A 72,089-nucleotide genomic window follows, 5' to 3' on the forward strand; every position below is an offset into this window, starting at 1 on the left:
TGTTCGCACAGATCACAAATATACGGAGGAATAATAAAATAAGCTGTCGCTGGTGTTTTCAGTGAAAGATATTGTTTACCAACCAAGAAACAATGCATATTCTTCTCCCACCAGAAGAGGGTGAAGAGAAACTTAGATTATTGGGTCTATTTGAGCCAGAGGACCTGGAGACCTCCCAGCGTACCCGTTTCTCACCTAAATCACAGCGCCCGACATGGGTGAAGACCCCATCTACATGGCGCACTTGAAAAATTAGAGCTGGCTATTCATTAAGTTTCTACTTAAGTTGACATGCTAGCCGAGTGGTGTTCTGGACATAAGTTGCAACTGGACATGTTGCCAACTCCAAAAATGTACTTTAACGTTGAATAAAGGTTGCGATATCTGGAGTGCATCTGCCAGCTTGAACCATTCTCAAAGACCAAGACGGACTGTTTATCAAGAAACTGCCAAAGATAGTTTCTCATGCTGTGAAATGTTTTAGATTACAGGCTACTATGCTGCTTATTTTGGATATGTTGTCATGGAACAAGAACTACATTTCTGACTCACCCCCCTCTCTCCCTTGCAGCTTCTGCCTGTCAGAAGTTATTCCCAGCTGCATGGAGTTTGCACACACATACTGTGCCTGTGTAACATGCAGCATTATTGCTACATGTTGTAGTTCCCTCAGACATTCTGTGAGTTGCCATAGCAGCCCCAGCCTTTCTCTCCAGAATGGGCTAGTCTGTCCCCCCTTCTGTTTGTTTTAAGATAGTCTGTCCCAAGGCTATTCCCTTTACCCACACTGCTCCTCACTTTCCTTTCACCCTGGACTCTGAGTGAGTAACTGCCTGCCATTTACCCCAGCAAGGCCTTTTTGTTTTACACTGTCTCATCATTGATACACTGCACCTCAGACAGAGAAGCACTGTCTATCTACATTACATCACCAAGCACCTATCTCCCTGTGATTTCCCTCAATAAAACCAAGAAAGAGAAAAGGACTTGTTTGTGCTTTTTAAGAGGTGAGACATGAGTTAAGCTACCTGGAGTCATTCATACACCATTCGTGACCCTGGCTTCAGGATATATGTTTTTCTAGTTAACTATAAATTTCGAGATACTTAGGGTTTGACCGCCAGCTTGATCTAAGTTGAACGCTTAGAGTGGTTAGCACATGTTGGTCTAACCCAAAACTGTTTTCCAGGCAGAAGCATGCTCTGGATATAGGTCTCAGGTCGATATGTTGTTTATCTCAGAATGGTCTTCCCAATGTTCTATGTATATTTCTGCCCCCGTAGACTAAATATTGTTTTGAGATAGCCAAACACTGGCTGCCAGCCTGATCTACTCAATGCGTAAAAAATTGAGAAAGCATATGGTGATCTAAATAGTTACGATGTTTCATTCCCCCCCCCCTTCTTTCTTTTTCTCCTGATGTGTACGACCACATATACAATCCACCCCGTATTTTTTGGGGTGTTCTTGTTTTTTCTTCCTGAAGGTTTAGCTCCCAAACAAAGGAGCACTGCGGCATTAGGCCGTTGGGCCACTGCCTGCCCCCTCCACGTTCATTTACCCTGTGATTGCGATAGACTCTCACCACGGGACTTGTTATGATTGGTCCCCAGAAACACAGTTTGGAAACCGGGGTCCACTTTTCACCCCACCCTACCCACCCTCTCCCCATGCCCAGTTTTATAAGTATTTGTCACTACTATGTAACAATATGTGTATCTCTCGATATACAAGTTCCCATTCCAGATTGTTTATGAAAGTTGATGCACTGATTTCTCTGTTATATATAAGTTATCACTCTGTTCACCTGTATTATAGACCTCTGAAACATTTCTCAAAATACCAAGGGCCTAAACACCCCCGAAAGAGACAAATTGCTCTCTTGGAGGCTAAAAGACTAGCGGGAGATATAATTTTGTTACAAGAAACAAACCTGAAAAAAGAGGACCAATCATTGCTGTTTAGTAGTGATTACCCTCTAATCTATCACTCATCATTCTCGACGAAAAAAAATGGTGTGGTTACACTTTTCCATTAAAGTTTACATTTCAAAGTAGACAAAATTAAAAGCGACCATGCTGGGAGAATTTTAATCATTACAGGATCACTGGACTCTACCCATCTAACAATAGTTACTATCTATGCCTCTAATGAAAATCAAGAATCTTTTTTCCAGGAGCTAACAAATTTAATATATTCTGTCCAGAAAGGCTTTTTAATTCTGGCAGGAGATTTAAATGCAATAATGGATCCAAATCTAGATAAGTTTCCAAGTCTTCCACCGCCACAAAAGATAGTCCCTCCACTCGTGAACTTGTATCCATGACCAAGGAACTGATGTTGGTAGACTCCTGGAGATTAATTAACAATAAGGTAAAAGACTTCAGCAATAATTGCCCCCTCTGCTTGGTCAGACCATTCTACACTTATAACTAAACTGGGAGGCCTCACAACCAAAAATAAAAAACAAGGTCGTGGTCTTTAAACGAATCTCTACGTCGAACCCACATAATCTTCAATTAATGGAAGAGGAACTGGTCAAATAGTTTGAAATAAATAACACCCCAGAGGTTTCCTCTTTTAACCTTTGGGAGGCCCATAAGTCAGCGATTAGAGGTAAGCTGATTGCTTTGGCTTCTAGAAAAAAGTAAGAAAAAACAAAACAAATCGAAACACTAACACAAAAATGATCAGAACTAGAATCTATCCATAAATCAAACCCCACCCAGAAAAACTAAAGGCAAATAATTTCAGGAAGAGGTCAACTAAATCTTTTGTTGGTGACAAACACAGAAAGAGCTATAAGATGGACTCAACAGAAATATTACAAAAAAAGCAACAAGGCAGATAGAATGCTGGCACGTAATTTAAAGCAAAAACAAGTAAAAGCTCAAATTCATAATATTTACACCAAAAAAGGTTTGGTATCCCATAGCTCCAAAACTATAAGTGATGCTTTTAAAGAATATTATACTTCCCTTTACAATTTACCTGGCTGAGTTGGAGATTCAGCTAAAAATAAAAGAGCAAAAAAGATTCGGAACTTTTTAATAGAATGCCGACTCCCCACATTGGAACCGAATTATATAATAAATCTTGAAAAAGCCATAGAGCCCCTTGAAATCTTTACTACAAGAAATTTTCCACAATACTTCTCCAATATTTAACCAAGATATTTAATGAGATACTTCTCTGCCTTTCTCCACCTAGAGATATGCTACAAGCAACCATAGTGGTAATCCCAAAAGAAGGAAAAGACCCCCTGATGTGCTCTAGCTATAGACTTATTTCCCTGTTAAACACAGACCTAAAACTATACGCAAACATTTTGGCCACTAGACTAAATAGTATTTTCCCAAGATTGGTCCATCCGGATCAGGTGGGTTTTGTCTTGGGCAGGAAAGCCCTTGATAACACATGGAGGATGGTGAATTTAATACATGTGGCGAAACAAACAACATGCCCATCTTTACTACTTTCATTGGATGCAGAAAAAGCGTTCAATAGATTGAATTGGCAGTTTATGACGGCCACACTTTCACAGATGGGATTTTGTAACGCTTGCGCTCACCATGAACAAGGTGGGGCCCCGGTACTGAGGTGGGAGAGTACAGAACACACCACCCACAACAGCGGAGGCACGTCTGGAGAATGCCATTTGCATTTGAGAAAGGCCCTTGAGGCCAAAACGTCGTCATACTGGCTCACAAATAAATTTTCTTAGCAGAAATCCGTAGTGCCCATGCTCTTCCTTCCTATCTTACATTGGAATACCACCCAGAGATTCCTGAACTAGGAGCACCGTATTTATTACTATTTTTCTTTATTGGGGAGTGCAGCATTCATCTACTTATTTGTAAGTATAGAACACACCACCCACAGGCACGTCTGGAGAGTGGATAGTCAAGGTTAGCCGGGTCAGGGCTGGAGAGAGTACAATGGTCTTGATACTTGCCGAGTTGCCGAGGTCAGAGGTAGGAGGCAGGAGAGTAGTCGGTAGCCAGGTGCCGTGGTCAAGGGGTTGGAGCCAGTAGGATAGTCGCTGTTCGTGTGCCGTGGTAAGGGATGGAGAGATATGGGAGGTCAGAGGCAAGCTGGGTGTCGATATCCAGAGAAGGGTCCAAAGTCTAGCCGGGTCGCTACACAGGAGATCAAACACAGAAGCAGGCAAGGCAAGGTAAAACAACAGGAGCAGGACGTGGAAACAGCAAGGCTAGATAACTATGCTCAGCCAAAGAAGGAATGAGAGAGCAGAGCATATATGTGTGTGAGAGTCCAATGAGACAGGGGGGGGGAGTGGAGAAGTGGCCTCTGCGGAGGCAGGGATTGGCTGTGAGGTGCAGGAGACAAGTGAGCGAGATAATGAGTGTTGACACGCAGCTGGGGAGCGGTGCACGCGCGTCACGTGTGCGCACTGTGCGGGGCAGCCGTGCGTCGCAAGCAGGGGACGCAGTCAAGCTCGGTAGGGACCTTGAAAACCCTCTGTGGGTGCGTGCGCTCTATAAGGTGCGTGAGAGGCTGTGAAGCGGCAGGTAAGGAGGGAGCACGCCGCAGGGGATACGCTCCCTGATTCCTTACAGTAAGGTGTGCGGGAGGCTGTGAAGCAGATTTACACCCACAATTTTAAATAGCATAAACACGCTATACTCTGCCCAACGGCCATAGTGAAAACAAACAACTCTTGGTCTGATCCTTTCCCAATATTAAATGGAACCAGACAGGGGTGTCCACTGTCCCCCTTGTTGTTTGATTTGGCCATAGAACCATTAGCTTGCCGGATAAGGATGAATCCCTATATTACTGGTATTCCTGTTGGAAAGGACGAATTCAAGATAGCTCTTTTTGCGGATGATATACTATTGACACTTTCAAATCCTCTTCCTTCACTCCCTAATATTTTCCAAGTTTTATCGGAATTTGTTCTCTTTCAGGATATAAAATGAATCATTCCAAATCTATGGCCCTTAGTTTAAATCTTCCCAAAGATATGGTAAAACTACTAGAACTTTTTAATTTCAATTTCAAGTGGAATCCGAACCATATTAAATACCTAGGGGTCCAAATAACAAAAGATTATTCAACTCTATATAATACAAATTTTAAACCTTTTTTTGACCAAATTGTAAAAGATCTGGACACTTGGAATCCATATATAATATCCTGGTTTGGGAGGATAGCAACTATTAAAATGAATATTTTACCTAGACTACTTTACCTCTTTCAAACTCTTCCAGTTAAAATTTGCCAGAAAGACCTCATATTCAAAAGAAAATATTAAATTTGTGTTGCAAAATAGACATCCCAGAGTCCGCAAAGACATCATTTATAAAATCTAAGTTAGAAGACTTAGCCCTCCCAAATCTTCAAAAGTTTTACAGAGCTGCACAATTAGGGCAATTAATTAGTTCGCCTTCAAACCCAACCGACAAAAGATGGGTCGAACTAGAAGAATTGATTTGCTCCCCATTTAAAATTAAGAATCTCCTCTGGCTTAATAAAAAATCTAGACCAACTGCGATTTACAAGAACACGGTGATATCTTTTGCCTGTAATCTCTGGGACGCCCTTAAATCTAAGTTCCAATTAACTGGTATCCCATCCCTTATGCAACCTCTGTTTTCGGACCCCTCTCTCCCTTTTTACACAGGTCACCAGCAATCTAACAACTGGGTCCAAAAGGGACTCTTAAGAGTTAATTATATTTTTAGCCAAGTTTAAGTTCTTTTATTTGCCTCGCTACAAACAAGTTACAATATTCCTTCCTCTGAATTTTTCAGATTTCTCCGGGTTAGACACTATATCCAATCCATCTACAAATTAAACCGACCCAATGTTTTATGCAAAAAAGAAACTGAGAAGAGCTCTACTACCAGATAATTGAATTTAACCCTAAAACCTAATATATATAATTAGGTGGTGCACCCATGAGCAAAGAAAATGCAAAAAAACTAAGAAATACAGCACCAAAAGACGGATACTGTGAACGCTCAAAAACGAGGCACTCAAAGGTTGATGTTAACTCCTATCTAGACTATCTAGACTCTACAAGCAATCATTCACGACAGTGGCTTAATAATATCCCCTATGGGCAAATGTTACGTGTTCGTAAGAACTGTTCGCTAATAGGGGATTTTGATGAGCAAACCAAGGTCTTGAGAGACGGGTTTTTGGGGAAAGGGTATCACCCAACTTTGATTGAAAAATCTATTCAAAGAAGTAGGGATTACCCGAGGTAATCTTTACTGGTTCCTAAATCACAACGCCCTATAAGTAATAACATAAAGGATGATGGGTATGCAGGTACACCACTTTTTGTGACTACGTTCTGTAACAAGGAGAGTAACATTAAGAGAATTATCCAGAAACACTGGAGTGTTTTAGAGATGGACCCTACCCTAAAGGATATACAGTACTAGGTGACAAGCCCAAAGTGGCTTTTAAGAAGGCCACTAACTTAAAGAATGTACTGGCCCCTAGTGTACTAAAAAAAGATACACCTAAATTTCCTCAAAATAACTTTCTACCCAAACCTCAGGGGAATTACCCATTACCCAATTCATAAATTGTTTTACCTCCTTTGTGATATATGTCATCACTTGTCCGTGTCTCCTCAGATATGTATGGAAGACCATTAGGCCCCTTCAAATAAGGATTGGGGAACACGTTAATGGAATAAAAAATGCTGAATCCAATTTAAATAAAGGGAAGAAAATCCATAATGTATCCCAACACTTTCTAACTTACCAGCAAGGCCTAACTAATGGTCTCAAATTTCGAGGTGTAGAAGTGGTTCTGAGAGATCCAAGGAGGGGGATCGAGATAATAAACTATTACAGAGGGAGCAATATTGGATACATACTTTAGGGACTAAGTCACCAGGCGGACTTAATGATAATTTTTGGGACCACACGCACATATATTTTTTTCTTGTGGACTCAAAGGTTTAATGACAACTGTTAATGGTTTAATGTGTGGTCAAAGAAATCAAGAAGTGAACAAACACTAAAATCAATTAAAATAACACAATGCCTCTGCAAGTGATCGCTGTAAAATATTAAGCTAATATATTTGAACAGTAGTGTGGAGAACCTGGATGAATGTGTCCATAAATAACAGATGTAAGTGAACACCCATATAATAAAAAAAACCTATATATAGGTACAGAAAAATCAGCAGTCCCTGTACACCAGGAGAGGGTTTAAGAATAAACAGGGATTACTATCCAGCTGGATATGGGTGGACAAACAAACTTACATGCAATCTAATGGACACAAATGCATAAATGATTCACCTGCCAGTTAAACAAAGGAACAACCACATGAATATATGGCATGTTAGTCAAGCTGTATCAAAATCATGAAATACATATATAAATACATGGGTTAACAAATGACACTAATCTAATGGTTGGAATACACTAATGAAAATAGCAGCCAGGTTCCAATGAATACACAATTCATTAATAAATAGTGGCATCAGATGAATAATTGTAAATCCAGCTAGGAGATACAGAGTTGTAGGTAAAGTCAGTTGGTACACTAACACACTAAGTGTACAGTATCCAAGCAATTGCTGCCACAGACACGGTGTGGGCAGACTTAGAAAGCAACTCACAGTGCAGCTAATAATCTAAAGGCTGTAATCACGCTACAGAGGGTGCGTCTATAGATGCACAGGAATGCGATACTTGCGTAGTATAGCTGGTGAGAAAAATTAATAATTCGCAAAGTTGGTGAGTGATGACCCGGCCACAGTAACTCCAATAGAGTCAGCACCTCACATCAGCTGGCACTCCAGTTTGAACCTTGATATCTGGAAAGACGCCTCCAAAAATTCATTGTGTATCGTGATTAAGGAGAATATTTATAAGTTAATATTTAGATGGTATATGACTCCTACTAGGTTAAACTCTTTTCTCCCACATGTTTCCCCATTATGTTGGCGTGGTTGTGGTGAAATGGGGAATATACTGCATATATTCTGGTCATGTCCAAAAATTCAACTAACATGGAGGGAAGTGTTCGCCCCAATACACAGGATCCTAGGAATTAGTCCCACAGGATTATATATATTATATATATATATATATATATATATATAATCCTGTGGGACTAATTCCTAGGATCCTGTGTATTGGGGCGAACACTTCCCTCCATGTTAGTTGAATTTTTGGACATGACCAGAATATATGCAGTATATTCCCCATTTCACCACAACCACGCCAACATAATGGGGAAACATGTGGGAGAAAAGAGTTTAACATGCAAATGAGCATACAGTTGTGTGTGTGTGTGTGTATATATATATATATATATATATATATATATATATATATATATATGTAACGGTATTTCTGGCCCGGCCTGACCCACCCAATCTCACATTGGCCCCTGTGGTCTAACCGGACCCCATTACAGTGTGAATATGCCTGATGGTGCACCTGCTGGCTACAGGACTCCTGAGTCTCCCGCATGATGGTGTGTGGGGAGGACCCATCAGACAGGCAGCTGAGGTAGTGTGCTGAGTCTCACCTAGTTCCAGTGCAGCGCCTCCACCTCACCAGGGTCCCTGCGTCCGCAAGGGGATGATCCTGGCGAAGAACTCCTCCGTGGTGCTCTCCTCTGTACACTCATTCCAGATAGATACACGAGAGGGTTTCTGGCTGAACTCATCTTTATTGACACGGCAGGGCAACTGCCCTCCACAAGGAGTATCTTCAGCCGCTCATCTCGCCAGTGCTCCCTTTTGATAGGTATATCACCTAGATCAGGGATTCACTATTCCCGCAGGAATCACTGTCCTGTGCCAGGTCCCTGGACACAGCCTCCCATGGAGTTACTATAACATAACTGACACTCTGATAGAACTGGAACTCCTTCCTCAGCTCTGACAAGAGCTGGAACTCCTTTCTCAGCAGAACAACTAGCAACTAACTCAGGTAGAACTTTCCAGCAACTCCACAGCAACTAACTTTAGAACACAGTGCTGTGCCTTATGTAAGCTTCTGAGGCTGACACACCTCTGACATCACTAACCATGGAGTCAGAGCATGTGACCAGTCCCAGCCATACACAGAGCACCCCACCAGGGTGTGAGGGAAAACCTCCATGATTACTGCTGGCATGCCCACACTTACCAGGCCTTACTGCCAGCAGGAGAGATGACTGTAGGCATTTTACATGACCGCTACATTCTCCCCCTGGTGAATCCCATCGTCCTCGCTGGGACCTAACTTTGTATACCTCTTTCCAGGAAGCACTGTAACGGAAAACATAATTAACATCACACAAATTTCCTCATAATACAGTACACATGAATACAGTCATCCGCCAAGCCCGCCCCGACCAGCAGCCACGAACCCGCGTAATGTCTCAGTACCCCCTTAATAATAGTGATCTGGGTCAGGTTTCCTCACTTCCCGGTTACCCATACCCAGGACCGTAACATAATAATGCCTAGGTGATCCTCTCTCTGGCACATAGGTCACCCTATGTTTGTGAACATTTCTCCCTATGCTCCACACTCGCATCAGGGTGTCTATCCTTTCTTCCGCCTTCTTACCTACAATGTCACTCCCCCTATTGGCTAAATACAGCTCTATAGTTTCTTGGAGCCACGTTTCCCTATTGTCCTCAATTTCATCCATCAGGGGCTCCGGAACATAGGGATACTCCAACCCATGGGATTTTTTATATTTGACTATTATAGCCCTCTCCGCCCTACTGACCCTGGTCAGATCAGCATTACCTGCCCTCCCAGGTAACACCCATGATAGGGGCTCATCAGGATCGACTGGATCTGACAGTGTGTCGGGACCCATGGGCACTATGTCTCTACGCTCCAGCTGGAACCACCTCTTCTGTAGTTCCCTGTCCCTCTGCTCGGGTGTAAACTCTCCCTCTTTCCACCAGAAATCTACCACGTCCTCCCGCCGGATGAGGAACCGAGTACGGTCCATCCATGCGGAGTACCCCTCAAATAGTGGAGCCCACCACCGGGTCTCCTTAAAGGGATTAGGCCCTGGTTCCCGGTCGTCATCAAATGAAAATACCCCTGACGACCTTGTGGATCGCGAGTTGAACCACCTCGAGGACCCCGGAGCCTTTACTGCCGGTTGGGGTGCTGTATCCGCCATCCTCAATTCCCCTCCTCCCCGTGAATCACCTTCCGTAGCTCCACTGAGCTGCCTCTCCCCAGTCCGTTTTTCCTCCCCCCCCAAAGGTATGTCCACAAGTTCCAAGCTGGGCGGTGAACCCGGTGACCGTGTGATAGGGGTAGGGACATTAGCTAGGGCATGGGGTTGGGTATAGGGGCATGGGACGGGACCCCACGGGGTTACGACCCGCTCCTGGCTGTCCGTAGACTGGTCCAAGGATGATGTCTCACCCTCCTCTGTCCTGAGATCGTCTCTCCATTTTCTGGGCAATACGAGCGGTCGGGGACCTTCCCCCAATCGCCGAAGCGTCGCTGCTTCCCCTTCCTGGGTTCCGCCGTCGCCACCGGAAGTGACGTCCTCCCCGGAACCGGAAGCGTCGCCATCTCGCGTTGGACCCCCATGCGGGATCTCTTCTTCCACGACGACATCCGGTTGCTCCGCCGTCGCCACCGGAAGTGATGCCGTTCCTCCACGTGCGCGTTGGGCCTGGCGCGGCCCTTCCAGCGCTTCGCCGTCTGTTGTGACCAGGTAAGAGATAGGGCTTTTTGGCTTACCCGTCCGCAGGGGTGTAGGCGTCTCTCTCCCATCTCCGCCAGGTCCTGGGATGGCGGGACTCCGTCGGTCGGATCGCCGATCTGCGGGGGACGTCCGGTCACTCACCCCACGGGGCGTCGTTCTTCCCGTCTGTCTTTTCCGCTCCGTTTTTGCTACCGCCAGCTCACGAAGGTCCTTATCAGAGTAGTCCCCTCGCCCCGACCTAGGGGTCGCGGGGCGTGGTGAAAGTCTCTTTGCCCCTGTCGCGGGGTTTAATCCAGCCGCCTCAATGGCCAGTGACCCAGCCGACTTGACCGGCTCCAGTCCCCTGTCTCCGGGACTCGCGCGGTTGATCCACAGCGCGCCCGGGGACTCAGCAGAGCGCCGTGTCACATCCACCGGGGGGTCAGCAGGCTGTATTGGGACGAATGTGGGCATAGGCCACAGATACAAAGTCCCGCAATGAGGGCAACGTGCCATCGTATTCACAGTACCTCCGGGCAGCCCGCATTGTAGGCAGAGCCCGACCACCGTCTCAGTATTGGCCACCCTCACCACCAGCACCCCGCCGGGCACTGAGTAGGGCTGGGTGGAGACCATAGTGCCCACAGTGGAGGAGCAGGCCATTCTTTGTACAGGAGTCACTTCCTGTACAGGTCTCTCCTTCTCTGTGGTTCCTCGCAACTGACTGGTGGAAGTTGCTGGATCCGCCACTCCCTGCTTCGGCTCCTCCCTTCTCTGACAGAGTTGGAACCCGCCCCCAGGGGTTGCAATAATGGGCGGGTCCCACAGGGGAATATCATGCCCCTTAATTAAGGCCGCACCTCTCTCAGTCCTGGTGGGCGCGGTCTGCGTTTTCGCGCCAATTTCCTCCCCAGAGCTGGAGTCCTTTCCCGCGGCTAGTTCCCGCCTTCTCCTTGCAGCAGCTTTTTGCACAAGGTACCTTTGCTTGCAAATCACCTCCACGGCCGGAACTACTTTTTGTAGTGGCGCCGTCTGGATATCAGTCCCTGGGCCCAGTGGGTGCATCCCCACAGGCCATAATTGAAAGTCACTCCCCCTGGTAGAAATCAGGGGAGGGTCCCATAAACTCAACGGTTGACTCAGCACAGGGGCTGAATTAGTCACTGTCCATCCCGGCGCAGCCATAGCTTTCGCGCCATGCCCCCCATCAGGGCGGGGCTCTGCTGTTCGCGCCATTCCCGGCCAGCTCTGTGCAAGTCCTGCAGCAGCCATTTTTTCTGCGCCTGGCCCATGCGGTTTCCCTAGCAAGCGGGAACCGCCATTTTGGTTGGTTTTGGCGCCCAAAAAGTCCATTCGTTCGCTCTCCTCACGGGGTTCTCCCCCAATTATTGCAATGTCCTCACACTCTTCAAAGGTGGCCCCTCGCTGTCCCAGGCAGGATAAAAACGGGGCAGCCACGGCCTTTGCTCCGCTCCAGAGCAAACTCGTTAAGGACAATTCAGCGACAGTATGCTCTTCAGTGGGTTGCACGCCACGGGTGCCCTCCCCATCAGCCTCTGTCCGCCATTTTACGTTCTCCGCGCCACGCGGATCCTCCACTCTCTCATAACAGTTGTCGTACATGAGGCTCCACTCTGCGGGGCAGCCACCACACCGGTACAATAAAGATTAGCTCAGATGCACCACCACATGTGTACCTTATCTAGGTGTGACCCAGTGTTGCACTACCTCAGGCTAGGCTCACTCTCTCAGTGTCTGCTGTGACTCCTTCCTCCCAGTCTGTGCTCCCTACGGTGAGTGTCTGGAATGGCTAGGTACTCTGGCTGGCTCTGCCATGCAGTACTTGGGGCGTCTACCTGTCTTGGTCAGCCTAGCGCAGACCCTCTCCAGGACTCCTGACCAAGTTAACAGGCTGTCCCTTCTGGCATCCTACCAACTAGCACTGCCTCAAGGTGACTCGGTCAGCTATAGCCCGCTCCAGACCCCTCACTCCCTTCAGGCCCCTAGGTTGTCCCTGCGAACTGACAATATCCCATCAGCCCCCTGACCACCCCTAGGTCTGTCCCTACTCAGCACAAAGTGGCAGCAGACACTCTCCCTGTTTCCAAGTGACCTAGCTAAAAGCCTGTCCTGTTGACGGATCGATCTCAGCAGCTCGCCTCCAAATGTAACGGTATTTCTGGCCCGGCCTGACCCACCCAATCTCACATTGGCCCCTGTGGTCTAACCGGACCCCATTACAGTGTGAATATGCCTGATGGTGCACCTGCTGGCTACAGGACTCCTGAGTCTCCCGCATGATGGTGTGTGGGGAGGACCCGTCAGACAGGCAGCTGAGGTAGTGTGCTGAGTCTCACCTAGTTCCAGTGCAGCGCCTCCACCTCACCAGGGTCCCTGCGTCCGCAAGGGGATGATCCTGGCGAGGAACTCCTCCGTGGTGCTCCTCTCTGTACACTCATTCCAGATAGATACACGAGAGGGTTTCTGGCTGAACTCATCTTTATTGACACGGCAGGGCAACTGCCCTCCACAAGGAGTATCTTCAGCCGCTCATCTCGCCAGTGCTCCCTTTTGATCGGTATATCACCTAGATCAGGGATTCACTATTCCCGCAGGAATCACTGTCCTGTGCCAGGTCCCTGGACACAGCCTCCCATGGAGTTACTATAACATAACTGACACTCTGATAGAACTGGAACTCCTTCCTCAGCTCTGACAAGAGCTGGAACTCCTTTCTCAGCAGAACAACTAGCAACTAACTCAGGTAGAACTTTCCAGCAACTCCACAGCAACTAACTTTAGAACACAGTGCTGTGCCTTATGTAAGCTTCTGAGGCTGACACACCTCTGACATCACTAACCATGGAGTCAGAGCATGTGACCAGTCCCAGCCATACACAGAGCACCCCACCAGGGTGTGAGGGAAAACCTCCATGATTACTGCTGGCATGCCCACACTTACCAGGCCTTACTGCCAGCAGGAGAGATGACTGTAGGCATTTTACATGACCGCTACATATATATATATATATATATATATATATATATATATATATATATATATATATATATATATATATATATATACAGTGTTCGACAATCCTATTCATTTACACGCCCGGGGCGGGTGGATTTAACCCCCGGGCGAGTAAATATTGGCCCATGCAGCTCCTTATGGCCACCCAAGCAGCGCTTGTGTTTTTTTGTAATTTTCCCTGCTCGCGCTGAATTTTAGAGTAGCAGCCATTATCTGAAGCATTTCTGTTGCTGATGTTATTACACATATCTGCCGGAAGGTGTCGCTCTCCCATGTAATTACACAGGTCTCGCTACTCCCCAGAAGAGCACACATGTGCCGGTCATAGCGGTGCGCCGCCGAGCAGCGATACACCCGCGCGCCCTCCCTCCTCCTACAAATCTCTAGTGGCTTGGACCGGAGTCCGGCAGCTGCACACGTGTCCCCCCTCCCGAATCTTAGCGGTTCGCCGCCGCCGCCGCCGCCGGTTCTATGGGGAGAAGCTGCTGCTGGTGTTCAGAGGCTTCGGGCCATCTTCTTCCTGCCAGACTTGCCCAAGCTGCTGAGCGTCGTGTTCTTCCAGCAGCCCCCGCTTCAGCGCAGCCCGCCGGGGAGGAGCAGCAGCTCTGAGGCAGCCTGGCCCGCATCCGGGAGGAGCACGAGAGGGCGCTCAGGGAGGCCAAGGGCACCCCCCACCGGCAGCCCGGGGACATCCGTAGGGACAAGGAGAGGCTGGCGCAGGACAGCAAGGTGAGGGCAGCGGGGGCAGGGAAGCAGCTGCCATGCATGGTGTTCAGGCCGCCGGTGGGGGCGGTGGGGAAGGAGCCGGAGGACCCAGCAGTGAGGGAGCAGAGGGACAAGATCAAGGAGGTGAGTCGGGTCACTCATTGCATGCAAGTGGTCCTAAAGGTGTTGCTCTTACCCCTGAGGGGTGCATGTAGTGGTCTTAGTGGTTATCTGGTGTATGTGTTATTAGTCTGGGTGCTGCTAACGTGTGTGTGTGTGTGTGTGTGTGTGTGTGTGTGTGTGTGTGTTACAGACATTGTGTGTGTGTGTGACAGACAGTGTGTGTGTGTGTGTGTGTGTGTGTGTGTGTGTGTGTGTGTGTGTGTGTGTGTGTGTGTGTGTGTGTGTGTGTGTGTGTGTGTCTGTGTGTGTGTGTCTGTGTGTGTGTGTGTGTCTACACACCCACCCAGTCAGTCACCTACCCACCCAGTCAGTCACCTACCCACCCAGTCATTCACCTACCCACCCAGTCAGTCACCTACCCACCCAGTCAGTCACCTACCCACCCAGTCAGTCACCTACCAAGTCAGTCAGTCATCTACCCACTCAGTCAGTCAGTCACCTACCCACCCAGTCAGTCAGTCACCTACCCAACCAGTCAGTCAGTCACCTTCCCACCCACCCAGTCAGTCACCTACCCACCCAGTCAGTCAGTCAGTCACCTTCCCACCCACCCAGTCAGTCACCTTCCCACCCACCCAGTCAGTCACCTACCCACCCAGTCAGTCAGTCACCTTCCCACCCACCCAGTCAGTCACCTACCCACCCAGTCAGTCAGTCACCTACCCAGTCAGTCAGTCAGTCACCTACCCAGTCAGTCAGTCACCTACCCAGTCAGTCAGTCACCTTCCCACCCACCCAGTCAGTCACCTAAGTCAGTCAGTCAGTCACCTACCCAGTCAGTCAGTCTCCCTCTCCCCACTCTCTCCCTCTCCCCCACTCTCTCCCTCTCTCTCTCCCCCACTCTCTCTCTCCCCCACTCTCTCTCTCCCCCACTCTCCCTCTCCCCCCCACTCCCTCTCCCACTCTCTCCCACACTCTCTCTCTCTTTCCCCCCCACACTCTCTCTCTTTCCCCCCCACACTCTCTCTCCCCCCCACACTCTCTCTCTCCCCCCACACTCTCTCTCTCCCCCCACACTCTCTCTCTCCCCCCACACTCTCTCTCTCTCCCCCCACACACTCTCTCTCCCCCCACACTCTCTCTCTCCCCCCACACTCTCTCTCTTCCCCACACTCTCTCTCTCCTCCACACTCTCTCACACTCTGGATCTGGATCTCTTATTTACCCTATATATCTTAACTGCCCTATACTACACCGAAATAACCTATACTGCTTTCTTCCAGATCTAACTCAAGCTTCACACGGAAGACATCGGAACCCCCCTAACCCAGAAGACAGGTAGGGAACACATCCCCTCCAATGTATAACATTGCGAGAATGAGGGTACCTGGACATTGAGGGACTGCGGATCAGGTAAGATCCCAGGTGGGATTTCTGCTTTAGATATTGTGAAGCGGGGGCATCCAGACACTGGTTAAGGGGTTCAGGAAACTAGTCATTCACCTGTGGCTTTTATTTCTATATCCGACATTTACACACACATACACACACACACACGTAACAAGGACTAATTGTAGTATAATGTAATACAATAAATAAATTTGTCAAAAACGAATGTTCTGACTAGGAATTTATTAAATGTATTTTATTTATATATTTTATTTTAAAGCGGGGTTGGGGGCGGGACTAGGGGCGGAGTTGGGGGCGGGACTAGGGGCGGAGTTGGGGGCGGGACTAGGTGGCGAGTAGATTTTTTGGTTGGGCAAGTAGATTTTTGGGTCATTTGTCGAACACTGTATATATACAAATACAACTGTATGCTCATTTGCATGTCTGCAACCCCACCTTTCCCCATTATCACCCAGCATACAGCACTTCCACTGCAGCAAGGGATTCTGGGAAATGACATGCAAATGAGCACACAGTGTCACTTTTTGCCTCAAAAACCATTTTTAACATGGTTCCCTATAGTGGAAACTTACTGTGACCATGCAGCAAGCTAAGCCTATAGGGAACCATGTTAAAAATGGTTTTTGAGGCAAAAAGTGACACTGTGTGCTCATTTGCATGTCATTTCCCAGAATCCCTTGCTGCAGTGGAAGTGCTGTATGCTGGGTGATAATGGGGAAAGGCGGGGTTGCAGACCTGCCTAAGACATGCAAATGAGCATACAGTTGTATTTGCATATTTGCTTTCCTGTGGAGGGTTTTTGTCACTTTTTTTACTCACCATAACTTAACTCAGTATTATGGTATATAAATATATATATATATATATATATATATAAAAACAAAGAGAAGCGCAGGCTCCATCGCATATAATTGTGTAAAATTGATGCACATTTATTAAAACAAGCAGTTCCAATGAATTGCACTTACAGGATAATAAAAGAACACATTCATGGGAGAGAAATCTCCAAAGGGAGTCATCAGAGGGGGTAGTCCCGAATATACAGATGCAGCAACGAGTATTAGAACTCTGCCTGGGTAGATTCTGGGGCAGTCTCTCAGTAAATGCCCCAACGTTGCTGCCACGAGCTAGCGTCACGCAATGCCTCTGTGTATTCGAAATGCTTCTATCAGTTGTCGGCAAGGAAGAAATCAGCTGGCTGGACTGCTTCGTGGATAGACCAGGGACACCTCGTGCAAACACCCGTGCGTGATGACGTCACCATGATACACATACACATACACATTAGGGTGGTTCACTTCAATCGCTCACCTTAGTGGGATTCAGATTATGAAGGTTTTTTTTAATATCGAAGACTCTTCCCTGCATTACACATCCTGGGATACAATATAGGCTATGGGTATTTTGTTTTAATGTCTCTACTATATCTACAATCAGATACCTTGTATGCACAGTATACTTAATATATATTACCATCCATAGGATATGAATCCACATTTAAGCAATACCTTTCGGTTTTAATAAGATATATATATATATATATATATATATATAGATATATTTATATATTTTGAGCCCATTTGGCAATCAGGATGATCATGGTTGGGGATCTGTATATCTCTAGTCCCGATATATACTAAAGGGACATTTATTTTTCACTATTGGTCACTGTACCAGAGGTTGTTTAGTATTTATAATAAACAACAACCCCCCCATTGATTGACAAAATCCTAGCATCCATCACTGAATTTGAAGGATTTAGCCACGCGTCGTTGTCAAAACTACATTTAATGATTCATTTAATAAAGTTATTTTCAATTATGTCATAATACACCCACTCAGGGGAAAGCGTGACCACAACTGGGTTTACTTTTCTGTATATTTTAACAGAGATACTTTAAGCAAAAAAAGCAGAGGACCTGGTTATGCACCCTTTCAACCTTAACCGGACAACATTTAATGAAGACTGGTCATACCACCTAACAACCCTAGCCCAAGACCACAAACAATGGAGACAATTTTCCATGGAAGTCGCCTATATCCACCGTGGGTGAAGAGTCAAAAACAAAAACCCACCCTCTCACGCTCCCCCTCTTACATACCCCTTTCTCTTACATTCCCACATTACCCCTCCCTCACCCTTTCCCGAGGCCCTAACTGTTATGGGGTGTCTGGGCACAAACTAGTGAAGAGGTAGAGGCCTGCGCACGTTACCAATAGCAGAAGTTGGGGACTCTTCTGCCCTCTTACTCCCCCCTCCTTTCAACCCATCTCTCACTTTCCTCCCCTCAACCTTGTCTATCACTCTCACTCCTCCCATCTACCTTTCACTCACCCCCTTCGAATTAGAACCAACAAACTGATTTGATTACAAAATTACAAGTTTCCTGACGTTGGCAAACACTGAAGTTCAATGGTCCTTTATTAATTACGTTAAAGCAGCAACCCCACCATTTGACACTTTTTTTTTAATAGGAAGCACAGAACGCTCTTGGTTCGCAGATTACTTGAAGTGCGATATAAAACCTTTTTATTTTTAAAGAACCAGGATTGATGATTTAAGTTCTAGAAAACTAAATTGCAAAGTTGCATCCAGTATGAAGGCAAAAACTTGTTAGGGAAAATATATGTATATATGGGAGGACAGTAGTGCAAACTGTTAATTTTACAAACCATTGTAAGCCCTTCAGATAAGGGATCGTCTCTTTATGCTTACATTCAATGCACTTATCCCCAATAGTTAAGGTGACCATATTTAAGTGAAAAAAAAAAAATTAATGGTGGTCTTAACCTTTTGCTCACTCACCAATTCCCACCCCCTCAAGCAACACATACAAAAACATTTTACTGTGGAGAGAGGGGGCACACTCCAGTCTGGCACCGGTCCTGTGAGTGTGGTATGTGTATATACTGTCACGAGAGCTTGCGACAGGCTGTAATTGTACACCAAAAACTATATATATAAATATATATATATATACCTGGGTTTGAACTGGGACGAGACTTAAGATATGATAAATATAATTTATTCCTTGATAAAGGTGAACACAACAGATTATACAATAACAGGCAAAATATAGACACTTACGTAAAGATTATGGCAAGACAGCCAGCAGGATTACAGACTGCCACTTCTCCCATATCTCCAGGTGACATCACAGCAAAACAGGCAGGTCACATGCATGCATGAAGATCATTTGCATGAAGAACAATGAACATGAACAACATGGGTAAAGGGTGGCTTGACTTATATATCATTTTAACCCTGGTACCCCAGTTTACGGCTCCGTGCCGTCTAGAAAAATCCTCTTGAAGCTTTTGAAGCTAGGTGGTCAGTGTGAAAAGTTCCACTTCCTCTGGTTAATTCCTTTTGTCCGTTGGGCCAAGTATAAGCAATTAGCCACTTAGTCTTTGATGATCAGGTTTGTAAATTCTAGCCTTTCCCTGCTCATCACAACAGGGGTTCCTCAGACTCAACCAAAATTTCATATTTACTGCAAATCATTGCATAACTTCCGTTCCGTTATACACACAGTCAGGTGAGATATATTACTGCATTCTGGGACACCTGACGCTCGTAGAGAGACCCATCATTACATTGTAATATGAACATTAATAGAGATATTAATATCTGGCATTTAGCAGCAGTTACATATTCAATGTTTAGACTTCCCAAGATCGGCTTACTCTCGCCAATACACTTATGTAATTCTTAGCCGGTTCAGCCAAGGACATCTCATAGTATCCTTATATTTAATAAAGTTACTCACTTTTGATATCCTGTTGGGGAATACCTTTTGCTGGAAGGTGTGAATAACAAACCCTTCCCTTCCTTTTGCCTGCTTCCCGCATAAACAATTCCCCTGGGAAGCCAGGCTCAAATCTAGCAGGATATCCTATTTAGCATCCTACTGGCCACGTCAATAAACCTTTTGAAGTGGGCTTTTGCTTTTCGCATAACCAATTAGGTCAGTTACCTATTGATCAGGGCGATGTATCACACCTCTCTGTTGATATACACTTCCAGTGAATACTCATATGAGGCACCATTTGGCTCCTCATGCATTATAAAGACAGGCATTCTGCCTGTACATTAGCACACCATTATTAGCATTCTGCCTGTGTATTTCAAAAACTACAAAAAGTCACTTTATCAAAAATATATGTTTCTCTTATGACAACGTTATATTTTTAATATGTGTGTACTTGGGGGGTGACCCGGAGGCTGTACCCCAAGGCTCAGGGTCCTGGCTTACTCAGTTACCAAATTACCAGTTTTCAGGTAACTGTTTATTCAGCACTGCATATAAGATTAACCCCTTAAGTCCCAGTGGGTGGGTTATGCAGACCCTGATCCAGCAACAACATCATTTACACAGGGGAATAAGCATTTTCATGTTATTTAACAAGGGTTAAGTCACAGTTCTGGGCCTCAGCCCAGTTAACCCCTTGTCTCCCTGGCGAGGTTAGAGGGGGGCCCTTGGGGAGTAACCCCGTTAATCCCGGGCCAAACCCTCACTATCGTCACACCTCCCCGGCTCAATGGGGCCCTGGTGCCCCAGTCGCCTCCCCCAGGCACTGGGGTACCACTGGCGCCCTTGACGCCCTCAATACGTCCTGAGGGATTGGCCTGGCAAAATTGTCCTCCGGCATTGACCAGTACACAGTGGATTGTAAAGTCCAGTTCCTGCAAAGCCGGGCATTCTCCTTTGCCTCCCTCTGCCCCAGCAGGAGACCAGCTATACAGCACAGACCGTCGCTTTCCTGTCAACCAAGTCTGGGACAGGGTTATGTCACTATTCTGTAGGGACCCTACCTGCCCTGGCTCTGTGTCACCCTGTAGCTGCTCCGCCATACTCCTGACTCTCCTCCCTGGCTGCCTATCTACCCACAGCCCTTCCTTTGGGGACCCGGGGGAATCTGTCAGGGGGGTCACTCCTGGCCCGTCATAGCAAGGGACTTTCTGCCTACCTAGCCCATCCCTAGCTTCTGCCAGCTGCCTGACACCCCACTGACCTCCTATCTCCCCCTGCTCCACGGTGCCTCCCTGCCTAGCCTCCCCTAGGCCCAGCACCTCAGCCTGCTGCTTACCTCCCTGCAGCCCACTTGCACTCCTCTCCTCCCTGGGCAATCCTACCCTAGACCCTGGAACTACCTGAGTGCACCTACCTCCCTGAACTTGTCTCCCCCTTACCAGGGATGAGCTCAGGGGCACCTCTCCAGATGCAACCGCCTTAGCGCTTGGCTGGCAGGTATCCCTGGGGTGGCACAAGCCTGCCACTGCCCCGGATACCCCCAGCCCATAGCTAGGCTGCAACAGGGGGTTGCTGATCTGAGAAACCCCCTGAGGCTCTGCCAGGGTAACGGGAAACTCTAGCTGCAATACCTGCTGCTTCCCCTCCCTGGCTACCACTAGCCCTCCTTCTCTCACTGAGATCTGCTGCGGGCTACCTACCTGCAGCCTCCCCTCACTCCGCTTCTCCCTAGCTAATCCTAGCCTGGACCCTAGGGACACCTGAGTGAGGCCATCTCCCTGACACTGTCTCCCCATTACCGGGGATGAGCCCAGGGGCATCTCTCCAGATGCAACCGCCTTAGCTCTTGGCTGGCAGATAATCTGGGGGTGGTCTAACTGTGCCACAACCCCTGGTACCTCCAGCCCATAGCAAGGCTGCAACAGGGGGTTGCTGATCTGAGACACCCCCTGAGGCTTTGCCAGGGTAATGGGGACAACTGGCTGGCTCACTTGCTCCCCGGTTCCCACTGGCCCACCCAACCCTCTCCCAGGCGATCCTACCCTAGAGCTGGGTGCTAACGCGGCTAGCCCCTCTCCCTGAAGCTGTGCCCCCATTACCGGAGGTGAGCTCAGGGTTGCTGGTGCAGATGCACCCACCTTAGCTCCTGGCTGGCAGGTAATCTGGGGGTGGTCTAACTGTGCCACAACCCCTGGTACCTCCAGCCCATAGCAAGGCTGCAACAAGGGGGCTTTTATCTGAGAGTCCCCTTGCTGCTCTGCCCAGGTAATGGGGAAGCCTGGCGGCCCTACAAGCTGCCCTTCCTTCCCCTCCCCTGAGAACTGATGCTGGCTACCTACCTGCAGCCTCCCCTCACTCTGCTTCTCCCTAGCTAATCCTAACCTGGATCCTAGGGACACATGAGTGAGGCCCTCTCCCTGACACTGTCTCCCCATTACCGGGGATGAGCTCAGGGTTGCTGGTGCAGATGCACCCACCTTAGCTCCTGGCTGGCAGGTGATCTGGGGGTGGTCTAACTTTGCCACAACCCCGAACACCTCCAGCCCATAGCAAGGCTGCAACAGTGGGGCTCTTAACTGAGAGTCCCCTTGCTGCCCCGCCAGGGTAATGGGGAATCCTGACTGCCCTACCAGCTGCCCTTCCTTCCCCTCCCCTGGTGCCCCTATCTCCTGCCACCCCCCCCGTCACCCCTAGAGTGAAACAACAGGGTACAGTCATAGGGAAAAATAAGTCAGGGTCAGTATGCGACTTGGTCTGGCTTACCTCGCTGGTCCCCGCAGAGACCGCCGCCTTCGTTGGTCCCAATTGCAGGGGGACTGGAGTGGCTGCCGCCGGCAACATCTGGGCCGGTAAGCAACGGGTCGCTGCCACAGCAGCGCCCGGGTTTGGCACAGGGGAAACGATGCAGGACCGGGGTCCCAGGTCTTTGTGGAGAAACACAGCTCCATGTAAACCAGGTAACAAAACCCCCTCCCGCAATCCCTGTCCCTCCCCCCCACTCAGAAAGGGCTCCAGCACTTTGCCGGAATCGCGGCTCTTCTGCCGCCGCCGCCGCTGGTTCTCCGCCGGGATCCGGTGGATGGCCGCTGCTCTCCGCCGCTGTTGCTGATGCAGCCCGTCCAGGTTCTCCAGGAGACGTCCCGAGGAGGGTTGTCGCCCCGGCTGGGCGGGAGCCATCAGAGGATGCCGCTAACTGGGTCATCTTTTCCGCAGCTCGTGAGCGTTGGCCCTGAGGGGCTTCTTCGCCTGACCGCGCACGGTCAGGGCACTGGGCATTATTGTGGCCCATTGGTTGGCAGTGCCGCAGCGGCTGCCGGTGCTTCTCCGCCACCGGTGGACTAACCCCAGCAAGGGGCAACGGAGTCCAGAGCGGAGTTGCCTGAGCGCTGGGCTCAGGGAGGGGATAAGTGGGTCGGTGCGGTACCGACGCCAGGAACTGGGTCCACTTCGCCGGGAACCACATCTTGCCCAACGCACCCATCAGTGCTAGCTCTTTCAGGGAAAATGGACGGGCCACTGCAACGGCCGTTACCTCTCCTGGTGCAAGACTTCCGTGGTTTCCAAGACCACCCGCTCCCTCCCCAAGTCTCTGCCGTCCCGGAGCTGGGTCCCTTCCCTGCTCTCCGGGCGGTGTGATGGTTACAGCAGCTGCAGCTGTGGATCTTTGCTCAGCCTGCCGGGTTTCATGCTCACCGATCGCTGTCTCTCTCTCAGCCTTGCTGGCTGCTGGTCCCCGCGCCGACTTGATGCACTCCTCTGGTCTCAGTGCCCGGCTCCAGTCAGACGGACGGCCGGCACTTTGGTTCTGGAGGAAATGCTTCTCACAAGTAGGGGAACAGTGAGGAGGTGCCATATCTTGTGTTATATGTTGTACACTGTGTGTTCAATATCTTTAGTCCCAGGAACTTGCAATTACCATCAAGTTCCCACTGGATCACAGTACCCCGCAGAATACTGTAATCCAGGTCCAGTTCAATCCCGCCGCTGCCACCAGTTAATTACAAGCCTGTCACGAGAGCTTGCGACAGGCTGTAATTGTACACCAAAAACTATATATATAAATATATATATATATACCTGGGTTTGAACTGGGACGAGACTTAAGATATGATAAATATAATTTATTCCTTGATAAAGGTGAACACAACAGATTATACAATAACAGGCAAAATATAGACACTTACGTAAAGATTATGGCAAGACAGCCAGCAGGATTACAGACTGCCACTTCTCCCATATCTCCAGGTGACATCACAGCAAAACAGGCAGGTCACATGCATGCATGAAGATCATTTGCATGAAGAACAATGAACATGAACAACATGGGTAAAGGGTGGCTTGACTTATATATCATTTTAACCCTGGTACCCCAGTTTACGGCTCCGTGCCGTCTAGTAAAATCCTCTTGAAGCTTTTGAAGCTAGGTGGTCAGTGTGAAAAGTTCCACTTCCTCTGGTTAATTCCTTTTGTCCGTTGGGCCAAGCATAAGCAATTAGCCACTTAGTCTTTGATGATCAGGTTTGTAAATTCTAGCCTTTCCCTGCTCATCACAACAGGGGTTCCTCAGACTCAACCAAAATTTCATATTTACTGCAAATCATTGCATAACTTCCGTTCCGTTATACACACAGTCAGGTGAGATATATTACTGCATTCTGGGACACCTGACGCTCGTAGAGAGACCCATCATTACATTGTAATATGAACATTAATAGATATTAATATCTGGCATTTAGCAGCAGTTACATATTCAATGTTTAGACTTCCCAAGATCGGCTTACTCTCGCCAATACACTTATGTAATTCTTAGCCGGTTCAGCCAAGGACATCTCATAGTATCCTTATATTTAATAAAGTTACTCACTTTTGATATCCTGTTGGGGAATACCTTTTGCTGGAAGGTGTGAATAACAAACCCTTCCCTTCCTTTTGCCTGCTTCCCGCATAAACAATTCCCCTGGGAAGCCAGGCTCAAATCTAGCAGGATATCCTATTTAGCATCCTACTGGCCACGTCAATAAACCTTTTGAAGTGGGCTTTTGCTTTTCGCATAACCAATTAGGTCAGTTACCTATTGATCAGGGCGATGTATCACACCTCTCTGTTGATATACACTTCCAGTGAATACTCATATGAGGCACCATTTGGCTCCTCATGCATTATAAAGACAGGCATTCTGCCTGTACATTAGCACACCATTATTAGCATTCTGCCTGTGTATTTCAAAAACTACAAAAAGTCACTTTATCAAAAATATATGTTTCTCTTATGACAACGTTATATTTTTAATATGTGTGTACTTGGGGGGTGACCCGGAGGCTGTACCCCAAGGCTCAGGGTCCTGGCTTACTCAGTTACCAAATTACCAGTTTTCAGGTAACTGTTTATTCAGCACTGCATATAAGATTAACCCCTTAAGTCCCAGTGGGTGGGTTATGCAGACCCTGATCCAGCAACAACATCATTTACACAGGGGAATAAGCATTTTCATGTTATTTAACAAGGGTTAAGTCACAGTTCTGGGCCTCAGCCCAGTTAACCCCTTGTCTCCCTGGCGAGGTTAGAGGGGGGCCCTTGGGGAGTAACCCCGTTAATCCCGGGCCAAACCCTCACTATCGTCACATATACATCCGGTGCCAGAGGTGGTGGTAGTAAGAGCCTGGCCGCAGTTGTTGACTAAAACCGTCTCGTATATACTGGTGTTTAGATTGCAATTACAAAACTGGTACGAGACATTGTACTTTGCCTTTTGGGACATTTTCTGCTCTAAAACTGAACTTACAAGACCTAGTACAGGAAACAATTATTCGTATGTTAAAAGCACTGGTAAAGTAACCTCTGAAATCTAGCAGAAACTTTGCCCAATTTTTTTCCCATTTTTGGATTTTGGCAGGCCGCTTTTTTTTTTTTTGAAGCATCACAACCAAAAACCTGAACAAACAAGTAAAATAATCAACCAGGTTAAAAAAAAAACAAAAAAAACGAAGACTCATTATATATTTATTTCCACTCATTACATGAGTTAAGACAAGTGACATTTATGTTGATATCCATAGGATTACATGTCATATGGAGTATGCAGAACAAAAGCACAGGAAAAAAAACATTTAAAAACTTGCCAACAAAAAAGGACAATTTTGTTCTATATTGCACATTAGAGGATTCCACAGAACGGACTGTAAAAAAAAAAAAAAAATAGTATTGCTTTTATTACAATGGAAGCTTAACACTTTCAATACTACAGGGGCTTATCAAGTATGCAAGAACAAACAAAAATAAAAAAGTGAGGCTTTGGACATGTCAAAACTGGGTTACGTAAATAGAATAAATATTAGTTAAATAAGCAGGCCACCATCAAAGGAGATCGTAAGTTTTAACTCTTTCTAGCACCATTATGGAACTTCTGCTGACAGTCTTAGGCTGCGTCCATAGAGGATGGAGCCGCACTGACTCGCCTGTTCAAGCATGAGCGATTTCATGCACATGCAGGCGAGCCAGCGTGTGCGATCAGGAGGCGGGGGAGGCAGGGCAGTGACGTCTTTGGGCCAATAGCCTGCGACGCACCGACATCACGGCGCCGTGACGTTACTGTGCTTGGATGTTTTCAGCCGACAGCGTGCTGAAAAACAGCTTTGCATGTCGGCTGAAAAATCCAACGCTTCAGCACGCCTGCGTGAGCCCCCTCTCAAGACATCCTCATTGAGGATTCCGGGGCTCAGCACTGCCTATCCTTCCATGGACGCAGCCTTACAATTACATTCAAAAGGGTAAAGGATTCAGTAAACATGTAAATATAGGTCATTTATACACAAAGAAAAGCACAGCTAATTATAGCTATGACCAAAATGATCCTATATTTACTACATTACTTTATAAATGTCTATGTATTGGGCGTCACATCTTTCCTGTTCAAGAAACTAGATAAGATGAAACCAACTAGTGTTGGCATAATTGAAAGGGTATGTTCAACCACTGTGCCAGCCCTGGAAATAATCTTTGTAAAAAATGTTTAGCCTATAATGCTGGTGTGGCTTCAGATATACTACCACCATGACCTGTATGGGGACATTTTTTGTTTGAAGTAATCTTTGATTGCACAATTTAGCTGGCCACTCTAAAATGGCTTACAAAGACCGATTTCAACAATGCCTGTGGAAGTTACTTGTGGACCAAGTTATATTTGATGCAGCTATAAGCGATTGTTAAACATTTGCCTCAATGTGTGGCTAGACTGCAGTTAGTCTATACCAGCCCCATACCATTATGAATATCAAATAAACCAATCCCTACACAGAAGGTTGTATGATTCAAAATATGATTCAGAAGAGTTTACGAGGCTGCAGAATACACTGAATCAAGATACAATGAAAGCTTGAGCTGCAAACACAATGTTGTTCTATGAAAACAATAAGATACCTAGAATAAAAAATTGCTACAGTATGTTACCCACAGTGAATGGAGACATGGTTCTGGTAGTCTTCGCAAATAAAAACAGCACAAAAAAAAAAAAAAAAAAAAAAAACACACCACAGACAAAATGACATCCCCATATGCATACAAGAATATGAAAAAACTAGTTTGGATATTTTGCTGATTGGTTGTACACAAGTATCAGATCATAACAGCCAATTGGGGGGGGGAAATAAAGTGCCATTCAAAATTAGTAAATGGTTGTAGATGTGCTACCAGGTTGCAAAATCAAATGAAGCGGCGACAGCACAATACAGGTTTACAGTTCTCAAATTGTATTTGCAGATTTTACAGCAATTGTATATTATTTCAATCATCAAAGTGTAATCAAGGAAAGAAATGACTTTGCATAGTCCGATGGATAGAAAGTTAGAGCTTTTTGCCAAAACATGTTAAAATATTATCCAAAATAGAAAAAACACGTTCTATCACAAGTAAATTGATTATTGCAACCAATGACATTTCAAACAAACCAAAGACTACCCTAAAGCTTGGAACTCTAATCAGCTCAAAACAGCTCTAGGAAAAAATCCATTGCTTTACATCTTCAGTTTCCTCAACTGTATGCCAGTTTTTACAAAACCCCCAAATAAAATTGTTCTCTGCTGTTAAAATATATAACCATACCTAGGGTGCTATTTAAATCAAATGGATCTCTACGCGCCACTGTGCCTCTAGTTGTAAACACGAACCCTTTCCTTAGTTTGCCAATTGCTACATGCTCCGTTTTACTACCACACAATTACTTTCATATTCTAGAATAAAGCTTTCATTTGAACAGTTCATATGCTCTTTCATCTTTGTTTTGTTGAATCGGAGCCCAACACAGTTTACGGCCCTGAACAATCCGTATAGGTAGTGACCATGTTTCCTCTGCGCTGAGTGACTGTCCTACAATGCTTGCTGGACGCATGGAATCCATCTTCTCTTTTCACAGTGTGCCTTGGAGTGCCATCAAAACCACCAAATGTAAACATTTTTTCCATATCTTCAAACATGTCATTGAATAGTCCTCCACCGAAAGAAAAGTCCTGAAAATGACGCCTGTGTTTGTTCTGAGTTTCTTGGTGGCTCCGAAAATGGTTTTCAAAGTGCCTCTTTGATTTAGTGTTCGGACTCTCGCCAAAAAAATCAAAGTCTTTGAACAGATCATCAAAGTTAAAAGACTGGTGGGAAGGTTTATCACTGCCTCCTCTTCCAGCATTTGTGAAGGCATCATGGCCAAATTGGTCATACTCTCTTCGTTTATTCTCATCTGAAAGGATCTCATATGCTGAAATAGAAAGCAGTAAAGAGTCAAATGTAAGAACTTCCATTGTTGGGAAAACTAAACAGAAATATTACACAGGGCAATTGACTGTTTCTTAAACACTGCTTAATCTGGTAAAAGTCCAAACATTAATAAACAATAAAATCCGCTGAAGGTTGTTTACCATGGCAGGGTTTATTTTTTATTTTTATGTGCCAAGTATTGCACTAATAAACCCCTTTTGAATTAAGAAATCTGAAAGGGTAAATGAACTGCATATGAATTTAAAAAAAGGGATGGGTGAATTGCAGGTGTTGGGGCTGTACTCTGGAAATTAGATAGATAAGTGTGTTGGCATTCCCACCCCTCCCGATTCTTTTGCATAGTACAACACCAAACTCCCTGTGCATCTGATAAACAGATGTAACATGTGATATTGTTCCCTCCGAGAATACACAGCATCACAAAATTATCACAAGATTCCTTTTGGATGCAAGTTAGGCTGCGCGTAGTGCCCGCGACCGCCAATGGGACAGGTGACGTCATTGTCGCCGCTAGCGAAAGTTATATTTCGCTGTGCGGGCATTTGATTTGTTCAGGGGCTGTCACATGAGGCGACAGCCGTTGAAAAATCAAATATTCCCAACTTCCAAAGTCCGCTACACCGCTCCGTCGCATTGCCGCCGTCGCGCTTACTATAAGCGCACGCGGCGGCAATGTTTTTGTTTTTGGGAGGCGGCGCCCGTCGCAGGCACTATACGCACAGCCTCACATTGGTTGAGCATTTTCTTTTTTTCAGGGTTATAAACATGAAACTTTATAGTAAACAGGCTGGATCAGTATTCCTAAACAGAGAGCAGACTAAGGAGCGAGTAATAAACTTGTTATTTTGTTAGAAGACTACTTCTGCGGTAGGACTCCATGGAAGTTTACATATACTCACACGGGAATTATATTAAATACAACTGTTTATCACAATGGATTCCAAATTATCACACCGGAAACAATGAAGCCTGTTACATCTGTAAGGCCGCAACCATGGTTATCGCGACCGCATGAGCGGGGCGATCAAATTTCCGTAAGACAATGAGCGCGGCCATGGGTCGTGCACACGAGAAATCAAATAAATTTGATTTTGCCGAACGACCAGGACACGGGCGCAGTTCAGCCAATGAGGACAAACCGCTCACGTGATGTCAAACGCCCTCCGTTGCGCAATCCTACAGACAGTGTATCACTCCAGCTACAGGCGAGCGAGACGCCGTGCGTGCACCATGGACACAGACTTATATGGAGTTTAAAAGCGATAAAATAAATTAAAAAAAGTAAGACATGTATATATTGGACAAGAGAAACTACACACAGGCATTTTTCCCTTGTTTATTAATGACCTTGAGGTTGGGATCGAGAGCAAAGTCTCCATCTTTGCTGATGATACTAAATTGTGTAAATGGCAGATGAGGTTTAATACAGATAAATGTAAGGTTATGCATTTGGGATGCAAGAATAAAAAGGCGACATACAAATTAAATGGAGATATATTGGGGGAATCCTTGATGGAGAAGGATTTAGGAGTGCTTGTTGACAGCAGGCTTAGCAATAGTGCCCAATGTCATGCAGTAGCTGCAAAGGCAAACAAGATCTTATCTTGCAAACGGGCAATGGATGGAAGGGAAGTAAACATAATTATGTCCCCTTACAAAGTATTAGTAGGACCACACCTTGAATATGGAGTACAATTTTGGGCACCAATCCTAAGAAAATACATTATGGAACTAGAGTGCAGAGAAGAGCCACCAAATTAATAAAGGGGATGGACAATTTAACTTATGAGGAGAGGCTAGCTAAATTAGATTTACTTACATTAGAAAAGAGGTGTCTAAGAGGGGATATGATAACTATATACAAATATATTCAGGGACAATAAAAGGAGCTTTCAAAAGAACTATTCATGCCACGGGCAGTACAAAGGACACAGGGCCATCCCTTAAGGTTGGAAGAAAGGAGATTTCACCAGCAACAAAGGAAAGGGTTCTTTACAGTAAGGGCAGTTAAAATGTGGAATTCATTACCCATGGAGACTGTGATAGCAGATACAATAGATTTGTTCAAAAAAAGGTTGGACATCTTTTTAGGTGGGAAAGGTATACAGGGATATACCAAATAAGTATATATGGGAAGGATGTTGATCCAGGGATTCATCCGATTCTTGGAGCCAGGAAGGAATTTATTTTTCCTCTTATGAGATATCATTGGATGTTATGACACTGGGGTCTTTTTGTTTGCCTTCCTCATGATTAATAAGTATAGATATAGGATAAAGTATCTGTTGTCTAAATTTAGCATAGGTTGAACTTGATGGACCTACGTCTTTTTTCAACCTCATCTACTATGCAACTATGTAATATTTATTCATTAGCAAAGTGCAGCAAGAAATACGATATAATAAAAATGAATAGGAAAGAAGAATATAAAATACAACATACACTCCCTCCCCCCCCCCCCCCCACTTGCCTTCAGCTATTTCTTGAAACTTTGCTTCTGCGTCAGGGCTTTTGTTTTTGTCGGGGTGGTATTTCATTGCGAGTTTGTGAAAAGCTTTTTTGATCTGTCGCTCGGAGGCATTTTTTGGAACCCCCAAAATGTCATAATAAGTCTTCTTTGCCAATATCAATTCAGATATTAGTAAGATGCAAACCGCAAATGTGACCATTGATTGTGCGGATGCCATAGTTGATGTTTCTGTAAAAGAGAAAAATTAAATGAAAATCAGTGAAAATATTGGCGCACAACAGAAGCTTTTTACTACAAGAGAATTAAGATAACGTGGTGGGGATGGGAACAATAGTCTTGATCACTGCATTTTGGCACATATTTTTTTGCTACAAAGTATCAAGCAGCTAGTAATTAAGTCGGTGCAAATGAAAGTGAATCACCACAGAATACATTTAGATGAATCTGTAATTAATGTACAGTGGTAATTAAAAAAATTAAGGTATGAGCACCACATAAGTATTAATAACTATAATTAATATTTATTAAAAATAAAGTGCATTCCATAGTGTTCATTTTAAAAATGTTAAACGCTCCAAGATCTACTTTAGACCCCATAAGTAGTAGATTCCACAGGTTGCCATGACAAGCAGTACAAACAAAAAAGTGTAGTCATTAGAAAACAAGGGTGTGAGGAGAACATGTAAATTTGTGTTGAACCAATTTTGAAAGCAAAGAACATGAACTAAAAACAGGAAAATATAAATACAGGCAATCCTCGGTTATCCAACGTTATTTGGACAGCACATTGGTTTCAAATGCTATGATATACAGATTTATAAAAGCTGAATCAGAGCAATCACAGCATACAGTTACTGCACAAAATACTGAGAGCAAAACAGGTTTGTCAATTTTTACTTTTTAAAAGCAGTGAAGTTAAATGGGCACAGTTGAAGTACAAGCATAGACGAACCTTTCCAGTTAAAAATCCCAGGTTAGAAGAGCAACTTTGCTCTCAAAACCAGTACGTCAGTGAAGAGACCAATACTGGGAAAATTTGTTCCAATGTGTATCAGTGACTTTGTTGGAAGAGCTAGAGAAACTCCCCCAGAAACCAAATCTGAGCCCTGAAAATAGTCAGCTAGAAAAGTCTTGCACTACATGGTCCTCCCTACCATCATGTGTTTCCTAAACCAATAATGCCAAGTCACAAATATTGCTGGCAGCTCGGAAAGATAGGACAACACCAATAAGGAAGCTCACATAGCATACAAGGGCACTCCCTGTTTCTAACCTATTTAAAAAAAAAAAGGTGAGGAGGTAGACGTGTCACTCCTAACCCAAGAGTCAATCACATTAACAGATCATCAGTCTGGTATACAGTATATGGATCTATATTAGTGGCTTGCTGATTCTCTTATAAGGCCTCTATTACATGTTACAATATGCAAAGGGGAACATGCACTGGCCAAAATAAGTGTGGAGTGGTTACATCAAATAAGAATAAACAGATAAAAACCAAGTTAATTTCAGGCAATCACAATTCTCAATTGTAACCAAATAGGGCATATAATAGATGTACCTACGCAGAAGTATTCATTCTCACATGATAAGGGAGACTTGTGAAGCTAGAGTCGCAGGAGTAACTATATAAAAGACTGCGATTATACAGCCGAACTGCAGGGCACGCGCATCTGTGACATCGCAGAGCGACAAGTGCACGAGTACATGCGTGTGCTGCTGGTGGCGGAAATCTGTTTTCTGATTGGATGGCCACGTCACGCCATGCTTTGCAGTAGCAAGCGGCGAGACCGTTGCATTTTGTACAGGCAGTTTTCAGGTACATATACAAGTTGTTTTTGCGCCACTCTGTGTCACTATGGGTGACACCAAAGGCGCTTTAGTATAATCGCAGCCTTGTGTTGTGAAGGTCTCTCCTCAACCCACTGAAAGCCTTCACAACCTGAACCAAAAGAAATCTGTACTTCTCTGGGACACATGTATCCACTAGAGATACATGACATCACAACATGCTGCAATTTCTGGCAATACCCAGTTTCAAATAGGCAGCAGAGTATTGAGAAGGCAGTGTCTCACAGATTAGAAACTTGAGTTGTAAGAGACCAGAATCACTTCAAATTTATAGTTGAGACCTCTGGCACTCACAGGGTTAAGGTCGCTCTGCAATGTTAGGCCTCGGCCATGTTTAGCGCTTGCTGGCGGAAGCGTGCTGACGCGCGCTCCCGCTCAGCATTGAGCCCCTACAGCCGCAATTAGAGCGGCTTTAGTAGGGGCTCATCTGCGCTTCCGCAAGCGCAGGTCTTAGGGGAATTTAAAATCCCCCCGCTTGCCGGCGCGACAGGCCGGTCACGTGAGCGGTTCGCCCAATGAGGGCGAACCAGCTCCGTGACGTCACTAGCCCGGCCCCGGCCAGTGACGTGCCCGCCCCCGGCCCGCTGACAGCGCGTGCGGTAAGCAACCGCAAGGCCAGGGAAAGCACCCGCTTTCCCTGCGCCTCAGCACGCCAGCAGGGAGCCTGGCCGAGGCCTTAGGCTGCGCTTATAGCTATGTCGCCGTCACGCTGCGGTCGCTGGAAAAATCAAATTGACTTCCAGCGATCTCGACTAAGTCTTCGCGTCGCTTCTACTGTAAGCGCACACGACAGCGGCAATACATTTGTTTTGCCGCGACATAACATCACCTGCGACGGCGACGTCACAGCAAAATAAACGCATTGCCGCTGTTGCGTGCACTTATAGTGACCGCAACGCAGCGACGGATTGGTCATCTTTATTTGATTTTCCAGCGACCGCCGCTATTAGCACAGCCTTAGGCTGCGTCCATAGAAGGACAAGCAGCGCTGAGGCGTGCGGACGCTCCGCGCTGAGCCCCTGCATCCTCAATGAAGATGTCTTGAGAGGGGGCTCACGCGAGCGTCCGCAGGCATGCGGAGGCTTTGGAGTTTTCAGCCGAGCGCCAAGCTGTTTTTCCGCGCTGTCGGCTGAAAACATCTAATCAGCCTTAAGCAGCGTCAACGTCACAGCACCGTGACATTGACGTCAGTCCGTCGCAGGCGATTGGCCCAGCGACGTCACTGCCCCGCCTCCAACCACATCCCCCCCCGGCTTCCTTCGCGCACGCTGGCTCGCCTGCAAGTCCGTGGAATCGCGCTGACTTAAGCAGGCGAGCCTCAACACTAGCGCGCCTCCGCTCTCCCCACACCTCTATGGCCTGGGCCTTACACTTATGACAATTTACAAGAAAGCCTTTGGGGTCTAGAATTTTTTTTTTTTTTTAATTTTATAACACTTTACCATGTGACTCCATTAAAGCTGCTGATGCCAAAAACCATTGAGACTCAGGCTGCGCTTATATTGCCAGCGACAGACACTGACGTCACGCTACAGTCGCTGGAAAAATCAAATTGAAGTGACTTCCAGAGATCGCGACCAATCCATCGCATCATCCCTACTAAAGCGCACACGACGGCTTCAATACATTTGTTTTGAAGCAACATCGCTGTCACCGGCACTATAAGCGCAGCCTTCGCCAGACCAATGGAATTTACAGAAAATCAGTGAGTGGACATGTATGCAATTTAGTTAGCAAATCACAAATACCAAATACTAAAAGCAGCAGTTTGCATCCTTCTGTTAAGGAACAACTATCATTATATATTGTGACATTCTAAGGAACCAGAACCCTCTCTAACTGCGTGTCTGGGATCAGATGCATTGTTACTTTTTTCTGTGTTTGCAATTTACAGGGTATTTGACAATTGTACCAGAAACCCCTTTAGGGGTGCCCGGGGGAACCCAAGTGTGCCTGGGAACCCTGGTCGAAAAACACTGTCCCAACGGCTAACAACCTGCCTCCAGACTGCCAGGGATGGGAGAAGCCAGTCCGGCCTCTTCACCGCCCCCCAGCCTCCCATGAAAGGAAGTTGAGCTGTGAAGGAGCCATAGCGGCCCCGTTAGCCTCCCGTTCCCTGCTGGAAAGGGCCCGTGATGAATCATTGCGCTCTCCCTGGGATACGTCTACCCTACCGCCTGGATCAGGTAATGGACATGCTGTAGTGACAGAACCGACTTACCTACCCCCTACTCAGCGACCCGCCTGCGAGTGACGAGCCCGCGGCCAGGAGCAGACAGTTATCTGCAGCACTCAGCCCGGCCCCGCCCACTCTATCAGCCAGCAATCGCGCCACGAGCAGAGCTACACGATACGCTCCGCTATTGGCCAGCTCCGTAGCACGTGACTTTAAAGCGCGCGTGGAACGCTATTGTCACTTGAAGGAGCATGAAAACGTCACGTCCGTTGACTTGTCACTGTCTGATTTGTCTGGTATCCATAGCGACAACTTTAAGCAGATGGGGCGTGAAGTTAACGGCGGCCATTTTTCATTCTGGCAGAAACGGAGTTCCCTATATTTAATGAAAAATATATTTACAAAGCGACTTTGAACAATAGTTAATGATCAAGTCACAATTTCAACCAAACGAGGTGTATTTTATTGCTAGAAATCTTTGGAATCGACACAAATATTGAGTATTCTTTTTGCTTGTATGTAACTTTGTGGGATACTACTTACCCTTCACATGCTACTATCTACAGGCTATCTAGTCGGGCTCTGCCCGAATCAGACATGGGCGCCAAGCCGCCTGTGGGTTATCTGCAGGCAGCCAAGGTGAGCAGGAGAGCGGCGGTGACGTCAAGGCTGCAGTGCCCGGATGCGGAAAGGCAGAGAGGTAGGTCCGGCCCGTGTGCGAGCCCAGAATTCCAGGGTAAGCGGGGCCCCGCACACTGATCATGACGAGATACTGCGCACTCTTCTGCTGCAAGAACCGGAGAGGGCGGGCGGCCGGAGAGCAGCGCAAAGTGTCCTTTTACCCGTAAGTTTCCTCTCCACCAGACTGACAGCTGTGTGGAGAGGGAGTGAGGGAAAGGCGATGAAATCCAACTGTACAAATGCATTGGAAGAGGGAGCTGGTCTCTGCGGGAACGTACACAAACATACCCTCAAACTGCACTTGTTTAGCAAGCACTGCACCTGTTTATACCAGGAGTACCTCTGTGCCTACTTTACATACAGTATGTCTGCCAGTGGTGGAAGCGCAGAAGCTTCAGCTAATGAAAATAGCTGGGAGATTGCTGACTCATCTCATAGTCATCACCTATGTAAATAGTCTGTGACACCACTTCTATTGTGTGTGTGTGTGTGTGTATATATATATATATACAAATAAATCCAAACATACACATTTTATTGGTAATACGATCTGTGTATTTGAATTAATTGCATATTACAATGTCTCCTTGGGAAGGTATTGCTTGGAAGCGCTTCTATCCCGCAGTTACAGCGTAAATAAAGTGTGCCTGTTTTCACATGTCAAATAGTCCTTATATAGATTTGTCTGTAAAAAAAAATAAAAATCATGGAGTAGCAAAGGAGGTAGAGGGAGTAAGTGAATGACCCTGAGAGGTTTGACATCTTGTAACATCTCAACTAGTTGTTGGTCCAATAAAAGTTATCCTACCACCTACTTTCTCTCCTTCCTTTGCTAATACAGCTCAATACGCTTATAACGCGATCCAAGCGTTCGCATTTATGAATACTTTACAACACGATTATTGGTATCTTGAATACTTTATTGTACAATGCATACAATTGGACATTATTTCTAACGCGATCCGCATATAACGCAATGTGATTCTTTGGACCCCAAGCACAGCGTTATAAGGGGGTTGAGCTGTACCTGGAAGAAAGGACCAACCCGGTTACCCGCCCTTCTTTGCTTAAATATCAGGGAGTATTTTTGATGACAAGTGAGACTTGGCATGCATGTAATTGTTTTATTATCTGCAGTTGTTGGGCCATCTTTGGTGATCTTGGCTACCTTATTAATTAAATAAATAAATCTGAGTGATATGCATCAAGATCATGCAGTTTGCACCTGGAAATGGTGTAAGAGTTTTTTCTGCTTGTTTTTATTTGTACTGAAGTCAACTGTTTAAATGTTTTTACGTTTCTGGAACTGCAGTAATGATGGGAAACTGCTCAAGTTACAGATACAAACTTTAGTACATGTATTCTTTGCATAGACTGGCTTTGGGAAGAGGGCAAATCAAAATCAATGACCATTGTTGATAGAGGAGTATATTGTTAGCTTTTGCAGTCTTTTTGGATTTAAGGGGTTAAATCCTTAGGTTAGTGTAAATAGGATGTATTTATTTATAAACTGTTTTACCAGGAAGTAATACATTGAGAGTTACCTCTCATTTCAATTATGTCCTGGGCACAGTTATGATGACAAATACATGGTTACAGTCAGTGAACAGGGTTATACATTATGTATAACGAGCGTTATGCACCATCCAGACTCTTGTGTTCTTCTTCTCAAGGATGTCTTCTTTCTACCCCCTTTGTATCTAAAGCCCTCTCCCTCCTTAAACCTTTTTCACTGACTGCCCCACACCTCTGGAATGCCCTTCCCCTCAGTACCCGACTAGCACCCTCTCTATCCACCTTTAAGACTCACCTTAAGGCCCGGGCCATAGAGGGGTGGGGAGAGCGGAGGCGCGCTAACGCTGAGGCTCGCCTGCTTCAGTCAGCGCGATTGCACGGACTTGCAGGCGAGCCGGGGGGAGGTGGTTGGAGGCGGGGCAGTGACGTCGCTGGGCCAATCGCCCGCGATGCACTGACGTCAATGTCACGGCGCCGACGTCACGGCGCCATGATGTTGACGCTGCTGTGCTGTGATTGGAGGTTTTCAGCCGACAGCGCGCTGAAAAACAGCTTGGCGCTCGGCTGAAACCTCCAACTCGTCAGCACGCCTGCGGACGCTCGCGTGAGCTCCCTCTCAAGGCATCCTCATTGAGGATGCAGGGGCTCAGCGCGGCGCGTCCGCACGCCTCAGCACGGCCTGTTCGTCTATGGACTCTGCCTAAGACACACTTGCTTAAAGAAGCATATGAATAGCTCTGTGGATATTCTGAACACATGATACATAAAGCTTGGCCCCCTGCAGACGCACTTACCAGAACTCCCTCCTACTGTCTCTGTACGTTCTCCCTACCAATTAGACTGTAAGCTCCTCGGAGCAGGGACTCCTCTTCCTTATTGTTACTTTTATGTCTGAAGCACTTATTGCCATGATCTGTTATTTATTTGATTACCACATGTATTACTACTGTGAAGCGCTGTGTACATTAATTGCGCTATATAAATAAAGACATACAATACATGAACCGTTTAACATATTTTATCTTTTAGGCGTATGAAACCGTTACAGACCAGACTAAAATGTGAGACAGCTTTTGTTTTGAAAGAACATAGACTGGTGGTGGCTTTGAGAGTGTCGGGTAGCTTGTTCCAGCTGTGAGGTGCACGGTAAGAGAAGGTGGTGCAGCTGGATACTTTGTTTGTGGTCCCAAGGTTCAACAGTCTTTTGGAGTCAGATCTCAGATAAGTGCTGCATGTGGTAGGGGTGAGGAGCTTGTTCAGATAGGCGGGTAGATTGCGCACTGCTGCTTTAAAATACTTTCTGGGCAATCTGGGGGGCGGGAGTTTTGTCTGGGGGGCGCGGGCCGTTGCAGAGATCCCGCGCTCTTCCCCCAGGGCATTTAATGCCGGGGGTTTGTGCGAGGCCTCTGCAACAAGGAAACTTACCTTGTTTCAGACGTGTCTCCATGGCAATGAGGCGTCAAATCACGCCGCGGGTCATGTGACATCGCCAACATCAAATGCCGCCGCTGGTCACGTGACGCAACTCTGGAGCGTCATTTGGCGCGTGTGGAAGGTAGGAGAGGGGGCATGAGACTGGGGGAGGCCTGGCAGGTGGGCGCAGCTTAAAAAGTTTGCGCTCCCCTGTTTTTAAAGCAAGACAGGAAAGATGAACTTTGCACCTAGACTCAAGTGATGACCAATCTAGTTCTTTGAGCATTTTGCAGTGATGTGTGTTGTAGTTACATTGGAGGATAAATCGGCATATTGAATTGTAGAGGGTGTCAAGTTTGCTAAGGTGAATTTGGGGTGCTGTACCATATACTATGGCCCCATAGTCTATACTTGGCATTAGCATCTGCTGTGAGATGCACTTTCTGACCATGCACTTTGTTCGACTCTTTATCGATTAAAAAAAAAAATGTGTGTGAACTACTGAATTGGTAGAAGGATTGTGGAATGTGAGAAACACATTTATTTAAACAACTGATTTGTAGGATGGGTAAAATTTGTTTATGGAGCAGAGGAGGGCACACAACATCTCAGGTACACTATGGAGTCTGTCTAAGGCCAAGATAAGTATAGGCTTTGTGCCCAGATCTTTTTTGTAATTGTTTTTTTTTTCTTTTATTGTTTCATATTAACAAGCCATGCATAGGTTAATCTGTAGATGAAGAAATTACTATATGAATCTGTTTTTAGAGTAGATATGTCGGAACAACCTATACCATCGAGCGATCAAGAAGACTTGACCGTTCCCGGTCCATAGTATGCTTGTTTGGCCTGTACCTATAGATGAAGCTTGATAGTTCATTTATTTATCATAAGGCAAAATAACAGTCAAGATCTGTTTTCGGATATTTCATTTGATATTGGATAAGAAGAAACGCACTATTACGAATAAAGGACCAATTATTTTCAGGTAGTTGCTGTGATGGTGGGGGAAATGTGACTGCTTTTAATAAAGGTCAAGCCTGCCCTACCTGTCAGTAATACATCTGTATTGTGGATGTGGTTATTTGTATTGTAAGCCTGATTCCAGCACTTCAGGAACTAGGGGTTAATTGGATGTTCAGCTGGAATGTTGCAGTGTGGCCTGTGATCTTTCCAAGTAACTATTTGCATGCACCTGTGTTTGTTGTTGCACTTCTCCCCACCGATCAGGGGCTGGGTCATATTTCAAGCACCTGGGGGGAGGGAGACACCTAGCTAGATCAGATAAGATAAGCTCCATTTTAGCTGGGAGTTCAGAGCTTTTTAGCTGAGGCTGCTGGGAGAAGCTGCGCTCTGCAGTAAGAAAGAACAGTGTAAATCTCTTTAGGGAGATCCCTGCACCCATGTCTATAGGGTAACTCCAGTTTCGTGTGTGTGTGTGTGTGTGGTGAATCTGTAAATAGTTGTGGCTATTTCTTTTTCCAATAAATTTATTTTATAAACTCTATTTCTGTCTGGCGACTTGATTCCTGGTGTGATTGTCCTGGTCTCCTGTGTCAGTTGCTATGGGAGTATGTGCAAGAAACTAAAGTTTTTGCATCATTGTACTATATACATGTTGACTCTGTTACCCTGGAGCCCCCAGAAAGAGTTAAAGGTTTCCTGCATTCTGTGGTTCCCTCCAGAAAGGGGTTATAACTAATCGTTCTGAGTGTGGACCAGCCCATCCAGTTTTTTAGTAGTTGTTGCAAGTTCCAGTTTTAGTTGCTGTTGTTAGCCCCTCCACCGTGGTAGCAATAAAGTGGTTATCTATTGTCAGATGGAACAATAATATACTTTATTATATCTAAATGTTGACCACTTTTTGTGATCCAGTTGATTCAATATATATAATTATCAATTAAAGCATTCCAACTGTTAAAAAAAATATATATATATATATCTACAGTATATATGTATGTACAATGAAATGATTTAACACAACAATATATACATACAATATGATCAACAATATGAATAATTATGTAACTTCCCATGTGTACCAATAAAAAAAAATGGGGAGATGTGAAAAAGATGAGACTCCGTGCGGGGATCTCAGACCCGCCATACATAAACAGTATAAAGGCAGTCCTCGGTTATCCGACACAATGCGTTACTCAAAATGGCGTTGTAAAGCGAAACACGTTTTCCCATAGGAACACTGTTTAAATGAAAGGTTCCGTTCCTGAAGGCATTTTTAACACTAAAATACACCAAATATTTTATGCAGGCAATAAGATATGCAGCACACACATAAATTATATAGTGTATATACTGTATTATATATATAACATAATAAATAATATATTATATAGTATAATATTATATATATATTTATATATATATACGCTCTTACGATGCTTTACAACGTTGTTTATGTGAATGTGTGTGTGTGTGTGTGTGTGTGTCTGTATATATATATATATATATATATACAGTGTTCGACAAACCTATACATTTGCTCGCCCCGGGCGAGTGGATTTAACCCCCGGGCGAGTAAATATTGGCCCAAGCAGCACACGTTTGGTACTAGGTGGCGAGTAGATTTTTTTGTGTGGCGAGTAGATTTTTTGGTGATTTGTCAACCACTGTATATATGTGTGTGTGTATATATATATATATATATATGTGTGTGTGTGTGTGTGTGTGTGTATGTATATGTATGTATGTATGTATGTATGTATGTATGTATATGTATATGTATATGTATATATATATATATATATATTTATATTGTGGGAGAAAAGGAGGACCCCGCATCCACAAGATAAATAGATGCAACTAAATACCGACACTAAGTTCATCAATATACAGTGATATATATATCTGTCAGTGGTGCTATAAGGGCAAGTAAATAGGGTGAGAGAAGGAAAGGGCCCTAAACAAAAAGCACTCTAGTATGCCTTTGAAGTACAAGTTCACATAATCTTTATTTGAAGGTTATCACAGAACAAAAGTTAAAAAAAACACAGAAAGTATAAAAATGGCCCTGTACGTGGCAAAATTTGACAAATCCTCCAGCAGTTAAATCCCAATGGGAACAAAACCAATATCAAAATAGACAATGATTGCACTCTAAAGTACCTGACAAGGTTAACAAAGTGAGGCAGACAGCAGGCCAAACTTGGGTTAGCTATGGCTAAGTGGTCAAATCACATAGTAACAACACACTCTTATCCCCATAAGTCTCAAGGGTATGTCTGAAGTGACACTGTGACGTCACGCACATGCGCACTATGCATTAGTGGGATTATTTTGCCAGTACTGCCCTCTTCCGTGGAGGTAGGCGTCCACAGGATACAGCCGTATTATTGGCCCTTCTACCAAGACGCCCATAAGACTTTCACAGTAAGTCTACTATGCACACACCTGTCTGCCCTTTGCACATTGTGCTATTGATTAACTTTACCAGGTGATGATAATCATTGGCCCAATTAGATTCCCTTTTTAAGCATGCATGTTACCCTGCCTACATCACCACTCCCAGTAGAAGGCTCTTGGCCGAAACGCGTAGGAGCAGGTCTAGTAGGCAGGATCCCCTGGTTTGTCCCCCCCTTGGGACATGTTATCATGCTCTGAGCTGCTGCTACTTGTCTCCTCCATCATTTTGCAGTGTACCTGACATTAGGTGATGTATTACAACCTGTAGATGTGGGCTTAGGTGTGCTCCCTTTGGCTTTAGACTGTGTGTCTCTCTGTAACCTCCTTCGCACACTGTGTCACTTCAGACATACCCTTGAGACTTATGGGTATAACAGTGTGTTGTTACTATGTGATTTGACCACTTAGCCATAGCCACCCCAGTTTGGCCTGCTGTCTGCCTCACTTTGTTAACCTTGTCAGGTACTTTAGAGTGCAATCGTTGTCTATTTTGATATTGGTTTTGTTCCAATTGGGATTTAACTGCTGGAGGATTTGTCAAGTTTTGCCACGTACAGGGGATCCATGCCCATTTTTATACTTTCTGTGCTTTTTTTAACTTTTGTTCTGTGATAACCTTCAAATAAAGATTATGTGAACTTGTACTTCAAAGGCATACTAGAGTGCTTTTTGTTTAGGGCCCTTTCCTTCTCTCACTATATATATATATATATATATATATATATATATATATATATATATATATATATATATATATATATATAGACACACACACACACACACACACACACACACACACACACACACACACACACACACACACACACACACACAACGTTGTAAGAGCGTTGGATAAGCCATTTTGGCGTTGTAAAAATGAATATAGGTATGCATTGCATAGCGTTGGATAAGCCATTCGTTGTAAAGCGAAGCATTGTAAAACGAGGACTGCCTGTACAAGGCATACATGGAGACTGTATATTACAATAATTTAAACTGTAATAACTACAATCATTATTATTTAGTTTTAGTTAGATATTATCTCATAGTAGAACAATAAAAATCCTATACGAAATATTCATCTACAACAAAAACTCAAACATACATTAAATACTCCATGTGAACATGCAGACTGGACTAATGACATAGGACATAGGACAAATAACAGTAGCATGTGTATGTATCATAAGATATAAAAAAAAGCAAGCTATACATCACCCAAACCATAGTTGGAAGCATAGACACAGAACAGCTTCCGTAAATGTGCAAAATAGTGTATTTTAGAATCTTTACAAAAACTGAAGTATCGGTCCACAAACATACCTCACCACCATGAAGAAGGACCATTTGTGGATTGTAAATGCTCTTTTGCACATTTACTGAAACCGTGCCTAATCTTCCAACCATGGTTTGGGTGATATATTTTGACGAACTTGAAGATTAAATGGGATATTATTGTTGGCCTTGGTGAAGTTAGAAAAAAAGATGACAGCCATCAAAAGTAGCCACCTATTCTATTACAGAGGTACAGATAATGGAAGAATCAGTGGAGTAGGCTTCATCATTAACGAGATGGAGAAACAATATCGTGGAGTATGAAAGCTCATAAAGAGCAGCCAGATGTAGTCATTCAATTGACAGAGATGCATGCTTCAAATAATTCAAGTATTTGCCCCAACAAGTGTCACAGACAATGAAGTGGAAGACTTCAACCATGAAATCAACCAACTTAACAACATTGGAAATTGTCACCTCCAAGATCGTTATGGGAGATTTATATTGGTTGAATTTAGGAATGCAAAAATATATGCATGAGTGTGTTGCTGGTTGTATATTTAACAATGGTTCGATAATGCAATGCAGCAGGCTAAAAACACAGGGATGTCCAAGTAGTGAGGAAGCACAGCATGCTTAGTTTATTTTTATATTCCTTCTCTGAATCTTGATGTGTTCAGTAATAAAAACGAAATTTTTGAAACCCAGGAATAAGTTTTTTGAGTGCAGAATATCTCATGGATTTAGATCTGGCGACAAGGGATTTTCTCCAAAGGAAAAATGATACAACTTCTGCTATGTCATACCTGATAATTATGTTTTTGTTTTTACTCTCTTTGACTTCACACGCCCTCACACCCCCTTTCATTTACAATGCTTCTTGCATGTAAAGTTTCTTTTTATGCTTCTTAATGGTGAGATTTGCAACAACGAGCAGCTTTCATCTTGCAGCTAAAACTCCACTGAAGCCTGTAGAGTCCATCACCGCTGTCTGCACAGAGGCCATACCAGTATAGGATTATAATACAGGCATACCCCGTTTTACATACACCCACTTTACGTACACTCGCAAGTACGTACATTTTTTTTTAGTTACACCATACCCCTGTGTACGTACACGTGCTTCGCGAGTACGGACACCAGGGGGCGGCGTGCGTGCGTGCGCACCTCCAATACAGCAACCTCCTTCATTGTGGTCCCTAACTGAGTGGGAGTGCAGTTAAAGGGTAACGGGGAACGGGGCCGGATGGCAGGGGGAAGGGGGAGATCGGGCGCGCCATCAATCAGCTGCTATAGCAGTGATTCCGCCCGCACTGCAGCTCCTGGCTTTTCTCCCTCCGTTCTCCTCCTCCCTCCTCCCTCCTCAGATCTCGCTCTAGTCTCCTGCTGCTGCTGCTGCAGCAGAACGGAACTTTGCATGTGAGTTACAGGCTACGGGGGAGGAGGAGGTCCTCTTCTACTGCATTCTGTGCTTGTGTGTGTGTGTGTCTGAGTGTGTGTGTGTGTGTGTGTGTGTGTGTGTGTGTGTTTGTCTGAGTGTGTGTGTGTGTTTGTCTGAGTGTGTGTGTGTCTGCCTGAGAGTGTGTGTGTGTGTGTGTGTGTGTGTGTGTTTGTCTGAGTGTGTGTGTGTGTGTCTGTCTGTCTGTCTGAGTGTGTGTGTGTGTGTGTGTGTGTGTGTGTCTGAGTGTGTGTGTGTCTGTCTGAGTGTGTCTGTCTGAGTGTGTCTGTCTGAGTGTGTCTGTCTGTGTGTCTGTCTGTGTGTGTGTCTGCGTGTGTGTCTGCGGGTATGTGCGTGTGTCTGCGTGTGTCTGCGTGTGCGTGACTGAGTGCGTCTGCGTGTGCGTGACTGAGTGCGTCTGCGTGTGCGTGACTGAGTGCGTCTGCGTGACTGAGTGCGTGTGCGTGACTAAGTGCGTGTGCGTGCGTGATTGTGTGACTGAGGGAGTGCGTGAGAGATTGTGTGACTGAGGGAGTGCGTGTGTGACTGAGGGAGTGCGTGCGTGTAAGCCAAGCTGATCAAGGACCTGAGTAAGGCCGTGCGTATAGTGCCGGCGATGCCGCCCAAAAACAGACACATTGCCGCCGCCGCGTGCGCTTATAGTAAGCGCGAGAGCGGCAATGCGACGGAGCGGACTTTGGAAGCCGGGAATATTTGATTTTCAAGGGCTGTCACCTCATGTGACAGCCCCTGAACAAATCAAATGCCCGGGAGTCTGCGATGCCGCCGCAAAGCGAAATATAACTTTCGCTAGCGGGGATGGGTGACGTCGCCGGTCGCGGGCACTATACGCGCGGCCTACGGAAGCACAGCATTGTAAAACACTGTACTGTACAGTATTGTACTGTACTGTTTTCACCAAAGTCACAAAAAATAAGTCCCAAAAATATATCAGTCAGTCAAATAAATGCACCTCACCTTCCTGCCCTTTCAGTAAAAATACTGTACAGTAGAAGATATGCCCTCTCCTTCATCCTTCCTACATATTTTTAAAATAATTTTCCATTCATCCATGTTGTATCTGTCAGCACATAAGAAAAATCAGCTGACATTAAAGATTTTATTTCAATAAAGCCTACTGTATTTATTTTGGTTACAAATGCGTTATTACATCAGTAATGCACATATATGATGTTTACAGTACAGTACATGCATTGTAAAGTGGAAAAAAGGTAGTGCTTCACTTTAAGTACATTTTCACTTTACATACATGCTCCGGTCCCATTGCGTATGTTAAAGCGGGGTATGCCTGTATCTAATACAGAGGCAACATTTGCTGCTTTATGGATGTATTTCTCGTTATCAGCATAATGCAGAAAGAAGGTGAAGTCCGTCCACGTGAAATGAGTTGATACAAAGATCCAAAAGTAGTGTGCGCACACTGGGAAACTGCAACATATTCTCGCTTCATTGAGGATTTTGTTCAATATGTTGACATAGAGAAACTAAATGCTCTCATCTACCTAATACTTGATGCGCCTTTTGTTTAGGATGCATTTGGTGAAGAACAACGGAATTTGGCAGCCTAAAATATTAAATAAGTACTTGGGAGTAGATCAACTAAACTCTGATCGGAGCTCAGTACCACATTAACTGCCATTCAAGTCAATGGTAGTTCATGCCGGGATTGAGCTCATTTACCCCTTCTCAGAGCTTTGTGATACGCCATCTTGTGCCTTTTTATCAAAGCCTCCCTAGCTAAAGCGTCACATAAGACCATTTACCTGTGTGTGTGTGTGTGTGTGTGTGTGTGTGTGTGTGTGTGTGTGTGTGTGTGTGTGTATATGTATATATATTTTCTGCTTTATGTATATGTATATGTGTGTGTGTGTGTGTATATGTATGTATATATATGTATGTATGTGTGTATGTATATATATATATATATATACAGTGCTTGACAAATCACCCAAAAATCTACTCGCCGCACCAAAAAATCTACTCGCCACCTAGTCCCGCCCCCAACCCCGCCCCCAACCCCGCCCCTGCTTAAAAAAATACATAAATAAAATCCCCGCATGGGATCTTACCTGATCCGCAGTTCTTCAATGTCCAGGTACCCTCATTCCCGCAATGTTATACCTGTCTTCTGGGTTAGAGGGGATTCCGTGTGAAGCTTGAGTCAGATCTGGAAGAAAGCAGTATAGGTTATTTCGGTGTAGTATAGGGCAGTTAATATATACATGGTAAATAAGATATCCAGATCGAGAGTGTGAGGCAGAGAGTGAGAGAGAGACAGAGAGGGGAGAGAGAGACAGAGAGGGGAGAGAGAGACAGAGAGGGGAGAGAGAGACAGAGAGGGGAGAGAGAGACAGAGAGGGGAGAGAGAGACAGAGAGGGGAGAGAGAGACAGAGAGGGGAGAGAGAGACAGAGAGGGGAGAGAGGGAAGAGCGAAGAGACAGAGAGGGAAGAGCGAAGACACAGAGAGGGGAGAGCGAAGAGACAGAGAGGGAAGAGCGAAGAGACAGAGAGGGGAGAGCGAAGAGACAGAGAAGGGAGAGCGAAGAGACAGAGAAGGGAGAGCGAAGAGACAGAGAAGGGAGAGCGAAGAGACAGAGAAGGGAGAGAGAGCGAGAGAGAGAGAGACAGAGAGGGGAGAGACAGAGAGGGGAGAGACAGAGAGGGGAGAGACAGAGAGGGGAGAGACAGAGAGGGGAGAGACAGAGAGGGGAGAGACAGAGAGGGGAGAGACAGAGAGGGGAGAGACAGAGAGGGGAGAGGGGAGAGACAGAGAGGCGAGAGACAGAGAGGCGAGAGACAGAGAGGCGAGAGACAGAGAGGCGAGAGACAGAGAGACAGAGAGGGGAGAGACAGAGGGGAGAGACAGAGAGACAGAGAGGGGAGAGACAGAGAGACAGAGAGGGGAGAGACAGAGAGGGGAGAGACAGAGAGACAGAGAGGGGAGAGACAGAGAGACAGAGAGGGGAGAGACAGAGAGACAGAGAGGGGAGAGACAGAGGGTTGAGACAGAGAGGGGAGAGACAGAGAGGGGAGAGACAGAGAGGGGAGAGACAGAAAGGGGAGAGACAGAGAGGGGAGAGGGGGAGAGACAGAGAGGGGAGAGACAGAGAGAGAGGGGGTGGAGAGACAGAGAGGTGGGGAGAGACAGAGAGGTGGGGGGAGAGACAGAGAGGTGGGGGGAGAGACAGAGAGGTGGGGGGAGAGACAGAGAGGTGGGGGGAGAGATAGAGAGGTGGGGGGAGAGACAGAGAGGGGGGGTGAGATAGAGAGGGGGGATAGACAGAGAGGGGGGAGAGACAGAGAGGGAGGAAAACTGACTGACGGGGGGGGGGAAACTGACGGACGGGGGGGGGGGGAACTGACTGACGGGGGGTAACTGACTGGGGGGGTAACTGATTGGGGCGGGTAACTAACTGAGGGGGGTAACTGACTGACTGGGGGGTGGGATGACTGGGGGGGGGTGACTGACTGGGTGGGGGGGGGTGACTGACTGGGTGGAGGGGGGTGACTGACTGGGTGGGGGGGGGGGTGACTGACTGGGTGGGGGGGGGGTGACTGACTGGGTGGGGGGGTGACTGACTGGGTGGGGGGGTGACTGACTGGGTGGGGGGGGGTGACTGACTGGGTGGGGGTGACTGACTGGGGGGTTACCTCTGTGTCCTGCACACACACACACACACAATCTCTCTCTCCCATACACACACACACACACACACACACACACAATCTCTCTCCCATACACACACACACACACACACACACACACACACACACACACGGGAAGGGACATGCGCCGGAGGGGAGAGGGGGGGGGGGTAGAGAGAGAAACACCCCGCTACTTCCTCCCGCCCCGCGCCAGCAGCGGGAGCACCGAGGGGAGAGAAACACCGGCAACTGCAATATCTTCAGACCCGCGCGGGCAGCGGGAACACCGGAGGGGAGGGGGGGAGAGAAACACCCCGCTACCTCAGTATGTGACCCGCGCGGGCAGCGGGAACACCGGAGGGGAGGGGGGGGAGAAACAGCCCGCTACCTCAGTATGTGACCCGCGCGAGCAGCGGGAACACCGGAGAGGAGGGGGGGGGGAGAAACACCCCGCTACCTCAGTATGTGACCCACGCGAGCAGGGGGAACACCGGAGGGGAGGGGGGGGGGGGGAACACCGGAGGGGAGGGGGGGGGAGAAACACCCCGCTACCTCATTATGTGACCCGCGCGAGCAGGGGGAACACCGGAGGGGAGGGGAGGGGGGGGGGAGAAACACCCCGCTACCTCAGTATGTGACCCGCGCGAGCAGGGGGAACACCGGAGGGGAGGGGGGGGGGGAAACAGCCCGCTACCTCAGTATGTGACCCGCGCGGGCAGCGGGAACACGGGAGGGGAGGGGGGGGAGAAACAGCCCGCTACCTCAGTATGTGACCCGCGCGGGCAGCGGGAACACTGGAAGGAGGGGGGGGAGAGAAACACCCCGGCTACTACAGTATGTGACCCGCGCGGGCACCGGATGGTGGTGGAGGGAAACACCCCGGCTTTTGCAGTATGTTCCGACCCGCGCGGGCAGCGGGAACACCGGAGGGGGGGATGTATCAGTGTATACTGTATATAAATATTTAATGTGTATTATATTCCCCCCACCTGACGCATCTGTCCAAACTCCTCCATGACCGGATCCTTAAATTGTAAATTATAGGAGCTGACACAATTATACAGGAGGATATGAGGAGGAGGAGGAAGGGGAGGAGCAGCAGACGCGCATGCACGCACTCACTGCCCCCCCCCCCCCCATTACTTACCCATACACAAAGGGCGGTTTGAAGTCCTGGCAACTCCATCCCGCGTCACAGCCAATCAGCTACGATTTTTTTTTTTTCAATTTTTTTTTTTTCTCGAGCAGGGGATTTTTTTTTTTGCAGAGCAGGGGAAAGGTTACTGGCCAAGAGCCAATATCCGATCGCAACTGGCGAGCTGGCGACCGGGTTTGTCGAGCACTGTATATATATATATATATATATATATAATGTATATTTATTACACACACTTGTGTAATCCCATCACCTTTTAATTTCTTCAGCATGGGTAATTTGTATGTTCCCATTTTTTTATTCCTAGCCTACTGTTTTTTCCCTTTTTGTATAGGTTTCCTCTAAATGACAAAGAAAGACTTCAGAAATGGTTGCGAAACATGAAACAAAGCAAGTGGCATCCCAGCAAGCATCAGGTCTTATGCAGTGATCATTTTACCCAGGACTCCTTTAACATCAGATGGGGTATACGATATTTGAAACCTAGTGCTGTGCCAACTATTTTTTCTATGATGCAGGTATGTTATGCAGTTTCCCAGTAACTTTTACAAACGTAAGTGTCATAGCCACTTTCCTTCATCCGTTTTGTAAGGAACAGTATACTTTTGGAGATGAAAAATATAAACAACATGGTTTACAGTTTTATTAGCCTCGGCATTTCACTTGAGGAGAAATGAATTAAACATATGATATATCATCACAGGAACTGAATCAGTTTTGCTTGTTACCTGATTATACCTGGAATTAAGGACACTAGTTTAGTTTTCATAAATTATTACATTGACCTATATACAATAATAAATTATCACTAATTGGTCTAAATATTCTTCTTAGTTACACCATTAACATAATAGATGCTTTAAATGGTTGTCACTAGGGCATTGAAATAAAATATGATATAAAGAGCAGCAACCAAACATAAATAACAGTATAATTACCTTTCTTTGCAAATAATTACATCTTGGATGTCTCGTTTCCAATCAAGGTTTGTTATAAATAAGTTTTCAGCGTTTGGAAAAATCTCCAATAATTACTCATTATTTTACTTTTATTTTGATATTTGCATCTTAACTTTACACAAATTTGGATGATATTACCCTATAGACATTATGCCAGGGATTACCAATTCTTGCAAGTTTCAGTGAAACCATAAATATTAAAGCATATTTATATTGTATGAACAGAAACTCAAATGGAGAATAAAAATAAACCCAATGAAGGGGGGAGGGGTTGGTGGTTGGTGTCTGGAGTCTGGTTTCTCCTGTATCCCCAGCGTAATATACTGTAGTCATGTATTGATCCCAGCACTCTCCAAAAATATCAGCCAAACATTTATTAGCTGCAAAAACTTTTTAAATAGTATACTTTAATCACGGTTCAAAAACCATTATTAACAAAAGGTTGGATTATTTAAACAATACATAGAGATACATTTCAGTACTTGGGTGCGCCGTTCGGATAAAGCAATCCTTGATTGAAGTGGCAATATAAACACACAGTTTGTTCCTTTTTCAATGTCCATCTGGTGCTCTGTGTCTTACATCTGTTTTTGGCATCTACCTCATTGTATACCTCAACATCCTTTATGATTTATATGATTCTTGTTCCTTTTGTTTTCCCTCTCCTGCCCTGCTCTTCTTACCATTCTTATGACCCTCTCCTTCAGTCTATTTCCTTTCCTCTTTGCTTCCTGCCTCCTAGTCTTTTCAGTCTGTTGTGCGCAATAGCTGAGACTACAGTGTTAGCTATTCTAGATTTGAGACGGCTGAATAAGGCGATCAAGAACATCAGTTTATTCATTCAATACACCACATCACAAGCTTACGAAAAGCAGCAACGAGCAGTCGCACCAACAGCAATAATTAGCTATTCTAGGGAAGATTTAATTATTGGATGCCTCCATATATTTTTTTTTTTAATCATCTCCGTCCCTAGTTATTGGTTTCCTCTAAATGCCAGAGAAGAAGAATTGGTTTCTATTAAATAACTGCAAAGGTTTAGAGTACAGCAAAGAGCATAAAGCACTTCTTATTATCTGATTCATTACGCCCACCACATCTCTTACACAGTTTAGAAGCTGATTGTTCACGGCCTGGTCAGAATAATCTCATCAGCCAGGTGCCACTCATGCGCTGCGTGATAAAAACCTAAGACTTCAATAATTGCAAAGGGATCTGCTGTGTTTATAGGTTACCTTAGTAACTCATATACTTATACATTGGCCTCGACTGAAGAAACTTGAATGCTCATAATTAATCATATGTGTTACATCTTTTAAGCACTCAAACAATTTTATTATGCTATATTGCACCAACGTTTCGGCTGCCACGGCAGCAAGTGACGAGCAAATGTCCTTGAGGGAAAAAGGAAGAAAAAATCTCCCAGAAAACATGCGGATGTGTCTATCCAAACGACAGATGAGCTGTTTTTATTTGCACACAGTGTGAGTGCATAAACTGTAATGTTTTTAACTGTAATTTAGAATTACATGTAGAATTATACTGTGGGAGCATGCACTTCTCTTTTCTTATGTCCTTCAGAGAGCCTGTTATTACAGGCCAAATGTCGGTGATGCATATGGCTTAATAAAAGTTTGAGAATTTTGCAAATCTGAAGTGCCCACTCATTCCTTTCATCTTCTCAAGTACTATGGACAGTCGCAGGCCTGTCTTGAAGATATGGGAGCATCAACAGTACGCTATAAGCAATTCATATATAGAAGTAGGAGTGCTCCATCATGCTTTTTATTGAACATCATTTTTAAGCATGCCTTATTGCAAGAGATATACAGTATGGGGGAGTAATATGTATGACGTTTTAATAATTGCTCACATTCCTACGCAGTTACCAGTTGTCTGAAGTGCTTTAGAAAATATAAATATTTGTATGTAGACGCAATAACCACAGACCTTCAATTTGGTGTCGATGTTTGGCATTGTACACTGATATGAAGGTCCATTGGATATAAGTTAACACAAATAGGGTATAAGGAAAATAGTATCAATCGCCAGGATTTATTTTTTTTAACAAAAATACAACTTTGTACACTGTATTTTACAGCAGTTAAAGCAGAGATATACGTTAGCAGGTGACATTCCCGGTTTTTTCTCCCCTGTACCGGTTGCTCCCTGGTCCCGTTTTCGATGTCGGCGCTGCGCGAGTCGGCGAGGAGGAGGAGGCGGCGGCGGCAGCGGGTATTTTTAGAATGCCTGGGGGTTGGGCTTCTTTAGTTAAACATGCTGGGCCGCAGGGGATTGGATGGGATGCTGGGGGCGGGGCTCTAGAATGCCGGGCCGCAGGGGATTGGATGAGATGGCGGGGCTTTGTCAGAAAAGCAGTCGCAGGGGCGGCCACGTGGCCTCCCGGTCTCCCTTGCCTTCCCTCCCCCGGCACTCTGGCTCCAGGGCCTTGTCTCCCCGGCCCTCCCTCTGGCTCTCCGGCCCTCCCTCTGGCTCCCCGGTTCTCCCTTTGGCTCCCCGGCCCTCCCTTCAGCTCCCCGGTTCACCCCTTGGCTCCCCGGCCCTCCCTCTGGCTCCCCGGCTCAGGCACCTGGTCCCCGACTCCCCTCCCCCCCCCGGCATCTCGGCTCGCTCTCCCCCTGGCACCCCGCTCGCTCTCCCCCTGGCACCCTGCTCACAGCCGCTTGCTAGCAGTGCTGCTAGTGAGCACGTGCCGCCTCCGCCGAACCTGCAGCAGTCTGAGGTAGGATATGGGGGTGGGGGGAGAGAGCTGGAAGATGCAGGGGTGGGGGGAGAAAGATGGAAGATGCAGGGGTGGGGGGAGAGAGATGGAAGATGCAGGGGTGGGGGGAGAGAGATGGAAGATGCAGGGGTGGGGGGAGAGATGGAAGTTGCAGGGGTGGGGGGAGAGATATGGAAGATGCAGGGGTGGGGGGAGAGAGATGGAAGATGCAGGGGTGGGGGGAGAGAGATGGAAGATGCAGCGGTGGGGGGAGAGAGATGGAAGATGCAGGGGTGGGGGGAGAGAGATGGAAGATGCAGCGGTGGGGGGAGAGAGATGGAAGATGCAGGGGTGGGGGGAGAGATGGAAGATGCAGGGGTGGGGGGAGAGAGATGGAAGATGCAGGGGTGGGGGGAGAGACCTGTGCGGCACAATTTTTTTTAAATATTTATGGGGGGGTGGGAGTCTTTTAAAAATGTATTGGGGTGGCAGGGGTCTTTTAAAAATGTATTGGCGGGGTCGGGTATTTTTATTATGTTTTGTGGGGTGGGGGTTTTTGGTATGTATTTTGTGGGGATTGAGTGAGCAGAGTGGGGTAATTGATGGAAGGTAGGGGTGAGAGAAGGAGTGAGTGAGGAAAAGAGGGAGTAAGACAGGGGAGATAAATACATGCGAGGCAGAAGGGGGGAAGAGTGAGTGAGACGGAGGGGAGAGAAATTCATGGGTAGAGGGTGGAAAATAAAGGGGGCTCGTGAGGTGTGAAATTAACCTAAGGCCTCGGACATGGTGATAAGAAGAGCGCTGAGCTCATGCTTTCCTGCTCAAGCAGGAGCTTTTTTGTGTCCCTGCATGAGCGTCAGCGTGTGCGACTTGTGAGCCGGGCGGGAGGCGGGGCTAGCGCGCCGATGTCACGGACTGACATTGGCTTTTGGCAGTCACATGACCGGCCCTGCGCTTCCCTCAGTGGGAAAACTTAAATTTGTCTGTCAAATGCAATTCCGCACGCCTGCGGAAGCGCCGTCTAAAGCCGTGCTGATAGGGATAATGTTTCCCCTCAGCGCGGTTCAGCACGGTCTTTTTGACCATGGCCTGGCCTAAAGCCGCGCTTATAGTGCGCGCGACGCGACGGATGACGTCGCCACTAGCAAAAGTTGTAATTTGATTTCCGGCAACGTCGCAGGCGACCAGGTCTTTGATTGGTTCAGAGGCTGTCACATGTGGCGACAGCCTCTGAAAAATCAAATTTGACCGGCTTCAGAAATTCGTGCCGCTCCCGTCGCTCTGCGCTTACTATAAGCGCACACGACGGCGGCAATACATTTGTTTTGCCGCGATGTCGCATTGCCGGCACTATAAGCACAGCCTAAGGCCGCTCTTATAGTGCCGGCAACGCTGACGTCATGCTGTGGTCGCTGGAAAAATCAAATTGAAGTGACTTCCAGCGATTGCGATCAAGCCAATACATTTGTTTTGACACGACTTCGCCAGCACTATTAGCACGGCCTAATGTGTGTCAGCCAGATAGGGGTTCCCTGAGATTTATCCAAACACTGCAAGGGTTCCTCCAAACAAAACAAAGGTTAGGAATCACTGGTCTAGTCCATCTTCTTAATCCATCTCCTAGCAGAGCTAATAAATACTGTAAGTAGCAACATATATTTATAATACACAACCCTATTTCCCCTATTAATTTGACAAATTGTAATATTATATACACAAGCCACAAGGTCAGGAATGAGGAATGTCAAGTTTTTAAAATGTCTTAATTTTAATTCATGCCTTCATTTTTATTTAATTTTAATTCATGTCAATTAATTATTTAGTTTTAATGTCTTCATTATTTATGTAATTTTAATTAATGTATTAATTTTTTATTAAGTACAGTAGAGATTAGAAATTAAATCTCTTCAGGCTGCAAAGTGGTTTGTTGTATTTATTTCTGATAGTGAAATCCTCTATCCTCTGTACACACAAACACACACACTGCAGCCCCCACCTCTATAAACACAAACACACACTGCAGGGCCCACCTCTGTAGACAGAAACACACACTGCAGCCAGGGTTGCCATCTTTTATTGAAGGCTAACCCGGAGATAACATTTTTTAGATCCTTTTTTATTATATATTTATTTATCTTGCCTTTGGCTGTATCCTCCCCTCCAAATTCCGTCAACATGGCTGTGCGACGTCACGTAATGCCTATTGCCATAACAACAAGCTGCTCCGTGACGTCATGCGGCATCAAGTTGACATGACAACGGGACGCATTATAGTGATGAGGCATCACGTGATGCCTCATTGTCATGGCAACATGTCACCGCGTGACATTAGAGTGTCTTGTTGTCATGGCAACGGGGGGCGTGACGTGATGTACATTTTTTATAAATAATTTTTTTTAAGTGTCCTGGTTTTTCATTTTGAAAATCTGGTCACCCTAATAAAGTGGCATTCACGAAAATAGGGCACTGAGGATTAAAAATAAAGGCAACGTATCAAATAATATACATAAGCCACTCACATCCTGGATGTGTTCTAAATGTTTGTTGCCAGGGAAGAAAAGAATGATGGGAAATGATTTGAGAATATTTGTGAGATTTTAGATTCACAGTACATATACTGTAAGTTAATGCAAATTGTGTTTTGGTTTTTTAAGTTGGAATATGTTTTTTTCTCAGGACCCATATCGGTCTCACCTGAATGAAAACTCGGTGGCAGACACATGGGAAGTTGTGGAGATGAAACAAAGTTCTTCAGGCTCAATTGATTCTTATCTCCCAATTAGCAATTCATCAAATGAATCAGATGGCAGTGACTTCAGACCATTTTACCTAAAGAGTCTGACAGATGGAGTTACTATTGCAGCTGATGAGTCAAAAGAGTTACATTGTCAACAGACCAAACAAGTTTATAAAATGTCATCCTTTCAGATAATGGACTCTGAGTCATATCATACTTCACTGGAAAATATATTTAATAGCACAATAGCAGATTTGGACTCAAAACATTACGAAATGTGTTTTGAGCATGACCAAGCAGATGATATTTTGACTGAAAATTCAATTACGTTTGATTCACATTTCAGGGGTATACAACAATCTGATGAAGAATCCCTTGTGCTCAATACTATTACGCAAACTATTGGACAATTGGATGCATATGAAGAATCTGTTATTACAATCATTGTACCAGGTGGGATTTCTGAAAAACAGCCTATGTTGACCAGTTCATTAATTTCTGATGAACAACAATTCACGAATCTAGAAAATCTTGAATTGAAAGACTTTTGCAAAGATTCCGACAGTGGTAATGAAATGTTACAAACTGAACATTCATACTGCAGGCAACATTTTGATAGAGATCATCTCTGGGAAAAGATTGCCAAGTTGCATTATAAAATAACACACCTTGAAATACAGGAAAAAGCAACCTTGTCCCGTCTAGAATCACTTGAGGCAATTATTAGACATTTAAAGCAGAAGAATTTGTTATCTGAAGAAAAGCTAAGGATTGTAGAAAGCTGTTATAACTCCTTTGACGTTACTATGGTGCAATAAATGTCTTGTTATAATGTATTTTTCTTGTTCAGCTTTTAGTTGTTGCATAGTACATGAGTTTAAAAAAGACATATGTCCATCAAGTTTACCCTATGCTAAATTTAGACGATGGATACTTTATCCTATATTGGTACTTTCAGTATAGTTGTGCTGTAGTTCTGCTCATTTGACCTGTGTAGTAGACTTTAAGTTACCTAGTTTACCTCCATTGGCTTTCCTGTTTGTAGTTGGAGCATGGTACTAACATACTTTTTAGATATGAAAAAATGTTTTTGCTTAGCTATGTATTTCCTTAAAATCCTGGCCATAAATTAGGGAAATACAATACATACCTAACCAAGTTGTTTTACTTATACTTGGAGCTAAGCTAATTGCTTAATGACGTATTAAATAGAGAAATATTGAAAACCTTGACTGTTGATGGCCCAGTAGATGTGAGCTAAGACCACCACCATGTCATAATGGGTGAGCTTTATTTCTATTAATCCAGATCGGCCATTGTCAACCCACGGCCTCACTAGGTTGTAGGAATGCACTTCTATAGTGGTGAATTCATATTCTTTGCATATGAACAGATTGTTGGGTGGTGGCCTCAGAAATCTGGTCTAGCTGAGTCCTGAGGTAGATATTTGAGAGCCACTAATCCAGATAATGGCAAATAAAAATCCCCAGTGCTACATTTGCAGATTCTGCTTCAGAAGTTGAATAACAAACTTGCAAAGCTAGTAAATTTCAGCTGATGACCCGGATTCCTACCAAAGAAGATATACTTGTACATAATTTTACTGAATAGCTGTAATTGTCCTCTCAACAATGCAAATATGAATATTGATCTCACATGCAAGTGCTTTCACTTTTTTTTTTTCCTTTTTGGTATCTTTACTTTTGATTGTTTTTTGTAGTTATTAGTTTTTTTTTTTATAGTGTGGTGCCCTGAATGATACCAAGACAAAAAAAATGACCTTAAGTACTTTGGATGTGCAAAAAGGATTATTTTAGCCAGAGCAAAAACCGGTGACCCGGCGTCACGATGCCGCTCCGCTGCAGAGGAGGGCCGCTCCCGAGCCTATAGGCAGCATAAGGTAAATTCGCCACTGGTCAGACCCCTAAGGGTCCTCTTATAGTGGTCCTAACCACCAAAAGTCCCAGTGCTCCCTGTTCCTTGTAATTGCTGGCAAATGGGGTACTTTGTATGACATTGTGAGATCTCCCCTCTCTGATGGCGTCATCGGTTTCCCGCGCATGCGTGACTGCGATTTTTCATTCTGTGGTTCAGTGCTGCATAAACAGAGAAAGAGAAAAATCCCTACTTACTTGCACTCATTATGGAAGTGATATGAATGTACTGTAAAACTTAACGTTTTACAGTAAATTAATTTATTGATATCCCCTCCGTAATGAGTGCAGGTAAGTAGGGATCCTGTTCTTCTCTGTTTATGCATCCAATTGTATCCCTTCATGCACCTTTACTTCACACAATAGGCTGACAGAAGCTCCCCTCCCACTCCGTTCCCCTTTATTAAGCTTCAAGTATTTCCCTTCATCCCAGTAGACACGTCCAGCATAACCAAAATTGAAGCAGAGAGGCAGTATGAATCTTAAATCTGTCAATAATGGAACATGTCCCTAAAAATTCATACATCACCTCCTAATTGTGGAAATGTGTAAACCTTTACATACATCTAATAAAGTGATAATATATTATGGAATATGTTTTAAACTTTCTCATCTATTAAGCAATATTTAAAGCTTATATAAATTTACATGTGAAAATTCCTACCATCTGAAAACCACAGAAACGGCAATGTGCAGCAATATAGCATCATGGTATGCTAAACCAGCGGTGTGCAAACTGGGGGCGCGAGAATTTCATTGGGGGCGCGGCGGTTACCGTGGCCCCGCGCTCTTCCCCACGGCATTTAAATTAAATGCCGGGGGAGGTGCGCGAGGCCTCTAACTCCCTTACCTGGTGTCGGTCGGGTCACGTGACGCAGCGGCTCCACGGCAGAGGGGGCGCAGCTCAAGAAGTTTGCGCACCCCTGTGGCAACCAATATATGGCCAATTTCGAGACGCTCAAAATATCTTTGAATCAATATACTATACGAAAATTCTATTTTATTGTAGATATATGGACAATGTGTTCTTCCTGTGTGGAGGAAGTTCAGACGAACTAATTGGAGTTTTGAAATATTTGGACATTTATGCACACCAGTTCTCTTCACAAAAGCATGGACTACGTCAACTTTAATTTCTGGATGTGCTTCTGAGCATGCATCAAGGAAATCTTAGGAGGTGATATACTGTATGATTTTTAGGGATATGTTCCTTTATTGATTGATTTAAGATTCATACAGCCTCTCTGCTTCAATTTTGGTTATGCTGAACGAGTCTGCTGGGATGCAGGAAGATACTTGAAGCCTTTTCAGCACTGAAACACAGAATGAAAAATTGCAGACTTATGCGAGGGAACCTGATGATGTCATCGGAGAAAGGAAATCTCGCAATTTCATATAGAGCAGCGGTGCGCAAGATTTGCTGGGGGGGGGGGGGCGGGCGAAGGGTCGGCGCGGCGGTTACAGAGGCCACGCGCCCTTCCCCAAGGCATTTAAATGAAATGCAAGGGGAGGCGTGAGGCCTCTGTAACATCACTTACTTGCTGCAAGCCAGGTCTTTGGCAACGCGGCGTCAAATGGCGCGGCGGGGTGACGTAACATCACATCACCCGCAATGTCATTTGACACCGCTTCTTACCAAAGGGGTGGGCGCGAAAGCTGGGGCTCCCATGAAGGGGGTGGACGCAAAAAACTTTGCGCACCCCTGATATAGAGGACCTCCTTTGCAGAGCAAGTACAGGGAGCACGGGGACTTCGGTGATTAGGACCGCTATAAGAGGAGGACCCTTAGGGGGCGGACATATAAGCCATGTCCTTGAGTAAGGCTGCACGAATAGTGGGAATGTCGTCGTCTTTTGTTCTGGATAAATAACCTTTTTTGCAAATCTAAAGTGCTTAAATTCCTTTTTTATTGTATTGGAATCTGCTACAGAATGCTGCAGACATTCCTATGGACTAGGAACTCTGGTCTAAGTATCAGCTTATTAACTTTTTTTGATTCTGCTGTGCAATATTGTCATCCATTTTATTTTTATTTTTCTTCTCCCTATATGCTGCACCATGTTCAGTTTGTAATCTGACTAGATATTTACAGTTGTACTTTTCCAGGCTACTTCCCATTTATATATGCTGATGTGCGCTCCATTAGTTATATATAATCATTTCAACATTATAGTAGAATTTAAAAAAAAAAAATTAAATGACTAGGCAAGAAATACATTACCTCCTTGTTTTCAAGTCTGTTCTGGGTATAAAATAATAATTTGACACTAAACATTTTTGTAACTGATAAAGTATGAAATGGTCAGTCTTAAAAGAACTTAATCTGGAGATGCTTTTTAGAGAGTTTGGTAAATTGTTCCAGAAGTGGGGTGTTTGGTAAGAGAAGGAAAAGCGACCATATGAAGCATAGATTTGTTGAAGCTTGGAAAAGTATTGTAACCCTTAGACTGCCCTTCGGGCGTTCCCTGTAGGGCATGTGGGCTGGCACTCATGGGGCCCTTAAAACGTACAAGGTACGCCATGGCATTAATGCTCGTTTTCTAGATTGGATTCAGTGGTGAGCGTAATAAGAAGAGAATCCCCCTCCACTTCCATTCACGTTATCGGGGGCATGCCCACGACGTCATGATTACCAACCCAGAAGACCAATCTTCCCGGATCAAAAGGATTAAGTGACAAACAGTTGTTTATAGATGTGATACAGTGTATAAACTTTCAAAACCGTACTTGTGTCACTTGCTAATTATATTCCTTATAATAAAAGGAATAACTTCTCTAATTTCCCATATTCAAGTCAGCAGTGAATGATGGATGAATATGTAGTGCCATTAATGTATATATCGCTTCACAGCAGTAATATACATGACAGTATTAGGAGACAAAGGGAATAAGTGCTACTGACATAAAATTGAACATTAGGAAAATAAGTCCCCGCCCAGAAGAGCTTAAAATTGGAGTGGTCGGGAGAGAGACCTTAGAGACAGTAGTAGGGTGTTGTGGTAAGTGTGTATGCAATGGGTCGTGTTAAATGCATACCAGACGTATAGTACTGGAGCCAAATGAACTACCAACATTAAAAATTGATCTTTTGCTTCTGGAGGGGCCAGAAATGTGTTGCTGGCACCTTTTAGTAGTGAAGGGGTTAAATAGCACGCCCAGTGCTTTTGTTTGTTTATACATACATTGTATATGTGTATACATACATACGTTTTTGTATGTGTGTACATGTTCCCCTGTGTTGTGTATATGTATTCTATTTATGGTGTGTCTTTCTGATATTTGTCTCTACCATTATATATTGATTTATTTACAGATGGTTTCGTTTTCTATGTATATTCCAATTTGTTTATTCTTTTTATAGGTTTATACATTATATGTTTTATGTACTTTTTTGTTAGGAAGTGACATTGTTTTTATTTAATATACATTAGTTTGTGTGTATTCGTTTTTTAATCACATTTAGGGCCCATAAGTCCGCTCGGTTTTACGTTACATAGCAACATTGGGGTATTTATGCTGCCCGTATTAGCTCCCTCAATATACTTTGAGAAAGTCACTCTGTGACGAAACGCGTCAGGACTGCTCCCTCAGACATTACGTCATCACGCAAGATTCCGTTTAGATCTGAACGGAGACAGTGTGCTCGGCAGATCCCTGGAAGTACAGCAGGCAGCCTGTGAATCCAATCCGGCTGCGTCCTGCCTTCTCCGGTTCAACGACTTTGTGGATTGGATCCTTCCCCTCACATTTGTGAGTTTGTCATTGGAGGGTGTTGTTGTCCGGAGCAGAATTTGTTGGCGGTGATCTTTGTTTCACAAATGCTCGTTTTTAGCATAGGCTGGTAAGTTTGCTTGTTTCCCTCCATTTTATTAAAACTTTTGTACGCTATGCAGCGTGCACCTTTTGGTTTTTCTTTTTTTCTTAAGTCATTGCCATCGGATGTGGTTCATCTAGAAAAGCAGCCTGGTTGCCTTCATTTGGATTTCCTTTTTGGACACTTTTTGGAAGAGGGGTTTTGTAGTTATGTTATGTTTTGTTGGTTCTGTATACAGTATTTATAGGAATACTCACAGGTGCAAGATTTATATTTTCAACACCATTCACTTATATATTTTTAACAAGTTACTATTAGTTTCTTGCTTACATTTATGTTGAATCCACTTATGTGTGTTTAATTGACACATTATACATCACACTTTATTCTATCTTTGGCACTGCTTTTTATATTGTTTGTCATACATACCAACCAACAGGTGACTAGGTTCCTAGATCCAGACAGTCCTATTCCAGGACACCCTCAGGATCAGGTGAGTTAAGGATCAGGTGAATCAAGGAGTGTGGAAAATTGCTACTGATTTTTGAGAGAGAGAATCAATTTACACTGAAAAACAATAATTACTACTTGCAGTCATCCAAAGAATAATAGTCCACATTGAAGATACTTAGTGACTGATAAAAGTCACGAATGGTAATAAAAATTAGCGAATGTAATAGTAAATTGACATATGGACTTAGGGGCTGCTTCCCCAACAGATGAGCCACATCAGTATAAATAACTGGAAGACAAAAAATGAGAAGCGCAAACTCCAGTGCAATATGGTACAAAATATTGTAGGTTTTAAATAATCTTGCTATGAGGGCCACACTTGGGGCGTTTGGTTTCGGGGGTAGAATATTAAAAGCAATTATGGAACTATATGTGTCCCGGCAGCAAAAGTGAACCATCAGGGCTACCCCTCGGGGTTGTTTGAAATAAAGAGTGGCACCCGACAAGGATGCCCTCTGTCACCTTTATTATTTGCATTATGTATGGAATCTCTAGCGGCACAAATTCGGTGAAACCCAAACATCGCAGGTATCCATCTAAACCAGGGGTGGGGAACCTCCGGCCCGCGGGCCGTATAAGGCCCCCGAAGTCATTTGGTCCGGCCCCCGGGAACCCTGCAAGAATGGTTTAAAAAAAAAAATATATATATTTTTTTTTTAACCTCTCCTGATTGGCTGCCCGTGCTGTCACTCTGCCAAGATTTTTTTTTTTGGCCCGCCTCTTCCTACAGCACCGCCCCCCTCCCTTCTCTCCTCCAGTAATGCCGGGCTCCTTAGACTCTGCCCCCCTGTCCCTCCCTTTAGGCTCCGCGGTCCTGTCGCTGCACTGGCCATGCTGCTCCAGCAGCCCATCCACGGGCCCCAGGTAACCCACATACCCCCTCCCAGGCACCTTACCCACCCCAAGGGGGGAGAGGCCTTAATATTGTCTGTTTGCAGAGGTGGGCTTATTGTGTGTGTGTGTGTGTGTGTGTGTGTGTGTGTGTGTGTGTGTGTGTGTGTGTGTGTGTGTGTTTACAGAGGTGGGCTTGTGTGTGTGTGTGTGTCAATGTCACTGTGTGTGTGTGTGTGTGTGTGTGTGTGTGTGTGTGTGTGTGTGTGTGTCAATGTCACTGTGTGTGTGTGTGTGTGTGTGTGTGTGTGTGTGTGTGTGTGTGTGTGTGTGTGTGTGTGTGTCAATGTCACTGTGTGTGTGTGTGTGTGTGTCACTCTCACTGTGTGTGTGTGTGTCACTCTCACTGTGTGTTTGTGTGTGTCACTCTCACTGTGTGTGTGTGTGTGTGTGTGTGTGTCACTCTCACTGTGTGTGTGTGTGTCACTCTCACTGTGTGTGTGTGTGTGTGTGTGTGTGTGTGTGTGTGTGTGTGTGTGTGTGTGTGTCACTGTCTCTGTGTGTGTCACTGTCTCACTGTCACTGTGTGTGTGTGTGTTTGTGTCACTGTCTGTGTCACGGTCACTGTGTTTGTGTGTCACTGTCTGTGTGGCAGCAGCCACCTGAGGTGATGAAGGACCTGAGTATCACCAGGGCGGCTCGGGTAAACAGCGCTCCGGGGGGAGAGAGTATAAGAGGAGTAGGGGATGGGTGGGGAAGGGGTATAAGAGGAGTGGGGGATGGGTGGGGAAGGGGTATAAGAGGAGTGGGGGATGGGGGGGAAGGGGGTATAAGAGGCTTGGGGGGATAGAAGAACGAGTCTGCGGTGGGAGAGACACCTCACTACCGCCTCTCCTCCTCCTCCCCACACCGGGCAGCAGTTGTGGAGGGTACCTGCTCCAATCCCGCCCTGCTCCGCCCCTTCCCCCCCCCCCCCCCGTGCACTTACACAGCCCCCCTCCCCACACCGGGTAGCAGTTGCGGAGGGTACCTGCTCCGCCCCCTCCTCCCCACACCGAGTAGCAGTTGCGGAGGAGGGCACCTGCTCCGATCCCCCCTGCTCAGACTCCCCCCCCCCCCCCCCCCCCTTGCGCACTTACACGGTCCTCCTTCTCCCCACACCGAGCAGCAGTTGCGGAGGGCACCTACTCCGATTCCCCCCCCCCCCCCAATCAGATTTCCCTCCCCCTGTGTGTGTCAGAGAGAGTGTGTGTGTACGTCTGAGCGAGTGTGTGTGTGTGTGTGTGTGCCTGAGCGAGTGTGTGTGTGTGCCTGAGCGAGTGTGTGTCAGAGAGAGAGGGAGTGTGTGTGTCTGAGGGAGTGTGTGTGTCTGAGGGAGAGTGTGTGTCTGAGGGAGAGTGTGTCTGAGGGAGAGTGTGTCTGAGGAGGAGAGTGTGTGTCTGAGGAGGAGAGTGTGTGTCTGAGGGGGAGAGTGTGTGTCTGAGGGGGAGAGTGTGTGTCTGAGGGGGAGAGTGTGTGTCTGAGGGGGAGAGTGGGAGAGTGTGTGTCTGAGGGGGAGAGTGGGAGAGTGTGTGTCTGAGGGGGAGAGTGGGAGAGTGTGTGTCTGAGGGGGAGAGTGGGAGAGAGTGTGTCTGAGGGGGAGAGTGGGAGAGAGTGTGTCTGAGGGGGAGAGGGGGAGAGAGTGTGTCTGAGGGGGAGAGTGTGTGTCTGAGGAGGAGAGTGTGTGTCTGAGGGGGAGAGTGGGAGAGTGTGTCTGAGGAGGAGAGTGTGTGTCTGAGGGGGAGAGTGTGTGTCTGAGGGGGAGAGTGTGTGTCTGAGGGGGAGAGTGTGTGTCTGAGGGGGAGAGTGGGAGAGTGTGTGTCTGAGGGGGAGAGTGGGAGAGTGTGTGTCTGAGGGGGAGAGTGGGAGAGAGTGTGTCTGAGGGGGAGAGTGGGAGAGAGTGTGTCTGAGGGGGAGACTGGGAGAGAGTGTGTCTGAGGGGGAGAGTGTGTGTCTGAGGAGGAGAGTGTGTGTCTGAGGGGGAGAGGGGGAGAGTGTGTCTCTGAGGGGAGAGGGGGAGAGTGTGTGTCTGAGGGGGAGAGGGGGAGAGTGTGTGTCTGAGGGGGAGAGGGGGAGAGTGTGTGTCTGAGGGGGAGAGTGTGTGTCTGAGGGGGAGAGTGTGTGTCTGAGGGGGAGAGGGGGAGAGTGTGTGTCTGAGGGGGAGAGTGTGTGTCTGAGGGGGAGAGGGGGAGAGTGTGTGTCTGAGGGGGAGAGTGTGTCTGAGGGGGAGAGGGGGAGAGTGTGTGTCTGAGGGGGAGAGTGTGTCTGAGAAGGAGAGGGGGGAGTGTGTGTCTGAGAAGGAGAGGGGGGAGTGTGTGTCTGAGAAGGAGAGGGGGAGAGTGTGTGTCTGAGAAGGAGAGGGGGAGAGTGTGTGTCTGAGAAGGAGAGGGGGGGAGTGTGTGTCTGAGAAAGAGAGTGTCTGAGAGAGATAGAGAGTGTGTCTGAGAGAGAGTGGGTCTGAGGGTCTGAGAGAGTGGGGCTGAGGGTCTGAGAGAGAGATTGGGTCTGAGGGTCTGAGAGAGAGAGTGGGTCTGAGAGTCTGAGAGAGAGAGTGGGTCTGAGGGTCTGAGAGAGAGTGGGTCTGAGGGTCTGAGAGAGAGAGTGGGTCTGAGGGTCTGAGAGAGAGAGAGTGGGTCTGAGGGTCTGAGAGAGAGTGGGTCTGAGAGTCTGATTTCCCTACCCCCTGCCCGATTTCTGTGTGTGTGTGTGTGTGTGTGTGTGTGTGTGTGTGTGTGTGTGTGTGTGTGTGTGTGTGTGTGTGTGTGTGTGTGTGTGTGTGTGTGTGTGTGTGTGTGTGCGCATTTGCGTGTGCACAGACACCAACCCACAGTCAGTCATAGTCACCCACCACCCAAGAGTCAGTCAGTCACCCAAAGAGAAGCAGTTCCAGCCATCACATTAGTGGTGAGTTCATTAAATGTTTCACCAAATACAGCAGGCTAATTTTTAAGTTGATAATTTTGGATGGCCCTCGAATGATTTTATAAATATCAAAATGGCCCTTGGCAGAAAAAAGGTTCCCCACCCCTGATCTAAACAATCAGACCCATAAAGTGGCGTTATATGCAGATGACATCTTCCTCACTATATCTATGCCACTTGCATCCCTGCCAAATTTATTTAACCTCATGAACAAATTTAATAGGATTTCAGGTTTTAAGATTAATCGAACAAATATAAATTTACCAAAAGAAACAGAGACATTGATAAACATCAATTTTAATTTCAATTGGCAACCTGAATCTATTAAGTACTTAGGGGTACAGACCACGAATAACTTTAAATCTCTATATCGGTCACATTTTCCTAAAATAATACAAGCACTACAGGAGGACATCAGAAGATGGTCAACGTATAGCATTTCATGGATGGGTAGAGTATTTTGTATTAAAATGAACCTCCCCCGTATTTTATATTTATTTCAAACTCTCCCAATCCCATTAAGGAATAAGGACATAGCATCGCGGGAGGTGAAGTCTGAATGAGGAGACACTGGGATCGAGAGCTGAAGAAGCATGGGATTGGACTGACTTCCCCCACTCCCCTTCTGATTTAGGTTTAAATTTGTATTTTATTTATTTTTTAACAAGTCTAATTATCATTTAATAATAATAATTTCTATATGTATATTATTTGTACAACAGCTGTGATTACGAATATGAAACTACTGATATATCAAAAACTTCAATAAAATTTGAGTTCTAAAAAAATAATAATCTTGCATGTGGTGCGGGAACCGACACCACAGAGGTCCTGTAATCCATGTTACTAACATGATCTTTGCAAACACCATGCAGGTCCAATGATAGGAGGATGGTGTAATGCAGAAAACGAATCAGCAGGAATCAATATAGTATATGTCAAAAGGACTTAAAAATGGCATCCCATCAAGTATAGATGCTAATATAAACACAATCTTGAGTGAACACTGTAAGTGATGAATACTCTGTAAGTGCTGTAGTATTTCAGCACTGAGCATGAATATAGCCTATACAGAATCCTAATGTCCATACTGTGCTGCAACCCTCTCTTCTCTCCCAGCCCCACCCAGTATTCCTCCTCGCCTGTCTCTGCAATGCGTGTCCCGAGAGACTGTTGGAAGGGTGAGAGAAACATCAAGAATGGCATTTCCATTCAGTGGAATGGCATTTCCATTCAGTGTCCCTAAACATTTTTCAACTTGCCATGATAAAAATCCAAATGGAATCAAAATGATGGGTCTTGAACAACCCCTCCCCCCCTCTATTTTAGGTGGGGATAAATTCGGGCTCCTTTGTCACAAATAAACCTTTTGGATTTTTTAATTGTAATTGTTTATATACTTATAAATTAAACAAAAATGTAGCCACCAGCACTTTAGTTCAGTGGCTTCATTGGTTTATTCTCATTTGTTAAATGTTTTTAATATATTTTTTTTTATTACATTTGAGAAGGAGTAGGTGACATGGGTGGGATGTGACTTCATGTATCCACCAATCAGCTGCTCAATTCCAGTGTTTTTCTTTTCTTGTCTCAAGAGCTAAGGGTTGAGCATAGGGACAATATTCATGAGGGCGCTGTCATGAAACCGCTGCCTGGAGGAAGAAGTTGTGATGAAAATGGGCAGCAGGGCTGCTAAAAATAAAGGTCATGCCCGTCTTACCAGGGTTACTGTGGGAACACTGGGGTTGTGTGTAAAGTATGTATTTCCAAGGCACTGTAAAAATGAAACACTTTATTAAGTGAAAGCAGTGATCTGTAATATACACTTCATGCTTCAACACGTGGGGCCAGTATTACCATTCCTCTAGATATAGGGGGCCAAACTGAGGACTATTTCACCCTCATATCCATGCCGCCTGCTGTTTATCTATTTTCTTATGCTGGAGGGGGGTGCCCTTGTATGGGCACTTAGGCTCCTATTTCGAGGCCATTTTCCAGGACTTTGAAGCATGGGGAACAAAGGCCAGGGTCCAGGTGCGGGCATGCCCCTCTGGGATCGCCCACAGAGGAGAAGCGGAGCCATTTTCTGCACCGCCAAATCAGCACCATTGCATCTGCCCTCGTGCAACTCCAGCTCGGATCGTCATGGATTGCAATGGCGGTCATAGGCGCTCTTCTGATAGGGAAATCAGTACCACCATCGTGCTCTGACATCACGATCAGGAAACAGCCAAATCTGTAGCCATGACCCGGCGCCTGTGTCTTTCTTGTCATCCTTTGGCTGGGCAGCGTTTCTCCATGGCCTGGGAGCGGTGATTCTATATCTGCTTGGGAGTGCCAGGCAGTACGTGGTCTCGGTGTCTAAAGGCTAGCTGGAGATATGGGCAGGCGGCGAACAGGAACATTTGGATTCGCAGACAGGATCTGATTTTGTGGGAGACATTCTGGGTAAGCTGGCTCAGCACCTAGTGAGATAGGAGCCCCTTGGTAACCCTGTAGATGCTGCAACGGATTGCAGTGAGTGTTTTACTGTATTTAAACTGTACCTATGCTTGTGATGTTCCCTGTTGGCTCTTTCCAGAATTCACCCCTGTTTATTTAACCCCTTACTCTGCCTTATGCTGGGATCCCTGTGCAAGTTATCTGGTCTCCCTTGACAGTGGCAAAGACATTAATTTGCAGCAGTGGTTAGAGGGCCGCAGGTGACGCCCCTGTGGGCCTCTTTTTGCCCACCAAAGTGTGAGATGAATGAAATCAAGAAGGCTGTTTTGAGTTGCTGTAAATCTAATAACTTTTAGGTTAATTTTATATAGATCTGTCCTCTTATTGCGTGATGAGAATACTTGCTTTAGTAGCAAACTAAAAACTCTGCATGAGTAATGCAATCCTATATTTTGCTGCATTTATATGGAATCAGCATATGCAATTGTTGCCTCAGCCTCTAGAGACATACAGGTATATCTCTAGGGAAATAGAACTTCCAAAACAAAATGTCATGTACAGTACCTGATAAACACATGCTTTTCTTAATCCTCATATACAAAATAGTTTGCCTAGTTCCATCTGCCAAGCCTTTCTAAGGCCTGGATACATCAAACGCCGTTAATATTGAGTTCATATGGTTAAAAAAATAATAATAATTTTTGAAGAAAACCTTATTGCCGCAATTTAAAAATATACAGTAAGATAGTATAGATCAACATTGCTGTAATTTACCCAGAATCGCGATCGGGGAATTAACGCAACCGTTAATAATGCGCTAATACCGCATCACGATCGCATTACTCCTATTTTTATCATAGGCTTCTACAATAACTTATTACAGAACCCTATGGTAAAAAATTATATTTTTCCCTTTGATGCCTGTGGTTACCAAGTTATACCAAAGATATCAAAGGGGTTAATACAATGAAAAAAAAGAAAACACTACCTACCCCCCTTGGCTACCTTAGTGGCTAGTAAAGCCAATGTTGAATTATATAAATTTAAAAAAAATAGAAGCACAAATGCTTTAAAGCTTCAGACCATAAAATATGCTAGGTGTTTTTATTTTATTTTTTTAATATATCAGTTCTGTACTATGAGAAAATACTTTTTTTTTTTTTTTTTTTTTTTTAAACAACTCTGAATTAGATTTTTAATGTATTATGACACAAGCATTTTTTGTTTCTATAGCAACCATTTACAAAGTCACATCCCCTTCCTCTTCTGAAACAGGCTCTGGCATACCTCTTTTTGAGCCCTGCCCTCTTTCTAGCAGTGCACCAATTGTCTCTAGTGACTGCTTGGTGAAATGATCTTCCCCACAGAACTTTGCATCTTTGGTTCTCTTCTGCTGCACTGACGGCCATTTAGTCAACCCCCGAGACGTTTCTTCGCCGATCGATCACAGGAGAACAGATTGCTCAGCAACTTGGCGAATTACTTATCATTGTGTGGATTGTATTGATGCACATATTAAAGGGATTTTTTTTATGGTAGCTTGGACTGCTACTTTACAGAAAAAAAAGTTGGTTGATGTACCATTTGGTTCCTTCACTTGACATCTCTAAAAGCGATGGAACCACATGGTACATCAACCAATCAGATTTTTTTTGTTAATGTGATTGTTTTGCTTAATGTATTATTTTTGTAATTTTTTTAATGACTAAAAGGCCTATTAACCACATTTGGCAAAAAGTGCTATTGGACATTAGTCTACAAGTGGGTGGGGATAGCAGAGTGTGGTAGGGAGAGGTGGGTGATGGGGGTAGTTGCCCTCAGTGTGAGTGCTTAGGTCTCCACGGGGGTGGGGGTAGCGGGTAAACCCTTAGTTACCTTATCGGTTAGTAAAGCAGTGCATGGCAATTGTTTAATATCCCCTAAGGTAGCCAAGGGTGGTAGGTAGCGTTTTTTTTAATCATTTCTTAGGTAGTGTTTGTTTTTAACAACTTTTTAGTTTTGTTTTAATGAACAAAAGCCCAATTAGCCATATTTGGCTAATCAGCCTATTGCACATTAGTATAGAGCAGGCCTGCACAACTCGTTAAGCGAGAAGGGCCGAACTGCTCCAAGGAAAAAAAATTTGGGCCGCACGGGTAAAATCATCGTCGTCGTCGTCGTCGTCATCATCAATCTCCCCCAGAACCCCTTATCATCATCCTCATATATCTCCCCCAGAACCCCTTATCATCATCCTCATATATCTCCCCCAGAACCCCTTATCATCATCCTCATATATCTCCCCCAGAACCCCTTATCATCATCCTCATATATCTCCCCCAGAACCCCTTATCATCATCCTCATATATCTCCCCCAGAACCCCTTATCATCATCCTCATATATCTCCCCCAGAACCCCTTATCATCATCCTCATATATCTCCCCCAGAACCCCTCACTATCAACCTTTGCGATACTCCCCATCTATCTCTCATACCCCGATCTCTCCCCCTCACCCACAAACATAATACTCCCCCTCCACATCAAGCACACAATACAGGCATACCCCACATTAACGTACGCAATGGGTCCAGAGCATGTATGTAAAGTGAAAATGTACTTAAAGTGAAGCACTACCTTTTTCCCACTTATTGATGCATGTACTGTACTGCAATCGTCATATACGTGCAGAACTGATGGAAATAACACATTTATAACAGGCTCTATAGTCTCCCCGCTTGCGCACAGCTTCGGTACAGGTAGGGAGCCGGTATTGCTGTTCAGGACGTGCTGACTGGCGCATGCGTGAGCTGCCGTTTGCCTATTGAGCGAGATGTACTTACTCGCGAGTGTACTTAAAGTGAGTGTCCTTAAAGCGGGGTATGCCTGTACCCCCCTGCACACCACACACATCCCACCCCTCCTGCACCTCACATCCTCCCCTCCTGCACCTCACATCACTCTCCCCCCTGCACCTCACATCATTCTCCCCCCTGCACCTCCAATCACCCCCCTGTACATCACCCCCCCTTCACATCACCCTCCCCCCCTTCACATCACCCCCCCCTGCACCTCACATCGCTCCCCTGCACCTCACATCACTCCCCTGCACCTCACTCCCCAGCACCTCACTCCCCTGCACCTCACCCCCCTGCACATCACCCCCCTTGCACATCACCCCCTCTGCACATATCCCCCTGCACCTCACATCACCCCCTGCACCTCCTCACCTCACATCAGCCCCTGCACCTCCCCTCACCTCAGATTACGGCGGGACTGCGCGCGCTCGCAAACAGCGGGCACCGGAAGTGCCACACTGTAAGAGCGTGCAGTCTTGAGAGCGGGCTGGGGGGGAGGACGGGGCTCGGGGCTCAGCTCGCGGGGGGGCGGAGAGGGCTCGGCTCGCAGGGGGGGAGGGGGCTTGGCTCGCAGGGGGGGAGGGGGGTCGGCTCACGGGGGGTAGGGGGCTCGGCTCGCGGGGAGAGGGAGTTCGGCACGTAGGGGGAGGGAGAGCGGACTCGGGAGGAGCAGGGAGGGGAAAGCCGCTGCCGCCGGCTGCACAGTGAGTGCCGGCGGGCCACATGCGGCCCGCAGGCCGCGTGTTGTGCAGGCCTGCTATAAGTATTGGATAAAGCCCTGAGGCAAACCCATAGAGTGTGGGTCAAAACATTGGAATTGTAGTGTGAGTA

At 45.7% G+C, this 72,089-nt stretch overlaps 2 protein-coding genes across 6 annotated transcripts; one reads left to right on the plus strand and one right to left on the minus strand.

Moving 5' to 3' along the window:
• Positions 1-25,671: 25,671 nt before the first annotated feature.
• On the minus strand, positions 25,672-35,701 carry DNAJB9 (DnaJ heat shock protein family (Hsp40) member B9). Of its 3 annotated transcripts, XM_075600035.1 has the most exons (4): positions 35,488-35,700; positions 34,994-35,320; positions 30,918-31,145; positions 25,672-28,427 (listed from the first exon to the last, which is right to left on the minus strand). In XM_075600035.1, exons 3-4 carry the CDS (start codon positions 31,132-31,134, stop codon positions 27,985-27,987), a joined length of 660 nt encoding a protein of 219 aa, XP_075456150.1. In that variant the 5' UTR covers positions 31,135-31,145; positions 34,994-35,320; positions 35,488-35,700; the 3' UTR covers positions 25,672-27,984. The 3 variants fall into 3 exon arrangements, with proteins under 3 accessions (XP_075456150.1, XP_075456151.1, XP_075456149.1); XM_075600036.1 differs by lacking the exon at positions 34,994-35,320 and having other exon boundaries at positions 35,488-35,701; XM_075600034.1 differs by lacking the exon at positions 35,488-35,700 and having other exon boundaries at positions 34,990-35,178.
• Positions 35,299-56,763, plus strand: THAP5 (THAP domain containing 5). Of its 3 annotated transcripts, none has more exons than XM_075600032.1 (3): positions 35,299-35,644; positions 49,844-50,027; positions 55,867-56,763. In XM_075600032.1, exons 2-3 carry the CDS (start codon positions 49,890-49,892, stop codon positions 56,743-56,745), a joined length of 1,017 nt encoding a protein of 338 aa, XP_075456147.1. In that variant the 5' UTR covers positions 35,299-35,644; positions 49,844-49,889; the 3' UTR covers positions 56,746-56,763. The 3 variants fall into 3 exon arrangements, with proteins under 3 accessions (XP_075456147.1, XP_075456146.1, XP_075456148.1); XM_075600031.1 differs by having other exon boundaries at positions 35,300-35,788; XM_075600033.1 differs by lacking the exon at positions 35,299-35,644 and adding an exon at positions 37,597-38,286.
• Positions 56,764-72,089: the final 15,326 nt, after the last annotated feature.

This window comes from Ascaphus truei, chromosome 5 (genome assembly GCF_040206685.1).
Source record: "Ascaphus truei isolate aAscTru1 chromosome 5, aAscTru1.hap1, whole genome shotgun sequence".
Classification (NCBI taxonomy): Eukaryota; Metazoa; Chordata; class Amphibia; order Anura; family Ascaphidae; genus Ascaphus; species Ascaphus truei.

What these genes read in the sequence shown, in the direction of transcription:
- DNAJB9 (XM_075600036.1), bottom strand. Translation starts at nt 31,134, where the DNA reads ATGGCATCCGCACAATCAATGGTCACATTTGCGGTTTGCATCTTACTA. An exon ending in GTTTCAAGAAATAGCTGAAG is followed by an intron (nt 28,428 to 30,917) that starts GCAAGTGGGGGG and finishes TTTCTATTTCAG; the next exon opens with CATATGAGATCCTTTCAGAT.
- THAP5 (XM_075600031.1), top strand. Translation starts at nt 35,706, where the DNA reads ATGACGAGATACTGCGCACTCTTCTGCTGCAAGAACCGGAGAGGGCGG. An exon ending in CGCAAAGTGTCCTTTTACCC is followed by an intron (nt 35,789 to 49,843) that starts GTAAGTTTCCTC and finishes CTTTTTGTATAG; the next exon opens with GTTTCCTCTAAATGACAAAG. An exon ending in CTATTTTTTCTATGATGCAG is followed by an intron (nt 50,028 to 55,866) that starts GTATGTTATGCA and finishes TTTTTTTCTCAG; the next exon opens with GACCCATATCGGTCTCACCT.